The following is a 72,089-nucleotide window of genomic DNA, read 5'->3' as shown; positions in this document are numbered from 1 at the left end:
TTGAAAAAGGGCTAATTCAATTGGAAATTCAAATGTCTAGTGCCCTTTTCAATAGTCAAAAGTGATTTGAGGGAAACTATCCCCCCTCTCATTTGCCGGAATTTCTGCATGAATTTCTTTTTAGTAGTCTAACTTTCTCTTTGCCGTCACAATAATTCAAATTTCTTACAATCATTCAAACCCAACAAGGCTTTTGGGGTTGAAACTATAAGATTGTTGAGTTTCCAGTGCAACAGTATAAATATAATAAAATGTCTGTAAATGTGTATTATAATATAATATATAATGGTATTAATATATATATATATACGAAATTTGGGGAGCTATATCTTAAAAAGAATCTTGGGGAGGTTTCCCCTGAAATTCATGTGACTGTTTCATCCACATTATTTATGGACAATTTCTTGTGTTGTAACATTTAGTATAATTTGTCAGGGCCAAATTTGACCTCTGTTGACACCCTTACTTTGTCTAAATATTCTCTTACATTTTGAATTTGTTCAAAAGAAGCAACCCAATGCCTCAGTTTATTTGTTGAACTTTCAATAAATCTTTCTTGGAATGCTTTTAGTAGTTTTTGGAACGTTGTGTTCCAGCACAACGGGCACATTTGGGAGTATCAACCGGACAAACGTTATGAAAGTGGTTGGAGGAGCGACATTTAAAACAGCATTTGGACAGTTCTTCGTATTGGTAAACCCCAAAGAATTCGTAGCCAAGCTTCACTCCCTCCTTTAAAAAAATGATTGAGAATAAGAGTCTTTGAACTCTAGTTTTACGGACAGAGATGAGCCAAGTCTCTTTGCATTTTTTAATGCCATTTTTAATAGAGAGTATATCAGTGTCCACTCCGGCTTGTACATCTCTTATTATTCCCAAAAAAAAACGCTTAGAAAGCACTTATGGCAGTCTAGTGATAACTTAAAACTATTTAGTGATAAAAGTTATAATGAAAACATGTGAACTAGGAAATTTGACACCCTAAATAAAGCTTTAAAAATCTTCATCCTTTTTTTTGTTTATTTTCAAGAAAATGTCTTAATGTTAAATTAGTCTCCCTCATGTTTGGCTATTATAGTCCTAACACTCTTGGTAGATCCAGCTTCATTACGCCACCCGGTAACAATGAAGATTAGGTCATCTAGTTTGACAAAGCCTCGAAGTTTAGCGAATTGGATGGCAAATTGCTACTAGCGTCAACTTTTTCAAATGATGCAAAACTTATCACAGGTGGTTCGATGACCAATATTAGAGACAGAGCTAACTCCCATGACATGCTTGTGCATTCATCATAAAAAAAAGTATCTCAAACAATTATATTCAAAAAAGAAACTTAAAAAAATCCTCTATAATTTACGGGCATTGACGATTTGAACAAGTTCCGAGTTGAGGGACGTACCGCCGACGAGAAATCCATCAATATCTCCCTCTCTGGCAAGCTCACAACAGTTATCAGCAGTTACGGAGTCACCGTAAATAATTCGTGTTTTTCTGAGCCACATCCGCAGAGACGTTTTCGTTTAGCCATTTGCAAAGCTTGACATGAATCTATTGAGCCTGAGCTGGAGACGCTGTTTTGCCAGTACCGATCGCCCAAACTAGGTTATAGGCAATGACCACATTTTGCCATTGGTTGGGCTTGATACTGTCAGCAATTGCTTTTTGTGGACGGAAAACAACTTCCTCTGTCTTTCCACTTTTCATGTCTTCGAGTTTTTACCAGTGAGAGGGGTGTCGCTCCTCTCACTAAAATTCAGTATACTCTCTGGATACACAAGAGAGTAACCAAACTTATTTATGGACCATGTGGTTAGTACAAAATTTGGTAGCAAATAATTTACTTTATTTCGAAAAGAAAATCAATTTCAGGAATTAAGTATAACTCTTTTTTATTGAGATATAAGGAATGATATTGCATATGTCTAAAGGCGTTATAAATATTGAAATGAACGTGATTCTTCCTTTTTGGGCAGTATCTTTACAAAAAAACATTAACGGTGGCGTTCACCTTCATCAGTAAAAACAAACATTTTAACATCAGTTTAACAACTGCATCAGTAATAATAAAATCAGTAAAAGCATTTATAAAAGCACCAAAAGCGTATACACGTGGTCTAAAGCATCAGTGAGAGTTTTATAAGTGATACAAAGCATTTATAAAAGCACTAAAATCATGTACAAGTGGTATAAATCATCAATAAGAGTTTTATCAGTGATACAAAGTATTTATAAAAGCACTAAAAGCGTGTACAAGTGGTATAAAGCATCAGTAAGAGTTTTATAGGTAATACAAAGCATTTATAAAAGCACCAATATCGTGTACAATTAGTATAGAGCATCAGTAAGAGTTTTATAGGTAATAGAAAACATTTATAAAAGCACCAAAAGAGTTTACAAGTGGTATAAACCATCAGTTAGATTTTTATAGGTGATAAAAATTATTTATAAAAGCACCAAAAGCGTGTACAAGTGGTATAAAGCAGCAGTAAGAGTTGTATAGGTGATACAAAGCAATTATAAAACCACTAAAAGCGTATACAAGTGGTATAAAGCATCAGTAAGAGTTTTATAATTGATACAAAGCATTTATAAAAGCACCAAAAGCCTGTACAAGTGGTATAAAGCATCAGTAAGAGTTTTATATGTGATACAAAGCATTTATAAAAGCACCAAAAGCTTGTACAAGTGGTATAAAGCATAAGTAAGAGTTTTATAGGTGATACAAAGCATTTATAAAAGCACCAAAAGCGTGTACAATTAGTATTAAGCATCAGTAAAAGTTTTATAGGTGATACAAAGCATTTATAAAAGCCCCAAAAGCGTGTACAAGTGGTATAAAGCATCAGTAAGAGCTTTATAAGTGATACAAAGCATTTATAAAAGCCCCAAAAGCATGTACAAGTGGTATAAAGTATCAGTAAGAGTTTTACAGGTGATAAAAAGCAATTATAAAAACACCAAAAGCGTGTACAAGGGTATAAAGCATCAGTAAGAGTTTCAAAAATGATACAAAGCAGTTATAAAAGCAAAAAAAGCGTGTGCAAATTGTATAAATCATCAGGAAGAGTTTTATTGGTGATACAAAACATTTTTTAAAAAACAAAAATCGTGTACAAGTAATATAAAGCATCAATAATAGTTTTATAAGTGATACAAAGCATTTATAAAAGTACCTAAAGCGTCTACAAATGGTATAAAGCATCAATAAGAGTATTATATGTGACACAAAGCATTTATAAAAGCCCCAAAAGTGTATACAAGTGGTAAAAAAGAATCAGTAAGTGTTTTATAATTGATTCAAAGCATCAGTATGAGTTTTATAAGTGATACAAAGTGTTTATAAAAGCCCCAAAAGCATGCAAAAGTGGTATAAAGCATCAGTAAGAGTTTTATAAGTGATACAAAGCATTTATAAAAGTCCCAAAAGCGTGTACAAGTGGTATAAAGCGTCAATAATAGTTTTATAAGTGATACAAAGCATTTATAAAAGCCCCAAAAGCGTGTAAAAGTGGTATAAACCATCAGTAAGAGACCTATAAGTGATACAAAACATTTATAAAAGCACCAAAAGCGTCTACAAGTGGTAGAAAGCAGCAGTAAGAGTTTTATAAGTTATAAAAATCATTTATAGAAGCACCAAAAGCGTGTACAAGTGGTATAAACCATCAATGAGAGTCTTATAAGTGATACAAAGTATTTATAAAAGCACCAAAAGCGTGTACAAGTGGTATAAAGCAGCAGTAAGAGTTTTATAAGTGATAAAAATCATTTACAAAAGCAAAAAAGCGTTTACAAGTGGTATAAAGCCTCAGTAAGATTTTTATAAGTAACACAAAGCATTTATAAAAGCCCCAAAAGTGTATACAAGTGGTAAAAAAGAATCAGTAAGTGTTTTATAATTGATTCAAAGCATCAGTATAAGTTTTATAAGTAATACAAAGCGTTTATAAAAGCTCTAAAAGCATGTAAAAGTGGTATAAAGAATCAGTAACAGTTTTATAGGTAATACAAAGCATTTATAAAGGCCCGAAAAGCGTGTTCAAGCGGTTTTGAAGCACCAGTAAGAGTTTTATAAGTAATAAAAAGCAGTTATAAAAGCAACAAAAGCTTTTAAAAGCGGTATAAACCATCAATGAGAGTCTTATAAGTGATACAAAGTATTTATAAAAGCACCAAAAGCGTGTACAAGTTGTATAAAGCAGCAGTAAGAGTTTTATAAGTTATAAAAATCATTTATAGAAGCACCAAAAGCGTGTACAAGTGGTATAAACCATCAATGAGAGTCTTATAAGTGATACAAAGTATTTATAAAAGCACCAAAAGCGTGTACAAGTGGTATAAAGCAGCAGTAAGAGTTTTATAAGTGATAAAAATCATTTACAAAAGCACAAAAAGCGTTTACAAGTGGTATAAAGCCTCAGTAAGATTTTTATAAGTAACACAAAGTATTTATAAAAGCACCAAAAGCATATACGAGTGGTATAAAGCATCAGTAAGAGTTTTATAGGTGATCAAAAGTATTTATAAAAGCCCCAAAAGCGTGTACAAGTGGTATAAAGCATCAGTAAGAGTCTTATGTGTGATAATAAGCATTTATAAAAGCACCAAAAGCGTGTACAAGTGGTATAAGGTATACGTAAGAGTTTTATAAGTAACACAAAGCATTTATAAAAGCACCTAAAGCGTGTACAAGTGGTATAAAGCATCAGTAAGAGTTTTATAAGTGATACAAAGCATTTATAAAAGCACCAAAAGCGTGTACAAGCAGTACAAAGCATCAGTAAGAGTTTTATAAGTGATCCAAAGCATTTATAAAAGCACCAAAAGCTTGTACAAGTTGTATAAAGCATCAGTAAGAGTTTTATAGGCGATACAAAGCATTTACAAAAGCCCCAAAAGCGTTTAAAATTGGTATGAAGCGTCATCCAGGGTTCTATAAGTGATAAAAAGTAATTATAAAAGTACAAAAAGCGTGTACAATTATTATAAAGCATCTGTAAGAGTTGTATAGGTGATACAAAGCATTTATAAAAGCCCCAAAATCGTTAACAAGTGGTATAGAGCATCAGTAAGAATTTTATGAGTGATACAAAACATTTATTAGAGCACTAAAACCGTTTATAAGATGTATAAGCTAACAGTAGGAGGTCTAGAAGAGATATAAAGAATTTATAAAACCACTTAAAGCGTGTAAAAGTGGAATAAGTCATCAGATTAAGTTTTATAAGTGATAAAAAGCATTTATAAAAGCCCCAAAAGTGTGTAAAAGTGGTATAAAACATCAGTAAGATTTTTTTAGGTGATACAAAGCATTTATAAAAGCAACTAAAGCTTGTACAAATTTTATAAAGCATCAGTAAGAGTTTTATAAGTGAAAAAAAGCATTTATAAAAGCCCCCAAAAGCATGTACAAGCGATATAAAGAATCAGTAAGAGTTTTATAAGTTATACAAAGCATTTATAAAAGCACCAAAAGTGTATACGATTAATATAAAGAATCAGTAAGAGTTTTTTAAGTGGTACAAAGCATTTATAAAAGCACCAAAAGCGTGTACAACTGGTATAGAGAATCAGTAAGAGTTTTATCATTTATGCAAAGCCTTTATAAAAACCCAAAAAGCACGTAAGATTGGTATAAAGCATTAGTAAGAGATTTATAGGTGATAGAAAGCATTTATAAAAGCAACAAAAGCGTGTACAATTGGTATAAAGCATCAGTAAGAGTTTTATAAGTGATAGAAAGTATTTACAAAACCACCAAAAGCTTGTACAAGTGGTATAAAGCATAAATAAGAGCTTTATCGGTGACGCAAAGCATTTATAAAAGCACCAAAAGCATGTAAAAGTAGAATAAAGAATTAGTAAGTTTCGTACAGTTGACAAAAAGTCTTTACAAAAATAACAACATTGTTCGTAGGTGGAATAAGGTATGAATAAGAGTTGTATAGGCAATAAAAAACATTTTTAAAAGCACTGAAAGCGTGCGTAAGTGGTAAAAAGCATCAGTAAGAGTATTAAAAGTGACACAAAGCATTTATATAAAGCCCCAAAAGTGTATACAAGTGGTAAAAAAGAATCAGTAAGGATATTATAATTGATTCAAAGCATTTATAAAAGCCCCAAAAGCATGTAAAAGTTATAAAAAGCATCAGTATGAGTTTTGTAGGTGATACAAAGCATTTATAAAAGCCCCAAAACCGTGTAATAGTGGTATAAAGTATCAGTAATAGTTTATAGGTAAAACAAAGCATGTATAAAAGCACCAAAAGCGTCTGCAACTATTATGAAGCATCAGTAAGTGTTTTATAAGTGATACAAAGCATTTATAAAAGCACCAAAAGCGTCTAAAATTAGTTTAAAGTATCATTAAGAGTTTTATAAGTGATACAAAGCATTTATAAAAGCACCAAAAGCGTTTACAATTGGTATAAAGCATCAGTAAGAGTTTTATAAGTGATACAAAGTATTTATAAAAGCACCAAAAGCGCGTACAAGTGGTATAAAGCAGCAGTAAGAGTTTTATAAGTGATACAAAGCATTTATAAAAGCACCAAAAGAGTATACAAGGGGTATAAACCATCAGTCAGAGTTTAAGCATTTATAAAAGCACCAAAAGCGTGTACAAGTGGTATAAAGCATCATTAAGAGTTTTATAAGTGATGCAAAGCATTTATAAAAGCATTAAAAGCGTGTACAAGTGGTATAAAGCATCAGTAAGAGTTTTATAAGTGATACAAAGTATTTACAAAACCACCAAAAGCTTGTACAAGGGTATAAAGCATCAGTAAGAGTTTTATAAGTGATACAAAGCATTTATAAAAGCACAAAAATTGTGTACAAGTTGTGTAAAGCATCAGTAAGAGTTTTATAGGTGATACAAAGAATTTACAAAGGCACCAAAAGCGCGTACGATTAATTTAGAGTATCAGTAAGAATCTTATAAGTGACACAGAACATTTATAAAAGCACCAAAAGCGTGTAAGAATGATATAAAGCATCAGTAGGAGTTTTATTAGTGACACAAAGCATTTATAAAAGCCCCAAAAGTGTATGGTAAAAAAGAATCAGTAAGTGTTTTACAAATGAGTTATATAAAGCATTTATAAAAGCACCAAAGTGGTATAAAGCACAAATGGTATAAAGCACCAGTAAGGGTTTTATAAGAGATACAAGCATTTATAAAAGCACCAAAAGCGTGTACAAGTGGTATAAAGCATCAATAAAAGTTTTATAGGTGATCAAAAGCATTTATAAAAGCTCCAAAAGCGTGTAAAAGTGGTATAAAGCATCAGTAACAGTTTTATAAGTGATACTAAGCATTTATTAAAGCACCAAAAGCGTGGACAAGTGGTATAATGCATTCGTGAGAGTCTTATCAGTGACACAAAGCATTTATAAAAGCAACTAAAGCGTTTACATGTGGTATGAAGCATCAGTAAGTATTTTTTAAGTGATAAAAAGCATTCTTAAAAGCCCCAAAAGCGTTGACAAGTGGCATAAAGCATCAGTAAGAGTCTTATAAGCAATACAAAGTAATTATAAAAGCCCCGAAAACATTTATATGTGATTTAAAGCACCAAAAAGTGTCGTATCGGCAATACAAAGTATTAATTAGAGCACTGAAAGTGCTTCTAAGTCGATTGAAGCATCAGTAAAAGTTTTTTAAGTAACAAAAATCATTTATAAAGGCACCAAAAGCGTGTACAAGTGGTATATAGTATCAGGAAGAGTTTCATCAGTAATAAAAAGCATTTATAAAAGCACCAAAAGCGTGTACAAGTGGTTTAAAGCATCGTTAAGAGTTTTATAAGTGATACAAAGCATTTATAAAAGCCCCAAAATCGTTTACAAATGGTATAAATCATCAGTAAGAATTTTATGAGTTATACAATGCATTTATAAAAGCACCAAAAGCGTTTAAAAGTGGTATAAAGCATCAGTAAGAGTTTTATAAGAGATACAAAGCATTTATAAAAGTACCAAAAGCGTGTATAAGTGGTATAAAGCCTCAGTAAGAGTGTTATAGGCGATGCAATGCATTTATAAAAGCCCCAAAAGCGTCTAAATGTCGTATTAAGAAGCAGTAAGATTTTTATAAGTGATACAAATCATTTATAAAAGCACCAAAAGCGTGTACAAGTGGTATAAAGCATCAATAAGAGTTTTATAAGGGATACAAAGCATTTATAAAAGCACAAAAAGCGTTTACAAGTGGTATAAAGCATCAGTAAGAGTTTTATAAGTAATACAAAGCATTATAAAAGCACCAAAAGTATGGACAAGTGGTATAAAGCATCAGTAAGAGTTATATAGGTGATCAAAAGCATTTATAAAAGCCCCAAAAGCGTGTACAAGTGGTATAAAGCATCAGTAAGAGTCTTATATGTGATAATCAGCATTTATAAAAGCACCAAAAGCATGGACTAGTGGTATATTGCATCCGTAAGAGTCTTATAAGTGACACAAAGCATTTGTAAAAGCAACTAAAGCGTGTACACGTGGTATGAAGCATCAATAAGTATTTTTTAAGTGATAAAAAGTATTCATAAAAGCCCCAAAAGCGTGTAAAAGTGGTATCAGTAAGAGTTTTATAAGTGATACAAAGCATTTATAAAAGCACCAAAAGCGTGTACAAGTAGTATAAAGCATCAGTAAGAGTTTTATAAGCGATACAAAGTATTTATAAAAGCACCAAAAGCGTCTACAAGTTGTATAAAGTATCAGTAATAGTTTTATAATTGACACAAAGCATTTATAAAAGCCCCAATAGCGTTTACAAGTGGTATAAGGCATCGTTAAGAGTTTTATAGGTGACACAAAGCATTTATAAAAGGACCAAAAGCGTGTACAAGTGGTATAAAGCATCAGTAACAGTTGTATAGGTGATAAAAAAAATTTATAAAAGCCCCAAAATCGTTTACAAGTGCTTTGAAGTATTAGGAAGAATGCTATGAGTTATACAAAGCATTTATAAAAGCCCAAAAAGCGTGTACAAGTGATATAAAGCATCAGTAAGAGTTTTATAAGTGATACTAAGCATTTATTAAAGCACCAAAAGCGTGGACAAGTGGTATAATGCATTAGTGAGAGTTTTATCAGCGATACAAATCTTTTATAAAAGCACCAAAAGCGTGTACACCTGGTATAAAGCATCAGTAAGAGTTTTATCAGCGATACAAAGCTTTTATAAAAGCACTAAAAGCGTGTACAAGTGGTATGAAACATCAGTTAGAGTTTTATAAGTGATACAAAGCATTTATAAAAGCACTAAAAGCGTGTACAAGTGGTATAAATCATCAGTAAGAATTTTATATGTGATTAAAATCATTTATAAAAGCACCAAAAGCCTGTACAAGTGGTATAAAGCATCAGTAAGAGTTTTATAGGTGATACTAAACATTTATAAAAGCACCAAAAGCGTGTACTAGTGGTATAATACATTCGTAAGAGTCTTGTCAGTGACACAAAGCATTTATAAAAGCAACTAAAGCGTGTACATGTGGTATGAAGCATCAGTAAGTATTTTTTAAGTGATAAAAAGCATCAATAAAAGCCCCAAAAGCGTGTAAAAGTGGTATTAAGCATCAGTAAGAGTTTTATAAGTCATACAAGGCATTCGCAAAAGCACCAAAAGCATATACAAGTGGTTTAAAGCATCAATAATTGTTTTTTAAGTAACAAAAATCATTTTTAAAGGACAAAAAGCGGATCAAATTGGAATGAAGCATTAATAAGAGTCGTATAAGTGATAGAAAGTAATTATAAGAACATCAAAAGCTTGTACAAGTGGTTTAAAGTATCATTAAGAGTTTTATATGTGATACAAAGCATATATAAAAGAACCAAAAGCGTGTACAAGTGGTATAAAGCATCGTCAAGAGTTTTATAAGTGATACAAAGCATTTATAAAAGCACCAAAAGCGTGTACAATTAGTATAAAGCATCAGTAAGAGTTTTATAGGTGATACAAAGCATTTATAAAAGCCCCAAAAGCGTTTAAAAGTGGTATAAAGTATCGGTAAGAGCTTTATAGGTGACACAAAGCATTTATAAAAGCACCAAAAGCGTGGACAAGTGGTATAATGCATTCGTAAGAGTCTTATCAGTGACACAAAGCATTTATAAAAGCAACTAAAGCTTGTACAAATTTTATAAAGCATCAGTAAGAGTTTTATAAGTGAAACAAAGCATTTACAAAAGCACCAAAAGCTTGTACAAGGGTATAAAGAATCATTAAGAGTTTTATAAGTTATACAGAACATTCACAAAAGCACCAAAAGAGTGTACAGGTAGTATAAAGCATCAGTAAGCGTTTTATCGGTGATAAAAAGCATTCATAAAAGCACAAAAAGCGGTTACAATGGGTATAAAGCATTAGTAAGAGTTTTATAGGTGATATTTAGCATTTATAAAAGCCCCAAAAGCGTGTAAAAGTTGTATAAAGAATTAGTAAGAGCTTTATAAGTGATACAAAGCATTTATAAAAGTAAAAAAAGCCTGTTCAAGTGGTATAAAGCATCAGTAAGAGTTTTATCAGCGATACAAAGCATTTACAAAAGCACCAAAAGCGTGTACAAAGGTATAAAGCATCATTAAGAGTTTTATATGCGATACAAAGTATTTATAAAAGCCACAAAAGCTTTTATAAGTATTATAAAGCATCATTAAAAGTTTTTTAGGTAATAAAAAGTATTTATCAAATCAACAAAATCGTGTACAAGTAGCATAAAGAACCAGTAAGAGTTTTATAGGTAATACAAAGCATTTATAAAAGCACCAAAAGCGTGTACAAGTGGTATAAAGCACCAGTAAGAGTATTAAAAGTGACACAAAGCATTTATATAAAGCCCCAAAAGTGTATACAAGTGGTAAAAAGAATCAGTAAGGATTTTATAATTGATTCAAAGCATTTATAAAAGCCCCAAAGCGTGTAGAAGTGGTATAAAGCATGAGTAAGAGTTTTCTAAGTGATACAAAGCATTTATAAAAGCACCAATAGCTTCTACAAGTGGTATAAAGCATCAGTAACAGTTTTATAAGTGATACAAAGCATTTATAAAATCACCAAAAGCGTGTAAAAGTGGTATAAAGAATCAGTAAGATTTTAATAGGCGGTATTAAGAATTTATAAAAGCACCAAAAGCGTGTACAAGTGGTTTAAAGCATCGGTACGAGTTTTATAGGTGATAAAAAGCATTTATAAAAGCCCAAAAAGCATGTAAAAGTGGTATAAAGCATCAGAAAGAGTTTTATAAGTGATACAAAGTATTTACAAAACCACCAAAAGCTTGTACAAGGGTATAAAGCATCAGTAAGAGTTTTATAAGTGATACAAAGCATTTATAAAAGAAAAAAAAGCGTTTACAATTAGTAAAAATCATCAGTAAGAGTTTTATAAGTGATAAAAAGCATTTATAAAAGCACCAACAGAGTGTACAAATGGTATAAAGTATCAGTAAGAGTTTTAGAGGTGATACAAAGCATTTATAAAAGTACCAAAAGCGTGTACAAGTGGTATAAAGCACCAATAAGAGTATTAAAAGTGACACAAAGCATTTATATAAAGCCCCAAAAGTGTATACAAGTGGTAAAAAAGAATCAGTAAGGATTTTATAAGTGATTCAAAGTAATTATAAAAACACCAAAAGCGATTACAAGTTTTATATATCTTCATTAAGAGTTTTATAGGTAATAAAAGGCATTCATAAAATCCCAAAAAGCGGTTGCAAGTGTTAAAATGCTGAATAAGAGTTTTCTAAGCGATGCGAAGCATTTATAAAGGTAATACAAGCTTTTACAGGGTATGTGAAGCATCAGTAAGAGTTTTATAGGTGATATAAAGCATTTATTAAAACACTAAAAGCGTTTCCAAGTGGTATAAAGCATCATTAAGAGTTTTATAAGTGATACAAAGTATTTATAATAGCACCAAAAGCGTGTACAATTGGGATAAAGCATTAGTAAGAGTTTTATAATTGATAGAAAGCATTTATAAAAGCACCAAAAGCGCGTACAAGTGGTATAAAGCAGCAGTAAGAGTTTTATAAGTGATACAAAGCATTTATTAAAGCACCAAAAGCATGGACAAGTGGTATAATGCATTCGTAAGAGTCTTATCAGTGACACAAAGCATTTATAAAAGCAACTAAAGCGTGTACAAGTGGTATAAGGCATCAGTAAGAGTTTTATAAGTGATACAAGGCATTTACAAAAGCACCAAAGCATGTACAAGGGTATAAAGCATCAGTAAGAGTTTTATAAGTGATAAAAAGCATTTATAATACCATCAAAAGCGTGTACAAGTAGTATAAAGCATCAGTAGGAGTTTTATAAGTGATACAAAGCATTTATAAAAGCACAAAAAGCGTGTACAAGTGGTATAAAGCATCAGTAAGCATCAGCAAAAGCACCAAAAGCTTGTACAAGGGTATAAAGCATCAGTAAGAGTTTTATAAGTGATACAAAGCATTTATAAAAGCAACAAAAGCGTATACAAGTGGTATAAAGCATCAGTAAGAGTCTTATAGGTAATACAATTCATTTATAAAAGCACCAAAAGCGTGCACAAGTGGTATAAAGAATCAGTAAGAGTCTTATAAGTGATACAAAGCATTTATAAAAGTACCAAAAGCGTGTACAAATGGTATAAAGCACCAATAAGAGTATTAAAAGTGACACAAAGCATTTATATTAAGCCTCAAAAGTGTATACAAGTGGTAAAAAAGAATCAGTAAGTGTTTTATAATTGATTCAAAGCATTTATAAAAGCCCCAAAAGCGTATGTAAGTTGTATAAAGCATGAGTATAAATTTTATATGTAATGCAAAGCATTTATAAAAGCTCCAAAAGCATGTAAAAGTGGTATAAAGCATCAGTAAGAGTTTTATAAGTGATACAAAGCATTTATAAAAGCCCCAAAAGCGTGTACAAGTGGTATGAAGCATCAGTAAGAGTTTTATAGGCATCACAAAACATTTATAAAAGCCCCAATAGTGTTTATATTTGGTAAAAGGCACCAATAAGAGTCTTATAGGTGAACAAAGCATTTATAAAGTCACCAAAAACGTGACAAAGCTGTATGTGGAATCATTGCGTATTCTATCGTTGATTCAGAGTATTTATACTAGCTCTAAAATCGTGTACAAGTGGTTAAGGCAAGCGGTACAACTATTTACGTTGTAATGCATCATTTAAAAAAGAGATTCAATTTTACGCACTATCTATGTAGCATGAGTAAAAATTTTATAGGTGATACAAAGCATGTTTAAAAGCACCAAAAGCTATTACAAGTGCTATAAAGCATGAGTAAGAATTTTATAAGTGATACAAAGCATTTTTAAAAGCAAAAAAAGCGTTTACAAGTGGTATAAAGCATCAGTAAGAGTCTTATAGGTAATACAATTCATTTATAAAAGCCCCAAAAGCGTGTACAAGTAGTATAAAGTATCAGTAAGAGTCTTATAAGTGATACAAAGCATTTATAAAAGTACCAAAAGCGTGTACAAATGGTATAAAGCACCAATAAGAGTATTAAAAGTGACACAAAGCATTTATATTAAGCCTCAAAAGTGTATACAAGTGGTAAAAAAGAATCAGTAAGTGTTTTATAATTGATTCAAAGCATTTATAAAAGCCCCAAAAGCGTGTGTAAGTTGTATAAAGCATCAGTATAAGTTTTATAAGTAATACAAAGCATTTATAAAAGCCCCAAAACCGTGTACTAGTGGTATAAAGCACCAATAATAGTCTTTTCAGTGATACAAAGCATTTATAAAAGCATCAAAAGTGTTTACAAGTGATTTAAAGTACCAGCAAGAGTTTTATAAGCAACACAAAACAATTATAAAGGACCCAATAGTGTTTACATGTGGTATAAGGCATCAGTAAGAGTTTTATAGTTAATACAAAGCATTTATAAAAGCCTCAAAAGCGTGTCCAATGGGTATAAAGCATCAGTAAGAGTCTTATAGGTGATACAAAGCATTTATAAAAGCACCAAAAGCGTTTATCAGTGGTATAAACCATCAGTAACAGTTGTACAAGTGAGACAAAGCATTTACAAAAGAAGCGACACACTGTACACAAGGTGTACAAATAATCAATGAGAATTGCATTGGTGACTCAAATAATATATGAGAGCACTAAAAGTATGTACAGGTGTTATAGGGCACGAGATTGAAGTTCTTAAGCGACAAACAGACTTTATGAAACCACCATAGGCGTTTATAAGTGCTATAAAGCCTCAGTAAGAGGTTTTTAGGTGATACAAAGTATTAATAAAAGCACCAAAAATGTGTATTAGTGGTATAAAGCATCAGTAAGAGTTTTATAGGTGATAAAAAGCATTTATAAAAGCACTAAAAGCGTTTACAAGTGGTATAAAGCATCAATAAGAGTTTTATAAGGGATACAAAGCATTTATAAAAGAACAAAAAGATTTACAAGTGGTATAAAGCATCAGTAAGAGTTTTGTAAGTAATACAAAACATTTATAAAAGCACCAAAAGCATGTACGAGTGGTATAAAGCATCAGTAAGAGTTTTTTAGGTGATCAAAAGCATTTATAAAAGCCCCCAAAAAGTGTACAAGTGGTATAATGCATCAGTAAGAGGTTTATAAGTGATACAAAGCATTTATAAAACCAACAAAAGCGTGTACAAGTGGTATAAAGCATCACTAAGAGTTGCATATGTGATACAAAGCATTTATAAAAGCCTCAAAAGCGTGTACAAGTGGTATGAAGCATCAGTAAGAGTTTTATCAGTAATACAAAGCATTTATAAAAGCACCAAAAGCGTGTGCAAGTGGTATAAAGCATCAGTAAGTTTTTTATAAGAGATACAAATCATTTATAAAAGCACCAAAATCGTGTACAAGTGGTATAAAGCATCAGTAAAAGTTTTATAGGGGATCAAAAGCATTTATAAAAGCCCGAAAAGCGTGTGCAAGTTGTATAAAGCATCAGTAAGAATTTTATAAGTGATACTAAGCATTTATAAAAGAAACAAAGCGTGTACAAGTGGTATAAAGCATCAGTAAGAGTTTTATATGTGATACAAATCATTTACAAAAGCACCAAAAGCATGTACAAGGGTATAAAGCATCAGTAAGAGTTTTATATGTGATAAAAAGAATTTATAAAAGCACCAAAATCGTGTACAAGTAGTATAAAGCATCAGTAGGAATTTTATAAGTGATACAAAGCATTTATAAAAGCCCCAAAAGCGTTTGCAAGTTGTATAAAGCATCAGTAAGAATTTTATTAGTGATATTAAGCATTTATTAAAGAACCAAAAGCATGGACAAGTGGTATAATGCATTCGTAAGAGTCTTATCAGTGACACAAAGCATTTATAAAAACAACTAAAGCGTGTACAAGTGGTATAAAGCATCAGTAAGAGTTTTATAAGTGATACAAAGCATTTATAAAAGCAACAAAGCATGTACAAGGGTATAAAGCATCAGTAAGAGTTTTATAAGTGATAAAAAGCATTTATAAAAGCATCAAAAGCGTGTACAAGTAGTATAAAGCATCAGTAGGAGTTTTATAAGCGATACAAAGCATTTATAAAAGCACAAATAGCGTGTACAAGTGGTATAAAGCATCAGTAAGCATCAGCAAAAGCACCAAAAGCTTGTACAAGGGTATAAAGCATCAGTAAGAGTTTTATAAGTGATACAAAGCATTTATAAAAGCAGAAAAAGCGTTTACAAGTGGTATAAAGCATCAGTAAGAGTCTTATAGGTAATACAATTCATTTATAAAAGCCCCAAAAGCGTGTACAAGTAGTATAAAGTATCAGTAAGAGTCTTATAAGTGATACAAAGCATTTATAAAAGTACCAAAAGCGTGTACAAATGGTATAAAGCACCAATAAGAGTATTAAAAGTGACACAAAGCATTTATATTAAGCCCCAAAAGTGTATACAAGTGGTAAAAAAGAATCAGTAAGTGTTTTATAATTGATTCAAAGCATTTATAAAAGCCCCAAAAGCGTGTACAAGTTATATAAAGCATCATTATGAGTTTTATAAGTGATGCAAAGTATTTATAAAAACCCCAAAAGCGTGTAAAAGTGGTATAAAGCATCAGTAAGAGTTTTATAAGTGATACAAAGCATTTATAAGACCCCAAAAACATTTACATGTGGTATAAATCACCAGTAAGAGTCTTATCAGAGATACATAGCATTTATAAAAGCACTAAAAGCGTGTACAAGCGGTATAAAGCATCAGTGAGAGTTTTATAGGTGATTACAAGTGGCGTTTATTAAAGCCCCAAAAGCGTTTAAAAGTGGCATAAAGCACCAGTAAGAGTTTTATAGGCGATTAAAAGCATTTATAAAAGCACCAAAAGCGTGTACAAGTGGTATAAACCATCAGTAAGAGGTTTATAGGTGATACAAAGTATTTATAAATGCACCAAAAGCGCTTACAAGTGGTATAAAAAATCAGTAAGAGTTTTATGGGTGATACAAAACATTTATAAAAGCACGAAAAGCGTGTATATTTGGATTAAAGCAGCAGTAAGAATCTTATCGGTGATACAGAGCATATATAAAATACCAATATACGTTCAAATGTGGTATAAAGTAACAGTAAGAGTTTTTTTAGTGATCCAAAACATTCAGAATATCCCCAAAAGCGTATACAAGTGGTAAGAATCAGCATTAAGAGTTTTATAAGTGATACAAAGCCTTTATAAAGGCACCAAAAGCGTTTAAAAGTGGTATAAAGAATCAGTAAGAGTTTTATAAGTGATCCAAAGCATTTATAAAAGCACCAAAAGCGTGTACAAGTGGTATAAAGCATCAGTAAGAGTTTTATGAGCGATACAAAGCATTTATACATGCCACAAAAGCCTGTACAAGTGGTATAAATCATCAGTAAGAGCCTTATGGGTCATAAAAAGCATTAATACAAGCCCCAACAGCCTTCACAAGTTTAATAAGTCATCATTAAGAGTTTTATATGTGATGAAAAGCATTTAAAAAAACCTCAAAATCGTTTACAAGTGGTATAATGCATCAGTAAGAGTTTTATAAGTAATACAAAGCATTATAAAAGCACCAAAAGTATGGACGAGTGGTATAAAGCATCAGTGAGAGTTATATAGGTGATAAAAAACATTTATAAAAGCACCAAAAGCGTGTACAAGTGGTATAAAGCATCAGTAAGAGTCTTATATGTGATAATAAGCATTTATAAAAGCACCTAAAGCGTGGACAAGTGGTATATTGCATTCGTAAGAGTCTTATAAGTGACACAAAGCATTTATAAAAGCAACAAAGTGGTATAAAGCACAAATGGTATAAAGCACCAGTAAGGGTTTTATAAGAGATACAAGCATTTATAAAAGCACCAAAAGCGTGTACAAGTGGTATAAAGCATCAATAAAAGTTTTATAGGTGATCAAAAGCATTTATAAAAGCCCCAAAAGCGTGTAAAAGTGGTATAAAGCATCAGTAAGAGTTTTATAAGTGATACTAAGCATTTATTAAAGCACCAAAAGCGTGGACAAGTGGTATAATGCATTCGTAAGAGTCTTATAAGTGACACAAAGCATTTATAAAAGCAACTAAAGCGTGTACATGTGGTATGAAGCATCAGTAAGTATTTTTTAAGTCATAAAAAGCATTCATAAAAGCCCCAAAAGCGTGTACAATTGTGATAAAACATTTGGAAGAATTTTTAAGTTGATACAAAGTATTTATAAAAGCCACAAAAGTGTTACTAATTGGAATACGGCATCATAAAGAGTCGCACGCGTGATACTAGGAATTTGTAAAACTAACGAAAGCGTGTACAAGGGGTAGAAAGCACTAGTAAGAGTTTTATAATTTATGCAAAGCAATTATAAAAACACCAAAAGCGGGTACAAGTGGTATAGAGTATCAGTAAGAGTTTTATAAGTCATAAAAAGCATTCATAGAACCCCCAAAGGCGTGTACAAGTGGTATATGGCACCGTTAAGAGTTTTATTGGTGATAAAAATCATTTAGAAAAGCCACAAAAGCGTTTACATGTGGTATAAAGCATCAGTAAGAGCTTTATAGGTGATACAAAGAATTTATAAAAGCACCAAAAGCGTTTACAAATGGTATAAATCATCAGTAAGAATTTTATGAGTAATAAAATGCATTTATAAAAGCACCAAAACCTTGTACAAGTGATATAAAAAAACATTAAGGGTCTTATCAGTGATAAAAAGCATTAATACAAGAACCAAAACAGTGTATAAGAGGAATAAAACATCAGTAAGAGTTTTACCAGTTATGCAAAGCTTTTATAAAAGCACCAAAAGCGTGTACAAGTGGTAAAAACCATCAATGAGAGTCTTATAAGTGATACAAAGTATTTATAAAAGCACCAAAAGCGTGTACAAGTGGTAAAAAGCATCAGTAAGAGTTTTATAAGCGATACAAAGCATTTTTAAAAGCACCAAAAGTGTGTATAAGTGTTATAAAGCATCAGTAAGAGTTTTATGAGTAATACAAAGCATTATAAAAGCACCAAAAGTATGGACAAGTGGTATAAAGCATCAGTAAGAGTTTTATAGGTGATTAAAAGCATTTATAAAAGCCCCAAAAGCGTGTACAAGTGGTATAAAGCATCAGTAAGAGTTTTATAAGTGATACAAAGCATTTATAAAAGCAAAAAAAGCGTGTACAAGTGGTATAAAGCATCAGTAAGAGTATTATAGGTGATACAAAGCATTTATAAAAGCACCAAAAGTATGTACAAGTGGTATAAAGCATCAGTAAGAGTTATATAGGTGATCAAAAGCATTTATAAAAGCCCCAAAAGCGTGTACAAGTGGTATAAAGCATCAGTAAGAGTCTTATATGTGATAATAAGCATTTATAAAAGCACTAAAAGCGTGGACAAGTGGTATATTGCATCCGTAAGAGTCTTATAAGTGACACAAAGCATTTATAAAAGCAACTAAAGCGTTTACATGTGGTATGAAGCATCAGTAAGTATTTTTTTAAGTGATAAAAAGCATTCTTAAAAGCACCAAAAGCGTGTACAAGTGGTATAAAGTATCAGTAAGAGTTTTATAGGTGATACAGAGCATTTATAAAGGCACCAAAAGCGTTTACAAGTGGTATAAAGCATCAATAAGAGTTTTGAAAGTGATACAAAGTTTTTATAATAGCACCAAAAGCGTGTACAAGTGGTATAAAGTATCAGTAAGAGTTTTATAAGTTATAAAAAGAATTTATAAAAGCACCAAAAGCGTGTAAGAGTGGTATAAAGCATCGTTAAGAGTTTTATAGGTGATACAAAGCAGTTATAAAAGCACCAAAAGCGTGCAAAAGTGGTATAAATCAACAGTAAGAGCTGTATATGTAATAAAAATCATTTATAAAAGCCTCAAAATCGTTTACAAGTGCTATGAAGCATCAGTAAGAGTTTTATGAGTTATACAAAGCATTTATAAAAGCCCAAAAAGCGTGTACAAGTGATATAAAGCATCAGTAAGAGTTTTATAAGTGATACTAAGCATTTATTAAAGCACCAAAAGCGTGGACAAGTGGTATAATGCATTCGTAAGAGTCTTGTCAGTGACACAAAGCATTTATAAAAGCAACTAAAGCGTGTACACGTGGTATAAAGCTTCAGTAAGAGTTTTATCAGTGATACAAAGCATTTATAAAAGCACTAAAAGCGTGTACAAGTGGTATGAAACATCAGTGAGAGTTTTATAAGTGATACAAAGTATTTATAAAACTACCAAAAGCGTGTACAAGTGGCATAAAGCATCAGTAAGAGTTTTATAGGTGATTAAAACAATATGTAGAAGCCTCAAAAGTGTGTACAAGTGGTAGAAACCATCAGTAAAAGGTTTATAGGTGATGCTAAGCATTTATAAAGGCACCAAAAGCGTGTACAAGTGGTATAATGCATTAGTAAGAGTCTTGTCAGTGACACAAAGCATTTATAAAAGCAACTAAAGCGTGTACATGTGGTATGAAGCATCAGTAAGTATTTTTTAAGTGATAAAAAGCATCAATAAAAGTTCAAAAAGCGTGTATAAGTGGTATAAAGCATCAGTAAGAGTTTTATATGTGATACAAAGCATTTATAAAAGCACCAAAAGCCTGTACAAGTGGTATAAAGCATCAGTAAGTGTTTTTTGAATAATACAAAGCATTTATAAAAGCACCAAAAGCGTATACAAGTGGTAAAAAGAACCAGCAAGAGTCTTATAAGTAATACAAAGCATTTATAAAAGCACCAAAAGCGTGTACAGGTGGTATAAAGTATCAGTAAGAGTTTTATAATTGATACAAAGCATTTATAAAAGCACTAAAAGCGTGTACAAATGGTATAAAGTATCAGTAAGACTTTTATAAGTACTAAAAAGCATTTATAAAAGCACCAAAAGCGTGTACAAGTGGTATAAAGCATCAGGAAGATTTTTATAAGTGATACTAAGCATTTATTAAAGCACCAAAAGCTTGGACAAGTGGTATAATGTATTCGTAAGAGTCTTATCAGTGACACAAAGCATTTATAAAAGCAACTAAAGCGTGTACATGTGGTATGAAGCATCAGTAAGTATTTTTTTAAGTCATAAAAAGCATCCATAAAAGCCCCAAAAGCGTGTACAAGTGGTATAAAGCACCAGTAAGAGTTTTATAGGTGATACAAAGCATTTATAAAAGCACCAAAAGCGTGTAAAAGTGGTATAAAGCATCAGTAAGAGTTTTATAAGTGATAAAAAGCACCAAAAGCGTTTACAAGTAGTATAAAAGCATCAGTAAGCTTTGTAAAAGGGACCCAACGAAATTATAAAACTCCTGACATACTGTTTAGATAGTTTAAAGCATAAATAAAAATTTTTGGAGTGATGCAAAGCATTTCTAAAAATACCAAAAGCGCGTAAAAGTGGTATAGGTCATCAGTAAGATTTGTATAGGTGACACAATGCAATTGTAAAATCACCAAAAACCTGTACAAGTGGTATAAAGCACCAGAAAGGGTTTTTCAGGTGATACAAAGCGTTTATTAAAGCCCCATAAGCTTTTATAATTGTAATAAAGCATCAGCAAGAGTTTTCTAAGTGATACAAATCATTTATAAAAGCATCAAAATTGTGTACAAGTGGTATAAAGTATCAGTAAGAGTTTTATAAGTGATATAGAGCATTTATAAAAGCACCAAAAGCGTGTACAAGTGGTATAAAGCATCAGTAAGAGTTTTATTGGTGATGGAAAACTTTTATAATAACAACAAAAGCGTGTAAATTTTGTATAAAGCAGCGGTAAGAGTTTATAAGAAATAAAGAGCATTTATAAAAGCACAAACAGCGTGTGTAAGTGGTATAAGGCATCAATAAGTGTTTTATAGATGATACAAAGAATTTATAAAAGCACCAAAAGCGTGTACATGTGGTATAAAGCATCAGTAAGAGTTGTATAAGTGATACAAATCATTTATAAAAGCACCAAAAGCGTGAACAAGTGGTATAAAGCATCAATAAGTGTTTTATAAGTAATACAAAGCATTATAAAAGCACCAAAAGTGTGTACAAGTGGTATAAAGCATCAGTAAGAGTTTTATAGGTGATAAGAAGCATCTATAAAAGCCCAAAAAGCGTGTAACAGTGGCATATATCATCAGTAATCGTTTTGTAGGACAAAAAAGCCTTTAATATAGACTCCAGAGCGTTGACCATCAAAAAACAGATCCGGGGGTTGTTTTTTAGACGACTCGGATCAATTTCACCTGTAACACAACTCTGCACACGATGTTTAAAGCATCTGTAAGGGTTTTACCGGTAGGGCAAAGCATTTATTATGACCACGTTAGCGTTTACGGGGGGAATAAGGCAGCATTCAGAGTTGTATAAGTGATAGAAATCAATTTTAAAAGCATCAAAAGCGTTTACAAGTTGTATAAAGCATAATTAAGAGTCTTTTCGGCGACAAAAAGCATTTATAAAGGTACCAAAAGCGTTTTTTAGTGGTTTAAAGCATTAATAAGAGTTTTTCAAGTTATACAAAGTATTTATAAAAGCACCAAAAGCATGTACAAGTTGTATAAGGAATCAGTAAGACTTTTACAGGTGATGCAAAGCTATTCTAAAAATAACGAAAGCGTTTACATGTATAATTCGGAACCTTAAAGAGTTTTACAGGTTACGAAAGTCTTTTATACCAATATCTAAAGCGTTTACACTTGATAAAAAGGAGTATTTATATTCTTTAAGGCTATTAAAAGTAATCATAAAATCACCAAAGGCGAGCATAAGTGGTATTAAGCATGATGAAAAATTGTATCGGTTATACAAAATATTTATAAAAGCCCCGAAAGCGTTCATAGTCTGAATAAAGCATCAGTAAGACTTTTATAGGTGATAAAAATCATTTATAAGAGCCCCAAAAATGTGTACTAGTTGTATAAAGCATCAGTAAGAGTTTTATAAGTGATAAAAAGCATTTATAAAAGCACCAAAAGCGTTTACAAGTGGTATAAAGCATCAATAAGAGTTTTATAAGGGATACAAAGCATTTATAAAAGAACAAAAAGCTTTACAAGTGGTATAAAGCATCAGTAAGAGTTTTATAAGTAATACAAAACATTTATAAAAGCACCAAAAGCATGTACGAGTGGTATAAAGCATCAGTAAGAGTTTTTTAGGTGATCAAAAGCATTTATAAAAGCCCCCAAAAAGTGTACAAGTGGTATAATGCATCAGTAAGAGGCTTATAAGTGATACAAAGCATTTATAAAACCAATAAAAGCGTGTACAAGTGGTATAAAGAATCACTAAGAGTTTCATAGGTGATACAAAGCATTTATAAAAGCCTCAAAAGCATGTACAAGTGGTGTAAAGCACCAGTAAGAGTTTTATGAGTTATACAAAGCATTTATAAAAGCACCAAAAGCGTGTACAAGTGGTATAAAGCATCAGTAAGTTTTTTATAAGAGATACAAAGCATTTATAAAAGCACCAAAAGCGCGTACAAGTGGTATAAAGCATCAGTAAAAGTTTTATAGGTGATCAAAAGCATTTATAAAAGCACGAAAAGTGTGTGAATTTTGTATAAAGCATCAGTAAGAGTAGTATAAGTGATACTAAACATGTATAAAATAACCAAAAGCGTTTCCAACTGGTATAAAATATTATTAACAGTTTTAGAAGTGATAAAAAGCTTTGATAAAAGCAACAAAAGCGTTTACAAATGATATAAAGCACCAGTAAGAGTTTTATAGGTGATACAAAGCATTTATAAAAACATCAAAAGCGTGTACAAGTAGTATAAAGCATCACTAGGAATTTTATAAGTGATACAAAGCATTTATAAAACACCCAAAAGCGTGTGCAAGTTGTATAAAGCATCAGTAAGAATTTTATTAGTGATACTAAGCATTTATTAAAGAACCAAAAGCATGGACAAGTGGTATAATGCATTCGTAAGAGTCTTATCAGTGACACAAAGCATTTATAAAAACAACTAAAGCGTGTACAAGTGGTATAAAGCATCAGTAAGAGTTTTATAAGTGATACAAAGCATTTACAAAAGCACCAAAGCATGTACAAGGGTATAAAGCATCAGTAAGAGTTTTATAAGTGATAAAAAGCATTTATAAAAGCATCAAAAGCGTGTACAAGTAGTATAAAGCATCAGTAGGAGTTTTATAAGCGATACAAAGCATTTATAAAAGCACAAATAGCGTGTACAAGTGGTATAAAGCATCAGTAAGCATCAGCAAAAGCACCAAAAGCTTGTACAAGGGTATAAAGCATCAGTAAGAGTTTTATAAGTGATACAAAGCATTTATAAAAGCAGAAAAAGCGTTTACAAGTGGTATAAAGCATCAGTAAGAGTCTTATAGGTAATAAAATTCATTTATAAAAGCCCCAAAAGCGTGTACAAGTAGTATAAAGAATCAGTAAGAGTCTTATAAGTGATACAAAGCATTTATAAAAGTACCAAAAGCGTGTACAAATGGTATAAAGCACCAATAAGAGTATTAAAAGTGACACAAAGCATTTATATTAAGCCCCAAAAGTGTATACAAGTGGTAAAAAAGAATCAGTAAGTGTTTTATAATTGATTCAAAGCATTTATAAAAGCCCCAAAAGCGTGTACAAGTTATATAAAGCATCATTATGAGTTTTATAAGTGATGCAAAGTATTTATAAAAACCCCAAAAGCGTGTAAAAGTGGATATAAAGCATCAGTAAGAGTTTTATAAGTGACAGAAAGCATTTATAAAAACACCAAAAGCGTGTACAAGTGGTATAGAGCATCGGTAAGAGTTTTATAAGTGATACAAAGCATTTATAAAAGTACCAAAAGTGTGTAAAAGTGGTATAAAGCATCAGTAAGAGTCTTATAAGTGACACAAAGCATTTATAAAAGCCCCAAAAGCGTGTAAAAGTGGTATAAAGCACCAGTAAGAGTTGTATAGGTGATTAAAAGCATTTATAAAAGCACCAAAAGCGTGTACAAGTGGTATAAACCATCAGTAAGAGGTTTATAGGTGATACAAAGTATTTATAAATTCACCAAAAGCGTGTATAAGTGATTTAAAGCATCAGAAGGACTTGTATCGACGATACGAAGCTATTATGATACCCCCAAAAGTCAGCTTGAGTGGATTAAAACGTCAGTATATGCTGTTCAGGTGATACAGAGCATTAATTGAAGACACGAAATTCTGCCCAAGTTGTCAATAGTAGGGGTAAATGTTTTTTTGGAGATACGAATCTTTTTTAATAGACACATAAGCGTAAACAAGTGTTAAGAAGCATCAGTAAGGGTTTTATAAGTGATAACAAAGCATTTGGAAAAACACCAAAAGTGTGTACAAGTGGTATAAACCATCAGTAATAGTTTTATAAGCGATAAACATAATTTATAAAAGTCCTAAAATTGTGTACTAGTGATTTGAAGCATCGCGACGAGCCGTTCAGTGTATAAAAAGCATTTATAAAAACCACGCAATCGAGTATTAGTGTTTTTAGCCATTTGAATGAGGTGTATATGTGAAACAAAGACAACGTTCGACCCACGAACGAGATCACATCGGGTATGTACCATCTGTGTATCGTGTGCTGGTGATACAAAGAATTTATAAAAGCACCAAAAGCGTGTACAAGTGGTATAAAGCATCAGTAAGAGTTTTATAAGTAATACAAAGCATTATAAAAGCACCAAAAGTATGGACGAGTGGTATAAAGCATCAGTTAGAGTTATATAGGTGATCAAAAGCATTTATAAAAGCCCCAAAAGCGTGTACAAGTGGTATAAAGCATCAGTAAGAGTCTTATATGTGATAATAAGCATTTATAAAAGCACCTAAAGCGTGGACAAGTGGTATATTGCATTCGTAAGAGTCTTATAAGTGACACAAAGCATTTATAAAAGCACCAAAGTGGTATAAAGCACAAATGGTATAAAGCACCAGTAAGGGTTTTATAAGAGATACAAGCATTTATAAAAGCACCAAAAGCGTGTACAAGTGGTATAAAGCATCAATAAAAGTTTTATAGGTGATTAAAAGCATTTATAAAAGCCCCAAAAGCGTGTACAAGTGGTATAAAGCATCAGTAAGAGTTTTATAAGTGATACTAAGCATTTATTAAAGCACCAAAAGCGTGGACAAGTGGTATAATGCATTCGTAAGAGTCTTGTCAGTGACACAAAGCATTTATAAAAGCAACTAAAGCGTGTACATGTGGTATGAAGCATCAGTAAGTATTTTTTAAGTGATAAAAAACATTCATAAAAGCCCCAAAGGCGTTTACACTTTGGATAAAACATTTGTAAGAATTTTATAGTTGATACAAATCATTTATAAAAGCCACAAAAGTGTTTCCAAGTGGAATACGGCATCATAAAGAGTCTCACGGGTGATACTAAGAATTTGTAAAACCAACGAAAGCGTGTACAAGTGGTATAAAGTATCAGTAAGAATTTTATAATTGATACAAAGCATTTATAAAAGCACTAAAAGCGTGTACAAGTGGTATAGAGTATCAGTAAGAGTTTTATAAGTAATAAAAAGCATTTATAAAAGCCCTAAAAGCTTAAACAAGTGGTATAAATCACCGTTAACAGTTTTATTGGTCATACAAAGCCGTTGTAGAAGCCACAAAGGCGTGTAAAAGTGGTATAAAGAATCAGTCAGAGTTTTATAGGAGAGACAACGCATTTATAAAAGCACCAAAAGCGTTTACAACTGGTATAAATCATCAGTAAGATTTTTATGAGTAATAAAATGCATTTATAAAAGCACCAAAAGCGTCTACAAGTGGTATAAAGCAGCAATAAGGGTCTTATCGGTGACACAAAGCATATATAAAAGCACCAAAACCGTGTACAAGTGGTATAAAGCATCAGTAAGAGTTTTATCCGTGATACAAAGCTTTTATAAAAGCACCAACAGCGTGTACAAGTGGTATAAAACATCACTGAGAGTCTTATAAGTGATACAAAGTATTTATAAAAGCACCAAAAGCGTGTACAAGTGGTACAAAGCATCAGTAAGAGTTTTATAAGTGATACAAATCATTTATAAAAGCACCAAAAGTGTGTACAAGTGGTATAAAGCATCAGTAAGAGTTTTATGAGTAATACAAAGCATTATAAAAGCACCAAAAGTGTGTAAAAGTGGTATAAAGCATCAGTAAGAGTTATTTATTTGATCAAAAGCATTTATAGAAGCACCAAAGGCGTGTACAAGTGGTTTATAGCATTAGTAAGAGTTTTATAGGGGATAAAAAGCATTTATAAAAGCCCAAAAAGTGTTTACAAGTGGTATAAAGCATCAGTAAGAGTTTTATAAGTAATACAAAGCATTATAAAAGCACCAAAAGTATGGACAAGTGGTATAAAGCATCAGTAAGAGTTATATAGGTGATCAAAAGCATTTATAAAAGCCCCAAAAGCGTGTACAAGTGGTATAAAGCATCAGTAAGAGTCTTATATGTGATAATAAGCATTTATAAAAGCACTAAAAGCGTGGACAAGTGGTATATTGCATCCGTAAGAGTCTTATAAGTGACACAAAGCATTTATAAAAGCAACTAAAGCGTTTACATGTGGTATGAAGCATCAGTAAGTATTTTTTAAGTGATAAAAAGCATTCTTAAAAGCCCCAAAAGCGTGTAAAAGTGGCATAAAGTATCAGTAAGAGTTTTATAAGTGATAAAAAGCATTTATAAAGGCACCAAAAGCGTTTACAAGTAGTATAAAGCATCAGTAAGAGTTTTGAAAGTGATCCAAAGTTTTTATAAAAGCACCAAAAGCGTGTACAAGTGGTATAAAGTATCAGTCAGAGTTTTATAAGTGATAAAAAGTATTTATAATAGCACCAAAAGCGTGTAAGAATGGTAAAAAGCATCTTTAAGAGTTTTATAAGTGATATAAAGCAGTTATAAAAGCAGCAAAAGCGTGTAAAAGTGGTATAAAGCATCAGTAAGAGTTGTATAGGTGATAAAAAGCATTTATAAAAGCCTCAAAAGCGTTTACAAGTGCTATGAAGCATCAGGAAGAATTTTATGAGTTATACAAAGCATTTATAAAAGCCCAAAAAGCGTGTACAAGTGATATAAAGCATCAGTAAGAGTTTTATAAGTGATACTAAGCATTTATTAAAGCACCAAAAGCGTGGACAAGTGGTATAATGCATTCGTAAGAGTCTTGTCAGTGACACAAAGCATTTATAAAAGCAACTAAAGCGTGTACACGTGGTATAAAGCATCAATAAGAGTTTTATCAGCGATGAAAAGCTTTTATAAAAGCACCAAAAGTCTGTATAAGTTGTATAAAGCATCAGTGAAAGTTTTATAGGTGATACAGATTATATATAATAGTAATACAAACGTGTATAAGGGGTAAGTAGCATCAGTAAAAGTTTTATGTGTGATTAAAACCATATATAAAAGCACCAAAAGCGTGTACAAGTGGTATAAACCATCAGTAAGAGATTTATAGGTGATGCTAAGCATTTATTAAGGCACCAAAAGCATGGACAAGTGGTATAATGCATTTGTAAGAGTCTTTTCAGTGACACAAAGCATTTATAAAAGCAACTAAAGCGTGTACATGTGGTATGAAGCATCAGTAATTATTTTTTAAGTCATAAAAAGCATTAATAAAAGTTCCAAAAGCGTGTAAATGGGAATAACGCACCAGTAAGATTTTTATAAGTCATACAGGGCATTTATAAAAGCCCCAAAAGCATGTAAAAGTGGTATAAAGCACCAATAAGAGTTTTATGAGTGATAAAAAGCATTTGTAATAGCACCAAAAGCGTGTACAGGTAGTATAAAGCATCAGTAAGAGTCTTATAAGTGATACAAAGAATTTATAAAAGCACCAAAAGCGTGTACAGGTGGTATAAAGTATCAGTAAGAGTTTTATAATTGATACAAAGCATTTATAAAAGCACTAAAAGCGTGTACAATTGGTATAAAGTATCAGTAAGACTTTTATAAGTACTAAAAAGCATTTATAAAAGCACCAAAAGCGTGTACAAGTGGTATAAAGCATCAGGAAGATTTTTATAAGTGATACTAAGCATTTATTAAAGCACCAAAAGCTTGGACAAGTGGTATAATGTATTCGTAAGAGTCTTATCAGTGACACAAAGCATTTATAAAAGCAACTAAAGCGTGTACATGTGGTATGAAGCATCAGTAAGTATTTTTTAAGTCATAAAAATCATCTATAAAAGCCCCAAAAGCGTGTACAAGTGGTATATAGCACTAGTAAGAGTTTTATAGGTGATACAAAGCATTTATAAAAGCACCAAAAGCGTTAAAAAGTGGAATAAAGCATCATTAAGAGTTTTATAGGTGATACATAGCACCAAAAGCGTGTACAAGTAGTATAAAGCACGAGAAAGCGTTGTAAAGGGGACACAACGAAATTATAAAAGTCCTAACAGAGTGTTTAGATACCTTAAAGCACCAGTAAAAATTCTTGGAGTTAGGCAGATCTTGTCTAAAAGCCCCAAAAGCGTGTACAAGTGGTATAGATCATCAGTAAGAGTTTTATAATTAATAAAAAGCATTTATAAAAGCACCAAAAGCTTGTACAAGTGATATAAAGCACCAGTAAGAGTTTTATAAGTGATACAAAGCATTTATAAAAGCACCAAAAGCGTTTATAAGTGTTATAAAACATCAGCAAAAGTTTTCTAAGTGATACAAAGCATTTATAAAAGCACCAAAATTGTTTACAAGTGGTTTAAAGTATCAGTAAGAGTTTTATAAGTGATATAGAGCATTTATAAAAGCACCAAAAGCGTGTACAAGTGGTATAAAGCATCAATAAGAGTTTTATTAGTGACAGAAAGCATTTATAAAAACACCAAAATCTTGTACATGTGGTATAAAGTATCAGTAAGAGTTTTATAAGTAATACAGAGCATTCATAAAAGCACCCAAAGCGTAAACAAGAGGTATAAAGCATCAGTAATAGTTTTATCAAGGACACACATTCTTTTTAAAGGACCAAAAGCGTGTAAAAGCGGTATGATGCATCAATAAGAGTTGTACAAGAGATACAAATCATTTATAAAAGCACCAAAAGCGTGAACAAGTGGTATAAAGCATCAATAAGTGTTTTATAAGTAATACAAAGCATTATAAAAGCACCAAAAGTGTGGACGAGTGGTATAAAGCATCAGTAAGAGTTATATAGGTGATCAAAAGCATTTATAAAAGCTCCAAAAGCGTGTACAAGTGGTATAAAGCATCAGTAAGAGTCTTATGTGTGATAATAAGCATTTATAAAAGCACCAAAAGCGTGGACAAGTGGTATAATGCATAAGTAAGAGTTTTATAAGTAATACAAAGCATTTATAAAAGCACCAAAAGCGTGTACAAGTGGTATGAAGCATCAGTAAGTATTTTTTTAAGTGATAAAAAGCATTCATAAAAGCCCCAAAAGCGTGTACAAGTGGTATAAAGTATCAGTAAGAGTTTTGTAGATAATTCAAACCATTTATAAAAGTAACAAAAGCGTGTACAATTAGTATAAAGCACCAGTAAGAGTTTTTTCGGCAATACAAAGTAATTATAAAAGCACCAAAAGCGTGTAAAAGTGGTATAAAGTACCAGTAAGAGTTTTATGAGCGATACAAAGCATTTATAAAAGCCCCAAAAGCATGTAAAAGTGGTATAAAGCACCAGCAAGAGTTTTATAAGTGATACAAAGCACCAAAAGCATGTACAAGTGGTATAAAGTATCAATAAGAGTTTTATAGGTGACACAAAGAATTTATAAAAGCACTAAAAGATTGTACAAATGGTATATAGTATCAGTAAGAGCTTCAGCGGCAATAAAAAGCATTTATAAAAGCACAAAAAGCGTTTACAAGTGGATTAAAGCATCGTTAAGAGATTTATAAGTGATACAAAGCATTTATAAAATCACCAAAAGCGTATACAAGTGGTATAAAGCATCAGTAAGAGTATTTTCAGCGATGCAAAGTTTTTATAGTAGCACAGAAAGTTTTAACAAAGTGTAAAACTAAGAAGACAGAGTATTTTAGTTGATATAGAGCATTAATAAAAGAACCAAAAGCTAATACAAGATCTATAAAGCATTAGTAAGAATTTTATTAGTGATACAAAGCATTTGTAATAGCACCAAAAGCGTTTACAAGTGGTATAAAGCATCAGTAAGAGTTTTATAAGTAATACAAAGCATTTATAAAAGCACCAAAAGCCTGTACAAGTGGTATAAAGCATCAGTAAGATTTTTATAGGTGATTAAAAGCATTTATAAAAGCCCGAAAATTGTGTACAAGTGGTATAAAGCATCAGTAAGAGTCTTATAGGTGATAAAAAGCATTTATAAAAGCACCAAAAGCGTGTACAAGTGGTATAAAGCATCAGTAAGAGTGTTAAAAGTGATACAAAGCATTTTTAAAAGCACCATAAAGTGTGTACAAGTGGTATAAAGCATCAGTAAGAGTTTTATAAGTGATACAAAGCATTTATAAAAGCACCAACAGCGTGTACAAGTGGTATAAACCATCAATGAGAGTCTTATAAGTCATACAAAGCAATTATAAAAGCACCAAAAGCGTTTACAAGTGGCAAAGAGAATCAGTACTAGGTTTTGAGGTGATACAAAGCGTTTATAAAAGCCTCAAAAGCACATTAGATTGAAATAAAGTAGAAATAAGAGATGTGCAAACGAGAGAAAGCATTTATAAAAGCACCAAAAGCGTGTCAAAGCGTTATAAAGAACCTGTATATGTTTTATAAGTGACACAAAGCCTTTATAATAGCACCAAAAGCGTTTAAGAGGGGTTTAAAGATCAAGGATGAATTTAATAAGTGATCAAAAGAAGTTATAAAAACCCCAAAAGCGTGTCCAAGTGGTATAAATCATCAGTATGAGTTTTATATGTGATAAAAAGCATTTATAAAGGCACCAAAAGCGTGTACACGTGGTATGAAGCATCAGTAAGTATTTTTAAGTGATAAAAAGCATTAATAAAAGCCCCAAAAGCGTGAGCAAGTGGTATAAAGTATCAGTAAGAGTTTTATAAGTGATACAAAGCATTTATAAAGGCCCCAAAAGCATGTACAAGTAGTATAAAGCACCAGTAAGAGATTTATAAGTGATACAAAGAATTTATATAAGCACCAAAAGCGTGTACAAGTAGCATAAAGCATCAGTAAGAGTTTTATAAGTGATCCAAAGAATTTATAAAAGCACCAAAAGCGTGTACAAGTGGTATAAAGTATCAGTAAGAGTTTTATAAGTGATAAAAAGTAATTTTAAAAACCCCAAAAGCCTGTCCAAGTTGTATAAAGCATCAGTAAGATTTGTATAAGATCCACAAAGAAGTTATAAAAGCCACATAAGCGCGTACAATTGGGATAAAGCATCATTAATAATTTTATAGGTGATACAAAGCATTTATAAAAGCCTCAAAATCGTTTACAAGTGGTATAAAGCACCAGTAAGGGTTTTATAAGCGATACTAAGCATTTATTAAAGCACCAAAAGCGTGGACAAGTGGTATGAAGCATCAGTGAGAGTTTTAAAAGTGATACAAAGTATTTATAAAAGCACTAAAAGCGTGTACAAGTGGTATAAAGCAGTAAGAGTTTTATAAGTGATACAAATCATTTATAAAAGCACCAAAAGTGTGTGCATGTGGTATAAAGCATCAGTAAGAATTTTATAAGTGATACAAAGCATTTATGAAAGCACCAAAAGCGTGAACAAGTAATATAAAGCATCAGTAAGAGTTTTTTAAGTGATACAAAGTTTTTATAAAAGCACCAAAAGCGTGTACAAGTGGTATAAAGCATCAGTAAGAGTTTTTTAAGTGATACAAAGCATTTATAAAAGCACCAAAAGCGTGTACAAGTGCTATAAAGCATTAATAAGAGTTTTACAAGTGATAAAAAGTACTAAAAAGGTCCCCCAAAACGTGCAAAAGATGAATAAGTAATAGGCAAAAGTTTTATAAGCAATAAATAGCATTTCTTAAAATCACAAAAGCGTGCAAAAGTTGAAAAAGGAATCATTACGAGTTATAAAGGTGGTACAAAGCACTTATAAAAGCCCAAAAAGCGTTTACAAGTTGTATAAAGCATAAGTAAGAGTTTTATAAGTGATACGAAACATTTATAAAACCACCAAAAGCATGGACTAGTGGTATAATACATCCGTAAGAGTCTTATAAGTGACACAAAGCATTTATAAAAGCAACTAAAGCGTGTACATGTGGTATGAAGCATCAGTAAGTATTTTTTAAGTCATAAAAAGCATTCATAAAAGCCCCAAAAGCGTGTACAAGTGGTATAAAGCATCAGTAAGAGTTTTATAAGTGATACAAAGCATTTATAAAAGCCCCAGAAGTATGTACAAGTGGTATAAAGCATCAGTAAGAGTTTTATAAGTGATACAAAGCATTTATAAAAGCACCAAAAGCGTTTGTAAGTAGTATAAAGCATCAGTAAGAGTTTTATAAGTGATACAAAGAATTTATAAAGGCGCCGAAATTGCGTACAATTCGTATAAAGTATCAGTAAGAGTTTTGTAAGTAATACAAAGCATTTATAAAAGCACCAAAAGCGTGTGCAAGTGGTATAAGGCATCAGTAAGAGTTGTATAGGTGATAAAAAGAATTTATAAAAGCACCAAAAGCTTGTACAAGTGGTATAAAGCATCTTTCAGAGTTTTTTAAGTGATACAAAGCATTTATAAATGCAATAAAAACTTTCATAATCACTCAAAATCATAAGTAACAGTTGTATAGCTGATTCACATTATTATTAACACCCCCAAAACCGTTTAAATGTGGATTAAATTATCGTTTAGAGTTTTATAAGTGACAAAAAGCAATTACAAAAGCCACAAAGGCGTATGCATGTGGCAAAAAGCATCAGTAATAATTTTATGGGTTATACAAAGCATTTATAAAAGCACCAAAAGCGTGTACAAGTGGTATAAAGCACCAATTAGGATCTTATAAGAGATGCAAAGCATTTATAAAAGCACTAAAAGCGTTTACAAGTTGTATAAGTTATCAGTAAGAGTTTACAGGTGACACAAATTATTTATAAAAGCACCAAAAGCGTTTATAAGTTGTATAAAGGATCATTAAGAGTTTTATAGGTGTTAAAATGCATTTATAAAAGCCTGAAAAGCGCGTACAGGTGAAATAAAGCATCGTTCAGAGTTTTATAAGTGATACAAAGCATTTATAAAAGTACCAAAAGTGTGTAAAAGCGGTATAAAGTCATCAGTAAGAGTTTTATAGGTGATACAAAGCATTTATAAAAGCCACAAAAGCGTGTAGTGATATGAAGCATCAGTAAGAGTTTTAAAATAAGTGAATGCAATATTTATACACGTTTATCTCTCGACAAGGTAATTTTATTTTATTTTAGTTCTAAGTTGAGGATACCTTGATTTAACTCTAAAGCTTCAGTAATTAATTAAATTGCAAGTATACGAAAAAAACTACTTTCAACTATTAAAGTCCCGTTTCACTTGCTCCAGACTTCGATTAATTGCCCTGATTCTAAGGAAGACCTAAATTCGTATTATTATCAGATTGTGGAATGTTTAAAGTCGGCCACAAATTCTGCAGTTCCGTTTGAGCACGTGCGTTCTGGGTCTCGTAAGCCCCTGTGCAATTTATACCCGGAAGTGAAAATAGTAAAGAACTGCGTAAAGTTTTGGTTGCGACTGCAGAACACTTTTTCTAATTTTAAACATACAAGTTTCATCAAATTTAGTTTTACCCATCAAAAATTACAAGCTTGAGAAATTTTGCCTGATTTTCAAAAATATCATAGAATCTTAATGAAAATCACACCATCAGATTCAGAATATCAAAGAACCTTACTGTAGTGATTTAAAGGCTCCTATTTGCAAAAAACTGAAATTTGGAATTTTTTCCCAGAAGAAAGATCACAGATGCGTTTTTATTGTATTTTTTTTCACAGGAGTGATCTTATCGACCCGGTGGTCCTTGAATGTTGCTAAGAGGTTCATTTTAACGGAAATTAAAAGTTTTAGATCCTTTAAACGAAAATAAAGTTATTATAATCACATTGAAAAGGTTACTGTTTACAATATGTTAAAAAGATACAAAGGGATTGATTTTTCTCGTATCATAAGTGAATGCAATATTTATACATGTTTATCTTTCGACAAGAAATTTCTATTATATTTTTGTTCTTAGTTCAGATTCGCTAAATTTATTATGTAAACTTCGAAAATATTTATGGTATCCGAGCAATAATTTGAATCTTTTCATTCAAATCATAAATAGGGACTATGTAAGTTATATTAAAAACAATGATTATAAGAACAAACCATTGCATATATTAGGCTTAGTTGTTTTGTGTTTCACAAACAAGTATTGAATTACGAAAGATGATAAAAATAAGGCATCATGTTGTATTTTCACTTTCTTATATATAGAACAGTTATTGTCTTAAACACCTTGCGTCATCGTAGTTGATAAAGCTGCTCTAAATACTGATCGAAGGTTGGCAGGCTCAGTCTCCCATGTCGCAAGAAAAATACCGTGTCATTTATCTTGTACTTTCATTCCAGAGTTTTAAAAAAATTTTCTCTTAATTCGTCACATGACTAAAAGTTTTTTCTTTTCCAGGTTGCAGCGGTAGCTACCAAACCAGTAAGAGACGATCAAGCCCAATAATAAAAAAAAAAATATTCCATAAGTTATAAAACAAGAATCGGATCAAAATACAAAATACACTATTAGAACCACAATGTCCAATATATTGTTTTATAATGACTACTAAGTTCAGATATCCATCTATTAAACTTAAAAAAATAGAATAGGATTGCAAATGCAAATGCCTTTTAAGCAAATAAACTTGAAACAGCCTTCAAAAATTTTTCATTAAACATGTCTAAACGAAGTAATTTCTTTGTCGGTGGAAACTAGAAGTTAAATAGAAAAAACAGGATATTAGAAACATAATAAATTTCCTAACTGCTGGAAATCTTGACCCAAACACAGAGGTTGTTTGTGGTCCTCCTACCATTTATTTGGAGCATGTTAGAAAAACTTTACCATCATCCGTTGGTATGGCAGCACACAATTGCTACAAGGTTCCTAAAGGAGCATTTACAGGAGAGACTAGTCCTGCAATGATCAAAGATGTTAGAGTTGAGTGGGCCATCTTAGGTCATTCTGAGAGAAGAAACGTGTTTGGGGAATCTGACGAGCTAATTAGGGCCAAGGTTGGCCATGCTCTTGATGCTGGGTTGGAGGTGATCCCATGCATTGGTGAAAAACTCGAAGAGAGGGGAAGTGGAACGACAGAAGAAGTTGTTTTCCGTCAGCTTAAAGCAATTGCTGATAATATCAAGCCCGATCAATAGCAAAATTTTGTAATTGCTTATGAACCAGTTTGGGCGATCGGTACTGGCAAAACAGCGTCTCCAGCTCAGGCTCAAGAGATTCATGTTAAGCTTCGCAAATGGCTAAACGATAACGTCTCTGCGGACGTGGCTCAGAAAACACGAATTATTTATGGTGGCTCTGTAACTGCTGATAACGGAGCTTGCCAGAGAGGGAGATATCGACGGATTTCTCGTCGGCGGCGCGTCCCTCAAGCCGGATTTTGTTCAAATCGTCAATGCCCCTCAGTAAATTATAGAGGATTTTGTTTAGTTTCTTTTTTAAATCTACTTGTTTGTGATACTTTTTTTTGTTATAATGAATGTACAGGCATGTCTTGGGAGTTAGCTCTGTCCCTAATATTGGTCATCAAGCCACTTGTGATAAATTTTGCATCATTTGAAAAACTTGTCACTAGTATCAACTTTCAAAGGTGGTTTCAAGTCATGTTGTTCATTTGCACAAACTAGCAATATTTAGGCAGATGTGACCCATAATCAGACAATAAATCGTTTCCATTTGCTACCAATTACTCATGTTTTATCTACTACTTAAATATTGGACTTAGGTAGCTGCCTGATTCTTTGAGATTTGTTTCTTACTATTCCAAAGAAAAAAAGCCGTTGTTGGTAATCAGGGATCCGGGTTGCAGTGGTACCTTGCAACCTAGTAAGAGACGATCACGTCTCATAATAAAAAATACAATAGCTTATAACTCATAAAAAAAAGTATCAGATTGAAACTCAAAGTACACTATTAGAACCACCTTGTCCGACACTCCTATATACAAAACTTACAGTTTCTTGGTTTAAGCAACAAAGAAAATTTGCTTGAACTACCTTATTCAGCATCGACGGCATCTTTTTTTCCGTGTTTTCTTTCTCCTCAGCTAGCTGGGCAATGGAAAATCAGCTAAATGGATCATTTTAAAGAGAATCACAACATCTAGTGCTTTTTGCAGTTAAAGATAATCCAGGTTGCAGCAGTAGCTAGTCCGGGTTGCAGCAGTAGCTAGCAGCCTAGTAAGAGACGATCACGCCCCATTGTGAAAACTAAAGTAGCCCATTACTCCTGAAAAAATATTCAGATCAAAACAAGAAGTAAACTATTAGAATTGTCTTGTCCAAAACCTCTATATAGCAAACTTACCGTCCCTGGGCTTGAATAAAAAGGACAATATATTGGCTTGAAAATCAAGAAAATTGACTTTAACCAATATATTCTCACATACGGCATATTTTTTTCTTTCCGTTTTATTTTTCTCCTCAGCTAGCTGGGCACTGGATAATCATAGAGAGCTGTGTAATGGCTCATTTTAAAGAAAATTGCTACATCTAGTTCCTTTTTTAATTGAAAATAATGTATTTTTAAAAATAGAAGCAATTTAAAAAAACTGCATTTTCATGTACAAGCTTGATGAATGACATTATAATCGTAAATAGGTTATAACCATATATGACGTAATAAGTGAATGCAATATTTATACACGTTCATCTCTCGACAAGATAATTTTATTTTATTTTAGTTCTAAGTTGAGGATACCTTGATTTAACTCTAAAGCTTCAGTAATTAATTAAATTGCATGTATACGAAAAAAAACTACTCTCAACTATTAAAGTCCCGTTTCACTTGCTCCAGACTTGCATTAGATGCCCTGATTCTAAGGAAGACCTAAATTCGTATTATTACCAGATTGTGGAATGTTTAAAGTCGGCCAGAAAAACTGCAGTTCCAATTGAGCACGTGCGTTCTGGGTTTCGTAAGCCCCTGTCGAATATTCATCCGGAAGTAAAAATAGTAAAGAACCGCGCAAAGTTTTGGTTGTGACTGTGGAACGCTTTTAATCGACCTACTTCCGGTGCCGTGTTTACAGTCAAGCAAAAAACGAAGAAAGAATGCAAATCCTGTTTTTTGATTAGTATGAGTAATTTAAATCGCTCATTGAAGAAAGTAAAAAGATCAGATTCTACTGATTGTGATGATTTTACATAAAAAAAATGGATTTAAAAGTAGATTTTAAATATACAAGTTTCATCAAATTTAGTCTTTCCCATCAAAAGCTACGAGCCTGAAAAAATTTGCCTGATTTTAAAAAAAGTCATAATATCTTAATAAAAATCGCACCATCATATGCAGGATATCAAAGATTTTTTTGACAGAAGAAAGATCATGGATGCAGGTTTTTTTTTGCCAGGAGTGATCTTATCGACCCGGTGGCCCTAGAATGTTGCTAAGAGGCTCATTTCAATGGAAATTAAAAGTTTTAGTGCCTTTTTAGATAAAAAAAAACATTTTAAAAATGAAATCACTTTATAAAAAAAACTGCATTTTGGATGTTTTTTTCTTTTTACTGCATCTTTTCAACGATATTTCATTTTTGAAGCAAGCCCAATTTCTAAGATCGATTGTCTACTAATAATCACATATGACTTAATAAGTGACGTGACGTAATATCTAACACCGATTGCGTACTATTAACGATATATGACGTGATGACTTATCTCACGTAAAAATTAAAAAAAAATCAATATTATTTTAGTTTTAAGTTCAGAATCGCTTAAGTTATAAACGGCAAAAATATTTATGGGATCTGAGCAATAATTTTAATGTTTTTATTCCAACTAGGCAAATACCGGAAAATTTTAAACTTAGTTTTTTTTTTGTCAGACAAAATGAGCTCGATACTCGATTATGCTCACAAGTTTGAAGCCAATCGACTTGCATGACACACTTTAATATGGAATCATATAAATTGAGGGCTCATTGTCAAGGCCACTCAGGTGACGTTCGCAGTGTTGATGTTCAGAGACTGGGTAATGATGAATCATTTGCCTCAGGATCTCGGGATAAATATATGAGGATATGGAAATTAGGTGATAATTCCGTAAACCACACATTCCAATCTGAGCTGCACCAAAAATACATAGGCGCCGTGGTTTGGACTTCAAGTGACAATGTGGCAACTGCATGTCAAGATGGATTTGTGAGGATATTTACACAGTCAGAAGAAAAACCTTTTCAAACATTTAAAGCACACTCTGAAAATGTTTCATGTATTGGGTATGTGGCTACAAATAAACTTCTTATAACAGGATCATGGGACAAAACTGCTAAAGTATGGGAGGAAAGTAAGTGCATTTATGAATTGAAGGGCCATTCAGCTGCTGTTTGGTGCGTTGCTGCAGTTGAAGATGTAGATTCAATGTATGTACTGACAGGATCCGCCGATAAAAAGATATTTCTTTGGAAAAAAGACTACTGTGTACAAAAGTATGAAGGTCATACTGATTCTGTGAGGTCTTTGCTTGTTCTCAGTTCTCAGGAATTTTTATCGGCATCTAACGATGCATCAATTAAGCACTGGTCTATCAAGGGAAAATGTATCGCCACATATTACAGCCATGAAAATTACATCTACAGTTTAACCCGTTTATCAAATGGATTCGCAAGCTGTGGTGAAGACAGAACTGTAAGAATTTGGCAGTTTCAACGAAAAGATTTAAATAGACAAGCTGAATGTATACAAATAATTCATCATCCTGCAATAAGTGTTTGGACTGTTGGGGCTTTTTCAAATGATGACATTGTTACAGGATCTAGTGATGGTGTACTCAGAATATTCAGCAAAGATGTAAGTAGACAAGCTCCAGAAGACGATCAGATAGCGTTTCAAGATGAAGTAATCGAAGCGGAAGCGGCTGTTCAGCAACAAAATGACAAGATTGATATTAAAAACTTACCTGGCCCAGAGTCACTTTTAAAACCCAGAACGAAAGATGGTCAGTTTAAAATTATTAATGGAAACAACGAAAGAATTTGTTACTCTTGGTCAGCGTCAAAACAAGAATGGGAAAAAATTGGGAATGGTGTTGGAGTCAATGATAAAAACAAAGAATCTTCAAGCAGCAAAGAATATCTGGGGAAACGCTACGACTATGTATATGATGTTGATGTACAAGAAGGCCTTCCCCCGATTAAGCTTCCATTCAATGAGGGAGACGATCCCTATACAGCAGCTCAAAAATTCTTAACTGAAAATGAACTAAGCCAACACTTCTTGGATGAAGTAGCTAATTTCATTATTAAAAACAGCAATTGGAATGCTACGAAACGTCAATCTAGCTCCAGACGCTCCTACGTAGATCCATTTACTGGTGCTGGTCGCTACGGTCGATCTGGAAGTGCTGCTAAAATTACTTTTGCATCTAAATACTTCCCTCAAACAAATCCTGTTCGCATCGAACAAGCAAATATCAAGGGAATCGTAGCTAAACTGAAGGATTTCAATACCAAGTTACCCTCTGAACTATCTGTCAGCTCTGATTCCCTTGACTCTTTGGAAGGAATAATGCCGGGGATAAGCGAGACGAATGCTGATCGCCTCTTAGCCATTTTCGCCACAACGATGCATTGGCCCGGCGAGTACATTTTTCCTGTACTAGATTTGCTCCGACTTGCGGTAATCGAAGAGAATTTTACCCGACAACTTGTCGATACATTAACACCATCAGGCCTAATTGAATTACTGAAGAAATATTTCATGTCATCCGCTGGTGCTGTAAACATCATGCTTAGTGCTCGTATCATTGCTAATCTTCTCACAAGTATAATTGGAAAAAAAATCATTTTGCCCGAAGTAGACAGAATTCTTCTTAGTGTTATCGACATCATTGAAAACTGTAAAAACTCAAGTGATAGCCAAAAGAAGCAGCTTAATATAGCTTTATCGACAGTATTGCTCAATATATCAGTGCTTAACATTCAACACCATTTTAGTATGGAAACTAAAGCATCGGTACTTGAAGTAAGTCGATCGTTACTCGCAAATTGTAGTGATCAAGAAAGTCATTTTAGGATTTTAGTTGCCCTTGTAACAATGTTGCAAAAGGGAAGAATGAAGCTGGTTTCGTTTTGTCTTGAGTTCATTCCTATACTTAACCAGCTTAAAGAAGTTAGCGACTCGCAAAAACAAAGTCAATGTGCGGAACACCTCCTAGAAGTTCTTGGTGTTTAACATAGTTGTGCTATTCGTCCCTTTTTATGCTTGGATACCTTGATTTAACTCTAAAGCCTCAGTAATTAATTAAATTGCAAGTATATGACCAGATTGTGGAATTTTTAAAGTCGGCCACAAATTCTGCAGTTCCGTTTGAGCACGTGCGTTCTGGGTCTCGTAAGCCCCTGTGTAATATATATCCGGAAGTGAAAACATTAAAGAACCGCGTAAAGTTTTGGTTGCGACTGCGGAACACTTGCAATCGACCTACTTCCGGTGCTGTGTTTACAGTCAAGCAAAAAACGAAGAAAGAATACAAATCCTGTGTACACAATGCAAGACTCAACACGTGGGACGGTCCAAATAATAGAATGACCTGGAATAGAGTTATCAATAGCAATAAGTATACACTCCAAGCTCAGTATAAACTAAACCTTATGAATTTTGTGCATCACTGTGTTGACATATTTTCCATATTCAAGTAGTATGTTCAGAAAATTGTTTTCTAATCTACTTTGTTTGGTCCTGCCAGTGTCTCTTTGTCCAAATACAGTTCTTGCGATTAGCATGAGTAATTTATATCGCGTGCTGAAGAAAGTAAAAAGATCAGATTCTACTGATTGTGATGATTCTACATCAAAGGAAATGGATTTGTATGTAGATTTTAAACATACAAGTTTCATCAAATTTAGTTTAACCCATCAAAAGTTACAAGCTTGAGAAATTTTGCCTGATTTTCAAAAATATCATAGAATCTTAATGAAAATCACACCATCAGGTTCAGGATATCAAAGAACCTTACTGTAGGGATTTAAAGCTCCTATTTGCAAAAATATGAAATTTGGAATTTTTTCCCAGAAGAAAGATCACAGATGCGTTTTTATTTTATTTTTTTTCACAGGATTGATCTTATCCACCCGGTGGTCCTTGTATGTTGCTAAGAGGTTTATTTTAACGGAAATTAAAAGTTTTAGTGCCTTTAAACGAAAATAAAGCTGTTATAATCACATTGAAAAGGTTACTGTTTACAATATGTTAAAAAGATACAAAGGGATTGATTTTTCTCGTATAATAAGTGAAACTAGCGTTTACGGTCAAAGAAAGGTATATTTGTTCAATTTTTATGGAAATGGCTTATTTTTGATCCAAAGCTAGGTTTTTCAAACAAAAAATTCACATTTGAACCAGAGAAATATATTTTCTATAATTTTATTACAAAAACTAGAGTTTACGGTTTAACAAAGGTATTTTCGTTCAATTTTTATTGAAATGGCTTATTTTCGATCCAAAGATAGATTTTTTCTAACCAAATATTCACATTTGAACCAGAGAAATATTTTTTCTATAATTTTCTTACAAAAAAACTAGAGTTTACGGTCAAACAAAGGTATTTTTGTTCAATTTTTATGGAAATGGCTTATTTTCGATCCAAAGATAGATTTTTTCTAACCGAATCACATTTGAACCAGAAAAATGTATTTTCTATAATTTTCTTACAAAAAACTAAAGTTTACACTCAAAAAAGCTATATTAGTTCCATTTTAACGGAAATGACTTATTTTCGATCCAAAACAAGGTTTTTTCAATGCAAAGATTCAAATTTGAACCAGAAAAATTCATTTTCTATAATTTTCTTACAAAAACTAAATTTTTCGCTCCAAAAAAGCTATATAAGTTCCATTTTAACGGAAATGGCTTATTTTCGATCCAAAGCTAGGTTTATTCTAATCAAAGATTCACATTTGAACCGGAGAAATGCATTTCCTATATTTTTCTTACAAAAACTAAAGTTTACGCTCAAAAAAGCTATATTAGTTCCATTTTAACGGAAATGGCTTATTTTTGATCCAAAGCTAGGTTTATTCTAACCAAAGATTCACATTTGAACCAGAGAAATATTTTTTCTATAATTTTCTTACAAAAAAACTAAAGTTTACGGTCAAACAAAGGTATTTTTGTTCAATTTTTATGGAAATGGCTTATTTTCGATCCAAAGATAGATTTTTTCTAACCAAATATTCACATTTGAACCAGAGAAATGTACTTTCTATAATTGTCTTACAAAAAACTAAAGTTTACGTTGAAAAAAGCTATATTAGTTCCATTTTAATGGAAATGACTTATTTTTGATCCAAAACAAGTGTATTTTTGTTCAATTTTTATGGAAATGGCTTATTTTCGATCCAAAGCTAGGTTTTTTCAAACCAAATATTCACATTTGAACCAGAGAAATGTATTTTCTATAATTTTCTTACAAGAAACTAAAGTTTACGCTCAAAAAAGCTATATTAGTTCCATTTTAACGGAAATGACTTATTTTCGATCCAAAACAAGGTTTTTTCAAACCAAAGATTCACATTTGAACCATAGAAATATATTTTCTATAATTTTCTTACAAAAACTAAAGTTTATGCTCAAAAAGCTATATTAGTTCAATTTGTACAGAAATGGCTTATTTTCCATCCAAAACAAGGTTTTTTCAAACCAAAGATTCACATTTGAACCGGAGAAATGCATGTTCTATATTTTTCTTACAAAAGCTAAAGATTAGGCTCATAAAAACTAAATTAGCTCCATTTTAATGGAAATGATTTATTTCCGATCCAAAGCTAGGTTTATTCTAACCAAAGATTCACATTTGAACCGGAGAAATAAAACTTTCTACAATTTTCTTACAAAAACTAGCGTTTATGGTCAAAAAAGGTATATTAGTTCAATTCTTATGAAAATATCTTATTTTCGATCCAAAGATAGATTTTTTCTAACCATATATTCACATTTGAACCAGAGAAATGTACTTTTTATAATTTTCCTACAGAAACTAGCGTTTACGGTCAAAGAAAAGTATATTTGTTCAATTTCTATGGAAATGGCTTATTTTTGATCCAAAGCTAGGTTTTTCAAACCAAAAATTCACATTTGAACCAGAGAAATATATTTTCTATAATTTTATTACAAAAAACTAGAGTTTACGGTCAAACAAAGGTATTTTCGTTCAATTTTTTTTTAAATGGCTTATTTTTGATCCAAAGATAGATTTTTTCTAATCAAATATTCACATTTGAACCAGAGAAATATATTTTCTATAATTTGCTTACAAAAAAAATAAAGTTTATGGTCAAACAAAGGTATTTTTGTTCAATTTTTATGGAAATGGCTTTTTTTGATACAAAGATAGATTTTTTCTTATCAAAGATTCACATTTGAACCAGAGAAATACATTTTGTATAATTGTCTTACAAAAAACTAAAGTTTACGTTCAAAAAAGCTATATTAGTTCCATTTTAATGGAAATTATTTATTTTCGATCCAAAACAAGTGCATTTTTTTTCAATTTTTATGGAAATGGCTTATTTTCGATCCAAAGATAGATTTTTTCTAACCAAATATTCACATTTGAACCAGAAAAATGTATTTTCTATAATTTTCTTACAAAAAACTAAAGTTTACGCTCAAAAAAGCTATATTAGTTCCATTTTAACGGAAATCACTTATTTTGGATCCAAAACAAGGTTTTTTCAAACCAAAGATTCACATTTGAACCGGAGAAATGTATTTTCTATAATTTTCTTACAAAAACTAAAGTTTACGCTCAAAAAAGCTATATTAGTTCCATTTTAACGGAAATGGCTTATTTTCGATCCAAAGCTAGGTTTATTCTAATCAAAGATTCACATTTGAACCGGAGAAATATATTTTCTATAATTTTCTTACAAAAAAACTATAGTTTACGCTCAAGAAAGCTATATTAGTTCTATTTTAACGGGAATTACTTATTTTCGATCCAAAACAAGGTTTTTTCAAACCAAAGATTCACATTTGAACCAGAGAAATGTATTTTCTATAGTTTTCTTACAAAAAAACTAAAGTTTAGGCTCAAAAAAGCTATATTAGTTCCATCTTAACGGAAATGGCTTATTTTCGATCCAAAGCTAGGTTTATTCTAACCAAAGATTCACATTTGAACCAGAGAAATAAAATTTTCTACAATTTTATTACAAAAACTAGAGTTTATGGTCAAACAAAGGTATGTTTGTTCAATTTTTATTGAAATGGCTTATTTTCGATCCAAAGATAGATTTTTTCTAACCAAATATTCACATTTGAACCAGAGAAATATATTTTCTATAATTTTCTTACAAAAAAAATAAAGTTTATGGTCAAACAAAGGTATTTTTGTTCAATTTTTATGGAAATGGCTTTTTTTTATACAAAGATAGATTTTTTCTTACCAAAGATTCTCATTTGAACCAGAGAAATACATTTTGTATAATTGTCTTACAAAAAACTAAAGTTTACGTTCAAAAAAGCTATATTAGTTCCATTTTAATGGAAATTATTTATTTTCGATCCAAAACAAGTGCATTTTTGTTCAATTTTTATGGAAATGGCTTATTTTCGATCCAAAGATAGATTTTTTCTAACCAAATATTCACATTTGAACCAGAAAAACGTATTTTCTATAATTTTCTTACAAAAAACTAAAGTTTACACTCAAAAAAGCTATATTAGTTCCATTTTAACGGAAATGACTTATTTTCGATCCAAAACAAGATTTTTTCAATCCAAAGATTCACATTAGAACCAGAGAACTGCATTTTCTATAATTTTCTTACAAAAACTAAAGTTTACGCTCAAAAAAAGCTATATTAGTTCCATTTTAACGGAAATGGCTTATTTTCGATCCAAAGCTAGGTTTATTCTAATCAAAGATTCACATTTGAACCAGAGAAATGTATTTTCTATAATTTTCTTACAAAAACTATAGTTTACACTCAAAAAAGTTATATTAATTCCATTTTAACGGAAATGACTTATTTTAGATCCAAAACAAGGTTTTTTTAGACCAAACATTCACATTTGAACCGGAGAAATGTATATTTTATAATTTTCCTACAAAAACTATAGTTTACGCTCAAAAAAAGCTATATTAGTTCAATTTTAATAGAAATGATTTATTTCTGATCCAAAACTATGTTTATTCTAACCAAAGATTCACATTGGAACCGGTGAAATAAAATTTCTATAATTTTCTTACAAAAACTAGAGTTTATGGTCAAAAAAGGTATATTAGTTCAATTCTTATGAAAATATCTTATTTTCGATCCACAGCTAGGTTTTTTCTAACCAGATATTCACGTTTGAACCAGAGAATTGTACTTTTTATAATTTTACAACAGAAACTAGCGTTTAGGATAAAAGAAAGGTATATTTGTTTAATTTCTACGGAGATGGCTTATTTTTGTTCCAAAGCTAGGTTTTTCAAACCAAAATTCACATTTGAACCCGAGACATATATTTTCTATTATTTTATTACAAAAACTAGAGTTTACGGTCAAAAAAGGTATATTTGTTCAATTTTTATTGAAATGGCTTATTTTCGATCCAAAGATAGATTTTTTCTAACCAAATATTCACATTTGAACCAGAGAAATATATTTTCTATAATTTTCTTACAAAAAAACTAAAGTTTACGGTCAAACAAAGGTATTTTTGTTCAATTTTTATGGAAATGGCTTATTTTCGATCCAAAGATAGATTTTTTCTAACCAAATATTCACATTTGAACCAGAGAAATGTATTTTCTATAAGTGCGTTACATAAAACTAAAGTTTACGTTGAAAAAAGCTATATTAGTTCCATTTTAATGGAAATGACTTATTTTTGATCCAAAACAAGTGTATTTTTGTTCAATTTTTATGGAAATGGCTTATTTTCGATCCAAAGATAGATTTTTTCTAACCAAATATTCACATTTGAACCAGAAAAATGTATTTTCTATAATTTTCTTACAAAAACTAAAGTTTACGCTCAAAAAAAGCTATATAAGTTCCATTTTAACGGAAATGGATTTTTTTTTTGATCCAAAGCTAGGTTTATTCTAATCAAACATTCACATTTGAACCGGAGAAATGTATGTTCTATATTTTTCTTACAAAAACTAAAGATTACGCTAAAAAAAGCTATATTAGTTCCATTTTAACGGAAATGGTTTATTTTCGATCCAAAGCTAGGTTTATTCTAACCAAAGATTCACATTTGAACTGGAGAAATATATTTTCTATAATTTTCTTACAAAAAAACTATAGTTACGTTCAAAAAAGCTATATTAGTTCCATTTTAACGGAAATTTCTTATTTTAGATCCAAAACAAGGTTTTTTCAAACCAAAGATTCACATTTGAACCAGAGAAATATATTTTCTATAATTTTTATACAAAAACTAAAGTTTACGCTCAAAAAAAGCTATATTAGTTCAATTTGTATGGAAATGGCTTATTTTTGATCCAAAACATGGTTTTTTCAAAACAAAGATTCACATTTGAACCAGAGAAAAATACTTTCTATAATTTTCTTACAAAAAAACTAAAGTTTACGTTCAAAGAAGCTATATTAGTTCCATTTTAATGGAAATGGCTTATTTTCGATTCAAAGTTAGGTTTATTCTAACCAAAGATTCACATTTGAACCACAGAAATATACTTTTTATAATTTTCTTACAAAAACTAGCGTTTACAATCAAAGAAAGGTATATTAGTTCAATTTGTACGAAAATGGCTTATTTTCAATCCAAAACAAGGTTTTTCAAACCAAAGATTCACATATGTATTTTTTCTTTTCTTTTACTTATACTCCGCTTTTGTTACCTTAGCGGGTTAAAAATAAATTATTATTATTATTATTATTATTTGAACCGGAGAAATATATTTTCTATAATTTTCTTTCAAAAACTAAAGTTTACGCTCAAAAATGCTATATTAGTTCCATTTGTATGGAAATGACTTATTTTTGATCCAAAACAAGGTTTATTCTAACCAAAAAATCACATTTGAACCAGAGAAATGTATTTTCTATAATTTTATTACAAAAACTAAATTGTACGGTCAAAAAAAGGTATATTAGTTCAATTCTTGCGGGAATGCCTTATTTTCGATCCAAAACAAGGTTTTTTTTGGTTTTTTTTCAACCGTTTGTTCTCTTCTTTTGACTGGTTTGTCAATAGAGAAAGATCAGAAGCCTAAGCTTTAATCAGACACCGTTTTAAGTTTAAATCATTTTAGGACTCTATTTCTGAACATCTAAGTTTTAAAAACAACAGCCTTTCTTTTCAACTGTAAGTAATGATCAAAATAGAAATTAAAGACAAACAGCAATTATTCTGTATTTTAGAAGAACTGCCCCTTCCTCAACCATCGCTTTTTTTTTTTTTTTTTTTTAGTGTTCTCAATCTTTTTTAGAATGTGTGGAGTGAGTGGGGGCTCACAGTTGAGGAGGAAGAGGAGCTTCTATGTACTTGTACATCCATTGATGCTAGTGAGTTCACAGTTGAGGAGGAAGAGGAGCTTCTCTGTACTAGTATGTCAGAGGATCTATTGAGGAGGGGGCCTTCGGGCCGAAGGTGTCAGGTTGAAGATGTCGGGCGATTGACACCAAGTTTACCGACACTTCAAGTACGTGAAGATTTATTTGAGGGGGTCGTCTCCTGAGATTGAGTGTATACCAACCCCTCTCATAGATATTATGGTAGTGGAGGAAGATGATAGCGATATTGAGTGGTATGAACCAGATATTATATATATAAAAACTATTGTAAATATCGATATTTAGACGAGTAAATGATTAGAAGAATGTGTTATTTTTTATCTTTGATAGAAAACTTGACTGTGGACTGATAGTACTCTATTGGGATGATCTAATTAAACTGAACTATTCATGTACAGAAGTCTATCCTGGTATCCTTATTCTATACATATCTAGTAAGAGAAAGTAAATATAGTATAAACAAATTTATTGCATGATTACAATATAGAACTCATTATGCATAACAATAATAAGATTCATCGTTAAATGATATATGAGAGCTCTTCCATCACAATGTCTTTAAATCTTCACTTTAGATTTCTTCATCGGTGTATAGGCAACTGTCGTGAACCACTAATGCCGGTAAATCATTTGGATTCACTGTATATTGATCTTGATTGACTGAAAAGTCAGGGTCACATTTTCTACAGTATAATGTAACTTCACTTTTGTCATATCTCTTTGTATAGTCAATGATACTATTTGCATTCATATTATGAAATTCACGAGTTTCAATCTGACTATTTGAAGCAATATCACATACAGTGTTTTGAAATGGTGAATAACATTCGGTAACTGCCCAATAAAAATCACTTGGTTTATAGTCATAATAGACTGTGTCGTCACAACGATGACGTTGAAACCAAATTGTCTTGTTACCCCAACAGTTGAATCGTAGACCTGGCTCCTCCTCCCAGAATAATTTAAATCCACGACGATACCAATCTCGTAGAAATAAACTAAAATCACGTTTGGGATTCTTTCCAATCATAGCGGGGTAAGTATTCTCCCACTGATCACATTTATCATAGTGACAATTGGAGCACAGGTGTCCTCTAGGGTGAGAATCACAAATCTCCTCAAGACATGAATTACATCCTTTAATTTGTACTACATAGCCTCTATGTAATTTACAAGGATTACATAATTTGCACTTTTCACTATAGTCATCAATAATTGTACAATTCTCACATTGAGTCCAACTACCAAGAGTGTACATGAATAATGGACACGTATAGAACATTTTTTTTTGGTTTCCAATGTCACTTGACTCTCTCACAGCTAAAACGAAACTGGTCGTCCCTGCTGACGCATAAATTCAAGGAGGAGGAATGGGAGAGGAGTAACTCTTTGACTTCACCTTTTTCGAATGGTGGGGGGAGCCATCTACATTGAATCCATTGGCAATGTTTTCAAAAGTATATTCACTATATGATTCTGCTTTGTTCCAATTAATACATCAATAAATTGAGTATAAGCATTTGAGTCACATCGGCAAAGCTTCATACAATAGTCCAATGGGGGAGAATTAGTTTTCATTATATTGTCAAGTGTTTCCCGAGAGAATATCCTGCGTTGAAGAGATAACTCGAGAAAATCGTCATCCAAAATCAAATGTTTTTACATAAACACTAGATTCGATCTAATTCTCTCTTTCTCAAATTTCTTAATTTTTCAATCCTTTCACTCTGACTGCTGACTCTAGACTGACCATGAATCGTTAGTCCTAGCATTCTGACCTGACAAGAAGAAAGGGAATATTTTCAATTTCGAAACAATTTTATTGAATAATTACAACAACAATATTACTAAGCATGTACAATTAGCGATACAGTTTATTGTCTTCGATATGTTTCCCTAATGCACTTAATGCACATTGAAGTCTATTCACATGTGCTATATCAACTTTTGCAGTGAAACATAATTGATCCTCCATTTTAAATTTGCTCAAGGATATCACATATCTTGCATATACTTCATCCCATTCCAGACAAAGCCGTGATCCTCTTGTGATTTCCACCGCAATGTTTGGTGCTCTTGTATTATTGTTACCAACTCCACTATCAACTTCTAATAGGGTAAACATTCTACTCTTCAACAGCACAAATATATCCAAATGAGTAAAGTCAAACTGTTCTTCTCACTCCTTTGAATTCTATTCACAGACTAATAAAAAAAACTATAGCAAAAATCCTTGCCTTATATTCTCTGCAAGCCTCTCCCGCTAATATGTAACCAGCCCTGTGATTGGCTTATAAGGAGATTTAACCGACTCTCTGATTGGTCTAGAAGGAGGTATGTGATTTATTTCCCGTTATTGGATCAATAAAATTCCCCGATCGATTACGCAATCAATTTCTCAGAAATTCTCTCCCCTTCGTGGATCGATAATCCTTGAATAAATTATAGCCTGTCAGCGTTAGACGAAATTGTAGATGGCAGCAGGGCTGGGGCTAGTACCCCCCTCTCTTTTTGAATAGAACCAAGATAATGCTTCCCCACGAACATCATGATGAGAAAGTTTACCAATGAGGATCTTGTGTGTAAGGCTGTCAAAAGCTTTCTTTACATCAAGAAAAATGGATGCAGGAATAAGATTAGAGTCTAAAGATTGTCGTATAAACTGGAGAAGTTTATTACAAGCATATTCTGTAGAATACTTTCACGAAACCCAAACTGATGTTGATAGAAAAAAAAATTTGCTTCAAGAAATCTCACCAGACGTTTTAGCATTGGCCTTTCAAATATCTTAGAGAACACTGACAAAAAAAGAGATCTGCCTATAGTTCTCAGGATCCTCACGGTCACCTCCTTTAAAGACAGCTATCACACGCGACAATTTAATACGTTGAGGAAATACTCCTTGTTGAAATGACCTATTAATCAAATAGCAAAGTGGGGTGATAATCGATGGAAGGATATGTTTGATTACTTCAGCAGAAATTTTGTCAAAACCTGTTGAAAAATTCTTTAAAGACAAAACAATATTTTAATTTCCTGCACCGTAATGTCCTCAAGAACCATTGATTTCGAGCATGGAGGGCCTAGGAACTGCTTCCAAGTCTGTGACACCGAGCAGTAGGAAACGCTATTAGCAGTTCATTTCCCTATCTCCGCAAAGAATTTGTTCATATTATGTCGTACTTGCCCTTTTTCTGTGATAAGTTGATCGTCTACCATAAGAGACTTAGGGAGACCTTCTAGTTTTTTGGATGGCCGACTAACTTCCTTAATCACGTCCCATGTCTTCTTTATATTTTTACCGCAATCATCAAATCTCTTTGTAAAATATACTGTTTTAGCTCTCCGAATAATTGATTTCAGCATATTACGGTACAACCTAAATGCTTCTAATTTAGCATCACTTGGTCTGTTTTTGTACTCTTTCCAAAGGTTCTGCTTCCTATTTATTGACTTGAGGACCCCGATGTTAGCCAGGGAGCTATGGGTGTTGATCTTTTTGATCGAGGATTCCTTAAAGGAGCTTTTAGACAATAAGCCGAGAATTTTTCCTTAACAGTGTCATAAAACTGGCCAAATATAACGTTATAATTGCCCAAATTAATATTTTCTGGTAATGAAAAGTCCCATGAAGATTTACTCAGATCTTCTTTCAGTCTCTCCAGATCCACTGGTGAGCAAGAGAATCTCGGTGTATCCTGGGGGACTAATCTTTGTGGATTTTGGAGGATTGGAAACAAGGCTGCAACTGGCAAATTGTCGGAACGTATCAGAGAGCAGCACTTCATTCTTAATGGAATGTAGTGATGAAAAAATATTGTCAATTAATGTTGCAGTCTGGTTAGAAATCCTTGTCGGTATGTTTATACAAGGAGCTAATCCATACGAAATTAGTAATAACAAAAGATCATAAGCCTGTCTAGATGACGGCTCCGCAAGGTCAAGGTTAAAGTCGCCCATCAATACAACTTCGAATTTTTCAGCAAAAAGTTTTCCAAGAACATCTTCTAATATTTCCATAAATTGAGTTATAGATCCACTTGGAGAACGATATACTTCACCTATTATTACCCTTTTCTTAGCGTTGATTGGGACTTCTATAAAAAGTGACTCAAATACCTTTTCATTATTTGTACATAAATCATGTCTTAGTACAGCCTGAAAATTATTTCGGATATAAAATCTGAGTCCACCTTTTCGGGCCATCTTTCGGTTAAAAAATATTGACACATAACAGGGAATATCCAAAAGTACCTGATTTTTCTCGCTCAAAAATGTTTCACAGAGACCGATAATTGCAGGGTACGAATTCCTACATAATAATTGAATATCGTCAAACGAGGAATTAAGGCCCTGAACGTTTAGATGCACAACCGGAAATGCATCACCCCACTGAGCTCCGGAGTCACAAAATCTCAGCTCCTCCACGAACAAACTATCAATAATATTCTCAAAATTTTCATATAAATTCATATTGGGGGCTTTACCAACCGTTTTATTTATAATTTCATTAAAATTAACTCTCTCACATTCATAATCATTTAATTTCCCTAGTGTTATGTTAGCGTTAATCCCCAACAGAGAATCAGTCTCAACCATAATTACTTACCGATGCAGGTGACAGAGAGCCATGCTGTAGTCGCGTGAACACCAGTGACGTCATCCTAATCCGAATTAAAAAGGCTATGACATGAACTTGATTATTTTGCTCTGAAACAAAAAAAAATTAACAAGTAAAATAGCACAGGAAGGAGTAAATACTGACGGTAAAGAAAGACAAATAAAAGGGAAAAATACAAAAAGACAAATAACATTAACGAAAAGCACATTTTTGGAAGATATAACATATTAAGCGGAAGCGAGCACTCACTAATAATCATGTGTCAGAATCGAAATCAGAATTGGCCGAGGGGAAAACTAAGGTAATCGGGTCGTAGCATGCGTCATCAACCTTGATCCAGTTAGAACTCGAAGTCTTTTTAGATTCTAGTCATAACCTAGTCCCTTTCTGAACCATTTTGGTATGAGACACTTTATCGGAGGCAACTTAACAATTTCTTAAATTATAAGCCATACTCAAAAGTTCTTTCCGACGTTTAGCCAGCTCGAATGGAAGGTCAATACTGACACTTTTCCCCGTATTTCTTAGATTACCAACACAAGCCATAATATTGTCCTTATGTCGAAGATTTAGAACAGATACAAACATAGGGTCCGATGCCGGACGCGAGGTTTGTTTCCTGGGACTTTTAGCCTTGCTTCTAAGTCTATAGATGGCCGTGAACTTAATATCCCTTTAGGTCCGTACCGCCATTTCTGACTAAAAATCATTAACGGTTTCTTCGATATCTTCATTTTCCTTGTTAGGAACTCCAAGGATGAGAAGATTCTTGCGTTTAACATACAATTCAGTTCTTAAAACCTGGTTTTTAACTGCCACATTAGAGCAGATTTCAAGCCAGTGTTCTCTTGTTTCAACGCTGCATTTTCCGTACGAAGATTTTCTACCAGTTTCTTTAAGTTGTCCATACGCTCATCGACATACGTTTTCGTGACAGACATCGCTAATTATATTTTATCGGTAATTAAAATATCGCTAAATATACTGTACGCTCGCTTCTTTCCTCAACTCATCAAAATGACATTTCAAAGAAACTTACGAGCATGGGCCCCTTTCTTCATAAAATCCAAATATGAGGGGCCCTGGAATCAACAGTGCAGTAATTGATATAAAACTGGATTTCACAGTTGAGAACTATCATGAAGTAAAAGTAATGTCTTGCCTTGAAAAGCACTAGTTCAGTACTTTTCGCTTTAGCGGAACACCATGCTCAGGCGTGGGATCAGAGATCAAAATTGTAGTATGCATATCACACGGAGCAGGTTGGCTAATCACAGGTAATTGAGGAAAGTTCAGATTGTACGAATCTATCTTGGCAGAAACTAGGGAAATCGCTTGCTCAAGGCTCGTAAGCTTGGCTCTAACCTGTGTAAACGCTGTTGCAGGGATCACAGGAACTTCTGATGGCTTTTTGATGACGAAAGAGGAGGGCTCTTCTCCATCGGTATCACAGTTCTTCATAAAGTCTATAATATCTTGCAAGTGATTGTGAATTACATTTGTGTCCTTTCTGACAGGGGGATCATCTTCATTCACACAACTCCATAGCTTTGCTTTCTCCAACTTAATAGTTTCCAAATCTTTAAAAAAGTCCACTCCTCTCCGTAAAATATCGGCTTCATCAATACCACTAAAATTGTTCTGAACAAAAATCAACAGCGGTGAATACACAAGCTCGGAAACGCTCATCTCATTATAAATTAACTTCAAAGCAATAATTAAAACCAACACATGCCAAGTACATGTAATTGTCAGATGACAAGCGCTGAATAATAGTAAATTAAGTTCATAAAAATAAACTTGCCACAAAGGTTTGTTTATAATCCAGGAGAAAGCGATTTTTTCGTCTGCATTGATATAATCCTTTGCAATAGATTTTAATCCAAAACAGGTCTCTTCACCATGAACTCTGAATGAATACTATGAGTTCTCCATTTCAAGACTCGTTTTTGTTCTGGGGATAATAAAAATTTTCAAGGCATTCCAGGTTTTACGAGTTGATTCAACATGCCATGAAAGTTTCCACTCAGGACCCTTGGCTATTCTTGATATATTGTACGTGCTCCTATTTAATATTAAGGATGTGCATAGTGTTTCGATTCCGTTTAACGTCCTTCTTTCCATTCCCTGAAAGTTTAAACATACTGTCAATAAACACTCCTAAGATCTTGAACACACGCCCATTTGACAACCCAAAGCATTGTATATAAATATAATACAGTATGATCATTCCCTATCTCAACAATTATACAAAGCTGGACCGAGATGCAAGTCTTCTGGAGAACATTTAAACAAGTATAAACATGAGCGACATTTGATTTTTTTACGGGTAGACAAGTCAGATTTCTCTTGAGCGCGAAACTTGGCTTCACCTTTGTAACACTAAATCTTAAAGAATCTAATTTTAAATTAATTTATCCATTGCATATATTTAAATCGGTAATTAGTAATGCAATGTTATTATTAGATGTTTCTAGGAATTAGAAGTAGGTCTCGAAGTCTCAAGTTGGTTTCAAAGGCATTTTAAGAAAGTTTGTGCGAAAATACGCGTTCCAGGGTAATGTATACTGGACTGCTGATGGCAGATAAAGTGGAAAGAGCTGTTTGTACGTGTCAAGAATACAGTAGCCAAAAATCACTGAGTCATGATCTTACTGTTATTTTATATATGTACAGTGATCCAAAGGCACAAACCTAAAAGTTTCATCTGGCCACCTTTGGTATTTTCAGACACCCAGGGTCGAAAAGCCCCCTTCCTCTATAATGAGGAACTGCTTCTCTTTTTAATCTTAAGAAATGGCGCTTGAACTTTCAATGTCCAATTGAACAACCTCCCTCAGAAGTTACTGCAACCACTCCCTCTATATGGAAAAGGATGATGGTGGGGCTAAGGGGGGCTGATTTCTTTGTACAGAATTATCTCCTTGGCTTTTATATTTTGATTCACCTCTTTACTTTCAGTTGGCAAATATATTTTGTTTAGTTTAGGATAAGAGGTCTGTATCTGGTCTACTTAATGACTTATAATTACATCTTAACTGCTTAACTTTAATAGATTTTATAAAGAAATAAAAACTACATTTCTCTGTTAACTGACTGCCACTAAAAATTTGTGTTTTGTCTTTTATTCACTGCAATAAAAAAAAATCTTTCATGAAAAAAAATTTCTTGAAAAAACATTATTCATGATCCATTCTGGTTTTTGCCCCTAAAGAAGTAGGTCGTCTAGGTTCTTCTATTTATTTATATTTCAAGTTTGTCTTTAAACTGAGTGTATTTTGTTTTCAAGTCGATATATTTAGTTAATTTTGAATTTAAATTTTCTTATTACTTCAAAATAGACACATTAGGGTGATTTCCTATGCTTGCTTATATTTTATAAATCAAATGAATTATTTTCAGAACTACAGCTTTAGCAGTCCTGAGATAACAGAACAACAAGTAATATATATATATATATATATATATATATATATATATATATATATATATATATATATATATATATATAGAAATAGTCAATTAACGTAAAAGTTCAAAATAATTGACCACTTTATGTACTGGGATTTGTCAGATATGCTTGACCTTAGTGATTGACTTTAGTAGATTGACTTTAGAAGCTTGACTTTAATGAATTTTATAAAGAAATTAATTAAAAAAACTTTTTCCACAAAATATGTTTTTCAAAAAAAAGTAAAGAACTCCATTACATCAAAAATGAGCAAAAATGAATTCGAATAATCTACCAAGCGTGAAACTACCGTAAATCAGCATCGATAAATAAATGCAACCCAAAACGAAAGGAAATTACAATAAATAACCGAGTCAAACTCAAAAAGAGAAGAAATTAACATAAGTTGGGCTCAAACCCCTATGTTTTCCCAAGGCCAGAACATAATTTGCACTTTACTGAAAAAAATATAAATACTTTTACTTTTATAACTTTAATAAATCAAATAATATTAACATTTTGATTACTAAATATCAGTATATGTATATTAAACTGACATACACCTTCATTTGTATTTTGTTTAGTAAAGTGCAAATTATGTTCTGGAACTAGCCCTCTCAATTTCCAGTTCAATGAGCCCCTTTTGAAGTTTTTGCGACAACTCTATCTATAAAAACCTTATATGCCCTCAGGGCATAACTTACAACATTTGCCCGGGGGGCTCTGGGGGATTTGTCATCCTTGAATACCTAATTTCAAGAACTTTCAATTACGTTGAACAAAATGGCTATCTCTAAATTTTGATTGAATGTGTTTGGGGGAAATGGTGGGCGTGAGAGGGGGTCAATTAGTCTCCACTCACTTTCGACTATTAAAAAGGGCAATTTCCAAACAAATGAGCCCTTTTTGAAATTTCTGCAACAATTATATATACCATATATGCTCCCAGGGCATAACTTACAACCCTCGCATTGAAGACTCTGAGATTATCATCCTAAAAGATCTAATTTCCAGAACTTTTGACTACGTTGAACAAAATGGATATCTCAAAATTTTTATTGAATGTGTTTGGGGAAATAGTTGGTGTGAGAGAGGTGTTAGTTACCCTTCAATCACTTTCGACTATTAAAAGGGCACCAGTCCTTTCAATTTCCAATTGAACGAGCCCTTTTTGATCATTTTTACAACATTGCTTTCTATAAAAAACCTTACATGTCCCCAGGGCCTAACTTACAACCCTTACCCTAAGGGTTTTGGGGGGAGGGGTTTTTGTCCTTAAAGACCTAATTTCCAAAACTTTCAGCTACGTTGAATAAAATGGCTATCTAAAAAAATTGATTGGATTTGTTTGGGGAAAAGGTGGGTGTGAAAGGGGGGTTAGTTTCCCTCAAATCACATTCGACTATTAAAAAGGGCATTAGCCATTTGAAATTTCAATCGAAAGAGCCTTTTTTCAAGATAAAATTGATTTTATCAAGATTTTTCTTGATAGCCTTTGATAGATTTTTCAAGAGCTTTTTTTCAAGATTATGTGATAAAAAAAGATTTCAATGAAATAAAGATTTCAAAAAAACTTATGTGCCCCCAGGGCATATCTTATAACCCTTGCCCTGAAGACTGTGGGGGGAGCGTCCTGCTCGAAGGTATAATTTCCTGATCTTTATATTTTGTGAAACACAATGACTATCTTAAAATTTTGATTGGATGAGTTTGGGGAAAAGGTGGTCGTGGGAGGGCGGTTAGTTGCCCTGAGGGTGGTGACGGGGGGTGTCATCCTCAAAGACCTAATTTCCAGAACGTAAAACTACGATTAATAAAATGGCTATCTCAAAATATTGATTGGATGTGTTCTACGACAACGCCTTCTATAAAAACCCTAAATGCCCTCGGGGCATAACTTACAACCCTTGCCTGAAGGCTGTAGGGGAGTGTCCTCCTCAAAAACATAATTGTCCTCCTCAAGCACAAGCCACTCCAATTTCGAACTGAATGAGTGCTTTTTGAAGTTTATGCAACAACTTCTTCGATGCAAAGTGCCCTGCTCTAAAGGAAAAAAAAATAATACATTGCGCCAACATCGTTCTCATATGCCCCCAGCGCATAAAATAAAACCCTTGCCCTGAGGGCTGTGGGGGAGTGTCCTCCTATAGCATATTTTCTATCTGGAAATATATTTTCTATCTGAAAAGCAACTACGCTGAACAAAATGGATCAAAATTCTTATTGGATGTGTTTGGGGGAATCATCGGCAGGGGGGGGGGGCTAGTTGCCCTCCAGTCACTTTCGATTATTAAAAATGGCACTAGCCCCTCCAATTTCCAATTGAATGAGCCCTTTTCGAAATTTCTATGATAACTCCTTCGATACAAAGTGCGCTGGTATTAAAAAAACAATACATTGTGCCAACATCGTTCTTTACCTAGGCAGCGCTATTGCGTTGCCTGTGATAAAAACTACATTTCTCTGTTAACTGACTGCTGTTACAAATTTTTGTTTTCTTTTTTATTCAATGCCATAACAAAAAATACATCCTCTTTTTTCATGATGCACTCTGGTTTTTGCCCCTAAAGACGTAGGTCGTCTAGGTTCTTCTATTTATTTCTATTTCAAATTTGTCTTTAAACTGAGTGTATTTTGTTCTCAAGTCAATATATTTTGTTGATTCTGTATTTAAATTTTCTGAATCTCTCAAAATAGACATATTAGGGTGATTTTCTATGCTTGCGTCTATTTTGTAAATCAAATGAATTATTTTCAGAACTACAGCTTTAATAGTCCTGAGATAACAGAACTAAAAGTAAAAAAAAAGAAAACAGAAATTGTCAATTAACGTAAAAGTTCGGAAAAATTTACCATATTATGGACTGTGTTGGAAGTTTTGCAGTTCACCTGAAAAACCTGTTTAAACTCGCATATTATTTATTTCTGTTGGATCGTTCAGTAGCTTGGAAAAATTCAAGTGAAGTCTGACGAGAGGGTATGAAAGAACAAACCAAGAGCAAGAGACAAGGTTACCAGTATGGAGTGTGGATCGACACTGAGTAAGAAAAGAAGGCAATAAAATTTTCAAACACAATGAAAAGTTTTCAAACACAGGACCATTTCAAAGCAAGCGTATTTAAGACAAGGAAGATACTCAATTACAAAACGAGGTTGAGACGGATACAACTCTTGAGAAGGGCACGCAAGATGTGAACAGGAATGCTTTTGAAGAGTTGGGGTAGCCCATACAAGTTGGGAGGCAATTTTTTGTTCAGGACAAAAGTAATGAGTAATGTTGCAAGTAATAGCAAATAGAAAATAGATAAGAGATTGTTCCAAATGTGTGCCTCAGACTCTTGACGAAAAATTTTATGCCACACCATCAATCAACACAAATGATGAGAAGGAGTCAAATATAGGACAAGACGTCTTCTATCAAAGACCCACTAGGGTATTTCTTACATTTGTTGCTAAGCACGAATATATTATATCAGTAGTTGCTGGTTCCAATGCCATTGTTAAGACTGTCCGAGAAAATTTAATGTTAAATGCAAGAGGTATCTTGGTGGAAATACAATCCACACAATCTCCTGTGTTTGAGCTATGTAACGAGCTAAGAGTCATTTGCATTGAAGAACTTCTTAACATTTCACTAATTAGCAGTGTTGCTGTCGAAAGTCACAGTGACTATTTTGAAAGTATAGTTCACAAGAATCCAGGAATTAGGAAGCCAAAGTTTACCTTGTTTTATGTGGTCCTAATCAACCAAAGCTGAGCGTATTCCAGGTCGAACCTTCAATATAAAAATGAAACAGTGGCATTTTCATTTGGGATTACATGAGAATTATCAGCTTTTAGAATACAATATCAAGAAAGACTTTTTTTGCTTCGTGTTTTTTTCTTCTCCTGTGGTCACAGGAGAGACCAATTAAAAAAAGATTGGGTGGAAGACGCTGTGCAGCAATGGCACAGAATAAAGAGCAAAGTAAAGACAAAGAAAAAAAAAACTAGGAAGTGATTTCTGTTCAGTTTCAGACAAAGCTGTGTCAGACACGCACTGTGTCTGATTTTAATCACTACGTCGATAACAGCGGTCATGTGGATTTCCTACTTGATGAAAGCACCCGAAATAAGGTTTTGAAGAAAGCAAAAGATGAAGAGACCAACGGAAGAATTATTAATTTCTTTGGACATTTCAAGAACCGTAGTGAAACAGGACATTACCTTTAGGAGAAATGAAGAAAATGTGGCAATATTATTCAAATTGTTAGGCTTCTAACAAGATATTTGGCTGTGCTTGATGCCCAATATAGATCATTCTAATTTGCCTATTTGCACACAATTTTTCAAAACGAGTTTATTTATTTTCTGTCAGCAAAAGTCAGGGAGATGATCCTTCAGTCTTGGATTCAAAACTGTATTTTGTGATGTAGGATACGAGACCCGATGCTGCACAGTTTGATGACCTTTCAGTCGTAATCCACGTTATCCACTCAGAATGGATACCTAGAAAAAGACATTTGCGAGGCTAACGACAGAACAGCAGTGACGGCATAGTCACTCCGACTGGAGTCATATCCCTTCGAAGCACAGCCCGGAAACTTTTTTTAAAACTTCTTCAAGTTACAAGGGCTTGTTGCGTAACAGGGAGTGTTTTCTAAGAGACACAGGTGCTTGTTACGTAATATGAGTTTTTGAGACTTGATAGATTTATTGAGGGTGAAGTAATCGTGCCAGACTTGTTTCATTTATTAGGAATTACGTAATGACAACGCGCAAGTAAGATGTTACGTAATGACAGTGCAAACGTGGATATTACGAAATGGCGGGGTACATGTGGTATGTTACGTAATGGCAATGCACACGTGATTGTTACTTAGTGATAGCACACACGTGTGGTGTTACGTAATGTCGGTGCACACTTGAGAAAAGACGTAAACGGCAGCGCACACATAGTGGGTTACGTAATGACGGTACACACATCGGTGTTACATAATAACTTAAGAGATTTTTTTCTTCGGGATTTCATTTTCTTTCAATGTTTTTTTCTTTTTTTCTCAGGGAACCCTTGTAATCTAAGGGATTTTTTCCGCAATAGGATTCGAAATAAATTTCCATCCAATAGAATGGAGCGCTAGACAGCGGGACTTTGCAAGCCTTTGAAACATTATTATTCAGATAATACGATCCATGTTATAACCTATATCACGCAAGAAGAATCCCCTGTCCCGCTTATTAGAATGATTTAATGGATCGCTTGTTTTCCTATCGGTGCAATAATTGATATGCAGGGGAGAAAACTGATTACTAGAATTTGGTTACATTTGATATGCACCTTCTTGTTAAGTAATGATTTATAGGTATTATCAGATAATATTGGGGGTTGTTGTAAGTGTATTTTTTAGTAATAGAGTCTTTCACTGTATTGGAACTTGAATGTGCTATTAAAGATGAAATAAATGCAGGTGCGTCATTAGGGCTAGAATATGGTACACCTTCATATACAATCAACTGTCTTTCTTTTCCTCTTCACCAAACAGAATTTAGCACTTAAATTAGAGGCAATCTTTAACGAATATACATTTGTACAAAGGCTATAAGATACTTAAATTGCATTAGTAAAATGTATTGAAGATTCGTCCTGGAACAAGAAATATACTGAATGAAAGCTTTTTTCGTACTTACAACTTTTATTAATTACAATCAAGCCGTAAATCTCCTCCTCAGTGATAAACTTTCCCCGTGAAATTCCTCGCCACCTAGTAAAAAGTTGCTGTCGATGAAAATTGCCTTTGGAGAAATTATTCTGTGGAAAACTCCCCCGTAGAGAACTCACCCCCCCCCTACAGAAAAATACTCTTGACTTTTTAGATCCAGTAAATCTCCCCCCTCCCTCCTCTCCCTACTTCCGGACAATACTTCTTAATATCTCCACATACAAAATCGAGTCGGCAAAGAAAAAGTTAGACAGTTGAAAAGTATTTCGGATATATGAATTCTAGCAAACTCCCCAAGTGAAGTTCCCTCTGGAAAGTTGACCACCCAAAAAATTCCCTCCCCACAGAATAGACTTCCCCTGGAAAATACCCTAGCAGAATACCCCCCCCCCCTCTCCCCAAAAATGTCTGTATACTTTCCAATAACAAATACTATACGTAAACATTGAGCAAATTTTATGACTTTTGGACCATTCCCCGAGGGCTGTGGGGGTTATATCATCCTTAAAGGCATAGTTACTGGACTTTTAAATTTTGCTGAACCAAATATAAATCACAAAATTTTCATCAGACGACTTTGAGGAAAAAAGGATGGAAGAGGGACAAGTTGCCCTTAAAAATTTTTGGTCAATTAAAAAGAGCACTAGACTCTGAATTTCTGTTTGAATATGCCCTTTCCCAATATTCTAGAACTACTGGTTTGATGTAATCACCCTTGGGGAGGGCAAATAAACACGCTTCCATGACCTTTCTTCTAGCAAAAATATAAAATCCCCCATTTTTGCAGATGGGAGTTTGAAACTTCTACAATAGGGTTTATGGATATCTTGAATCTGGTGGTGTGATTTTCATTAAGATTCCTTTATGTTTAGGGGATATTTACACCTGATTTTGGAAAATCAGGAAAATTTTCTTGCCTGTTGTTCACATTTCAACTATTTACTTTCAGTATTCCCTTTTATGCTTTGATTCTAGAAAGATTCTAGAACCCCCCCCTCTCTCTCTCTCTCTCTCTCTCTCTCTCTCTCTCTCTCTCTCTCTCTCTCTCTCTCTCTCTCTCTCTCTCTCTCTCTCTCTCTCTCTCTCTCTCTCTCTCTCTCTCTCTCTCTATATATATATATATATATATATATATATATATATATATATCATCATATATATATATATATATATATACATATATGTATATATATATATATATATATATATATATATATATATATATATATATATATATATATATATATATATATATATATATATATATATATATATATATATATATATATATATATATATATATATATATATATATATATATATATTTTATTTAAGTTTAAATAATCGATTAAAGGATTATTTTTGTAGGAAAATATCAGAAAATGCTTTAGGCGTGATAATGCAAGCAAGACGGTGGCATATGCCAGCCATTGTATGCCATGCTGGTGTGAATAGCTAGAAGTCATCAGTAAAAACTTTATTGAGAATTTTTCTTTAATTTGAAATGATCAATTCTACTGTAAAGGGTTATTTTTGTAAGAAAATGTCTGAAAGTACTTTAGGTGTGATAATCCATGCCAGAGACTGTCATATTCCAGCCGTTGTTTGCCATGCTGGCGTCAATTGCTACGAGTCATCAGAAGAAACGCTTTCGGGAGTTTTACTTTAAGTTTCAAAGATTGTTTCTACTGTAAACGGTTATTTTTGTAGCAAAATGTCTAAACATGCTTTAGGTATGATAATGTACATCAGAGGGTGTCATATGCTAGCCATTAAAAGCCACAGGCTAGGAATTGTCATGGAACATTGCAATCTAACAATGAAATGGCAAATTTCTGCTGTTCAAATAAGAACAATGGTCATTTTTGGTTTATAAATTTATTTTAGCGGGAGAAGGTTGAAAAACCTTTAGGCGGAATAATGTGCGCTAGAAGGTATCATAGTGTAGCAGAATGGCGTGAATTGATATGGTGTATCACAGTGAGAGTGGCTTGCAAAATCATGAAGCAATGGCTTTAAAGTAGGGTTTTTAACAAGAAAATGTCTGCAAAATGCCTTAGGAGTGACGAGGGGCACCAGAGGGCCAATAGTAGTGTGGGACAGTAGGATGAACTGACATGGTGAATCACGGAGGGTTGGCATGAAAAAATATTATTATTATTATTATTATTATTATTTTATTTATAACCCACTGTACAATAAATGTAAAATAGTGGAGTAATACAAACACAAAAAAAAGAAAAAGAACAGCGACAATCTAACCACAAATATAAACACTAATAAAAAAAAAACGGATAAGACTGTGATGTGGGCCCAACCGAAAACAAGCATCCTGACTGATCTTCGCTTGCACCATTTCAAGCGAGGACAGAATTTCTGTTGCACCATAGCGACCAACAAGGCGCCTATTGCGCACAGCAAGCGGCAAATATAATAGGAACTTACAATATCTAAAATAATTAACCTTCATTTGTTTCAGATCATGCTTAGTAAAAAGCGGATACAGCCCAGAAGCGGATAAAATCGCATGGTCACAGAAACTACAGTAGAGTTTAGCAAGACTATGCCTATTAAAACGTCCACGGTTTGCAACAGTTTTCCCATAACCAGCTTTAAGCTTATCCTTCGAATCACAAATAAATTTACGTCGGATACTTCCTACGGATTCACAACTGGAAATACCAAGCCATTTAATAACAGGGACCCTAGGTACGGTAAAGGTATTGCAAGCAAGGGGAGTAGCAGGGGGATTAACAGCGTTAAAGAGTAAATATTCACATTTCAAAGTATTTAATGATAGGCCTATTTCACTAAGCATAGATCCCACCATGCTAACATTCCATTCAAGCCTCCTTTTGGAACGACTAATCAGGAGGAAGTCATCAGCATATGCTAAATACTTCCGAAAAACCAAAAAAACAACTGGAGGGAATCTTGTTAATCACACTCGAAATACAAGCATTAAAAATATAAGGCGAAAGAACTCCTCCTTGCCTAACCCCGCTTTTAACAGGAATATTTCCAAAAACACATCCATTCGATTTCAATCTAACATATGAATTCGAATACCAAAAACGTAGCAGAGAAATAATCGATGGGTTTATACCAAGCTGATATAAAGAATAAAAAGCCTGAGGGTGCACAACACTGTCGAAAGCTTTAGATATGTCTAAAGCACATACATGTAATGATTGACCTTTCGTTTGTGCATCCTTAAAAGGAGAGCAAGCACCCGATGTGCATAATGACAAGAAATCCCCTTTCTAAATCCAAACTGATTAGCATCATAATTCACAAAATCAATAATATAAGGAAGAAGCACATATTCAAAAAGTTTGCTAATATTGCAGGCGACAGTAATCGGCCTATAAGAATCACATTTATTTACATCTTTTCCTCTCTTTACAATTGAGGTAACAGTACCACATAGGAAACTATCAGGCACTAAAGAACAGCAAAGGCACATTTGAAAAAGTAGCTGCAAATGTTTTACTAGTTCCCGAGAATCTTTCCGTAAATGAAAAACGCTTATACCATCAATATCAATAGACTGAGACTTCAGCCGCCTGATCGATTCAGTAATTATATCAGCTGACACAGGAAGGACGTGCTTTTGTTGCATTTTTCCGGGAAGGCACTTAGCAAGGAGTTGGGAATATTGGCTATGTACAGCGACATTAACACGGGAAAAAATATTAGAATAATGTTGGATCCAAGCTGATTGCGGAATATTATCACTCTTATAATCAGTAAACTTAGAAGAATTCGTCACAAACTTCCACTCTTTCGAACTGTTTGGAAAATTAACTCCAGCTTCACGAACGGACCGCAGTTGTCTTTTATAAGCCGTTTTCGTTTTACGTTTAATATCAAAAACAGTACCACGAGAGGGATGCCCACAAGCAATCCAAATACGTAACCATAGCTTGGCCTGATTTTCACTTTTTTCAAAAGAGGGTCATAATTCCAAACAAACTTTTGCGTGTTGGACCGAATTCGTTCAATTGGGACAGATACTTGTTCAGTTTTTTTCAAACATAAAAGGATTTGATGATAATACGTATTCAATTGAAAACGAGCACTGGGTGAGCTAACTCCACAAAAGAGGAGGTTATAAGGCACATTAATGGTCCTCAGCAGGCTTGCAAGCGTGGCCACATATAAAGGCCAATCACAACGATTCCAATTTCGCCGTTGAAACCACTTTTTTTTACGGATTGGGGAGCATTTATTACTAGTTTAGATGTGACTGACACACACAGATATATGGGTATGTGATCATAATCTCTTTCATCTTCATCAACATGGACAGTTGAAGTTGTAACACCAGCAGAGCATACACAGTGGTCAAGGTTAGACCGGGAGCCGCTGGCATGTATGTAAGTAAATGGAAGATCTTTTGTCAGAATCCGGAAACCAAGGGGGAGGCACTCGAGCAGTGAATCGGATCGGGGGAGGACATTGTCATATCACAGTTCATGTCACCCATTAGTAGCCAATCATAACCAAGTTTCTCAATACCCGATACCAAATTTTTCAGTTTTTTGCACGCTTTAACAAAATGGGTGAATGACGCAAGATTATTCTTATTATGCGGCAAATAAACCTTGACTAGTGCAAGATCACCAATCCTGACGGCTAAATAAATATCATCAGATCCGTAACACTGTGGGGAAAGGGAAGAGAGTTTCCGATTCAGCACGCAAGCCAACCCACCGGAGGGATGACCACGAGTTCTTCGGGCATTTGTAGAAAAAACAATGTGACCGGGGCTACGTCGAAGGAAATTTACGCTCACAGCCGGCAATAAATGTTCTTGAAAAAGGACTATATCAAATTTATCAAGAAGATTATCAATACAAATGTCCTTATCTTTGGTCCCATTAATATTAAAAGAACAAATAGAGATAGGCAAAGATATCATTTGGCAATACCTTTGGTAGCAATAGCACGCAACTTGGGACAACGCAAACTATATGACACATGGTCTCCACCACAGTTAGCGCATTTAGGGGACAACTGACAGGGAGAGTCCTTTGATGATTCGTGGGGATCAGAGCATCGGGAGCATTTCACGACTGGGCTTCTGCAATTGGCAACTACGTGGTCAGGAGAACGGCATCTATGGCAACAACGCGGGATCTGAAAATACTCAAAAACGCGCAAAAATTCGTAATCAACTTTCAATCCATTTTTAATGGCATTGATCTTAGTTGCAACATCTACAAACGAAATTCTGAGTACATGGGAAGTTCCAAGCCTTGTTACGTCAGAAACTCCAGGGTATTTAGTAAGGCGAGAGATATCCTAATCAGTGCCTATACCCTTTAATAGACAAAAATATTTCTTTTCGATAAGTTTGGCTTTAGAATTCGCTAAAACTGAGGGAACAGCCTTGCAAAAATCATTTACGGCCACATTATCGATTCTTACAACAAGTTTATCGTTAGACGACCGTATGTTGCTAATTGCCTCATGACCGGAGATCTTGTCAATTACCTCTCTACGTTTTGCTGGGTTATTCAAAACCTTAGGCACATTCGAGATAACAACTGTGGCTAGATTATCATTCGCGGGGACAGTAGGTAATGCCAGGAAATTCATATCATAATTTGTGAGCTTAGAATCAATAACTTCTAGAGTTCGGCCAATTTTATTAATCTTGGTAGCTAAGCGTGAATATGCTACAGCCGGTATGGTAGGAACTTCGGTTAGAAGTCGGATCACATAAATAGGAATAGTTATGTTCTCAGAATCACATTTCCGGATTAAATCAATCATATCTCTGATATTGTTTGTAATTGCTTTATTGCCAACGCGCTTAGGACAACAGTCATCTGGAACTGTAGCTGAATAAAGTTCAATATTTGCAGTTGAAACGGCCGAATTCTCGAAAAAATCAACCGCATGACTCACAATAAAATCTTCGTCAATTCCCGCTTCGAAATTCACTTGGAAAAAGTTCAAAGCAGGCGAATAAACATACCTGTCATTATCGCTTGCAACACTCATAGTCCACTTTAAACCGGTTTATCTAAGCAGGCAATTCACATCACGTCTTGTCTTGGCAAGAGCTAAATGAATACTGAATCAATGGATTTAAAGCATGATTTTTAGCAAGAAAATATCTGGAAAATGTCTTAGGAATGATGATGGGATGCATGAGGGCCAGTCAAATACTATATTTACTTCCACTTAAGTTTGCAATTTGAATTGGATAAATTATTATACATTTCAAAGCTATCTATATTCTCTAATTTTGTCTTAAAAAGCCAGGATACATGATCTGCAACGCCAAATCACTGTCTTGGCAGCTTATAATTTTGTTTCTAATTTCCTGATTATTAAACTTCAAGTCCGTGCATTTCAAATAGAATAAAACTCCAAGTCTCCTATTTTAACTTTCTTAGGCTCGTGTCCTTGTTAGAAATACAGAAAGAAACAACTTTAATGTCTAAAATGCTTAAAAGATGCATAGAATACATACTCTGTTTATTTTTCACTTTTTAGGATAGCTTCAGTTTAAAGTTTTGAAAAAAAAGAAGCCAATATTAACAATATTTTTGAATATAATGGTCACCACTTAGCTCTCATTACAAATTCTCAGACTCTTCTGGTATGTCTTTTAGATTTCGTGAATTTAAAATTGACCCAGGGATAGTTTATTGAAATTTTGAATCTGATTGTATTTCGATCAATTCTATGGCATAGTACTAATATGTCTTGAAATATTATTGTTTCAGGCTCTCTATAATTTTATCTTCTGAGTTCAACTTATCGGACTCCTGCGGGAAGTCAGACTCTTTTGAGAAGTCTGATTTCAAGTTATCAGACTCTTAATTATGATTGTGTTACGAGCGATTCTAGGCAAAGTACTTTCTAGAATCTTTCTAGAATCAAAGCATAAAAGGGAACTGAAAGTAAATAGTTGAAATGTGACAAACAGGCTAGACAATTTTCATGATTTTCAAAAAATGGGTTCAAATATCCCCTAAACATAAAAAAAATCTTAATGAAAATCACACCATCAGATTCAGCATATCCATGAACCCTATTGTAGAAGTTTCAAACTCCCATCTGTAAAAATGGGGAATTTTATATTTTTGCTGGAAGAAAAGTCATGGAAGCGTGTTTATTCCCCCCCTCCAAGGAAAATTGGATCAAAACATTAGTTCTAGAATATTGGGAAAGAGCTTATTCAAACAGAAATTCAGAGTCTAGTGCCCTTTTTAATTGACCGAAGAGATTGACCGAAGCAACTTGTTCGTCTCCCATCACCCTTTTTTCCTCAAAGTCGTTTGATGAAAATTTTGCAATAGATATTTTGTTCAGCATAATTTAAAACTCCAGTAACTATGCCTTTAAGGATGACATACCCCCACAGTCCTAAGGGAAAGGTCCAAAAGTCATAAAATTTGCCCAATGTTTACGTATAGTATTTATTATTGGGAAGTATACAGGCATTTTTGGGGAGAGGAAGAGGGTATTCGGCTAGGGTATTTTCCAGGGGAAGTATTATTCGTGGGGAGAGAATTTTTCGGGTGGTGAACTTTCCAGAGAGAACTTCACGCTGGGGGAGTTTGCTACAATTCCTATATACGAAATACTTTTTATTTGTGAACTTTTTCTTTGCCGACTCGATTTTGTATGTGGAGATATTCAGAAGTATTGTCCGGAAGTGGGAAGAGGGGGGGAGGGGTTACTGGATCTAAACAGTTAAGAGTATTTTTCTGTAGAGGGGGAGGAGGTGAATTCTCTATGGGGGAGTTTTCCGCAGAATAATTTCTCCAAAGGCAATTTTCATCGGCAGCAACTTTCTACAAGGTGGGGAGGAATTTCGCAGGGAAAGTTTATCACGGAAGAGGAGATTTACGGCTCGATTGTAAAAATAATCAGAAACTAAAGTCTCTTTCAATTTAATGTGTCATAAGAAAAATTTCCATCCGGAAATTTTCCGGAGTCCGCAAGAAATTTTTCGATGGTAATTTTCAGCTAAAATGGAAATGCCAAGGCGGAATTTTCCTGGTAAGGTGGTGTATTTTAAATGGGAACAACTTTCCATGGAAGAGTTTTTGTTGGGGGGGGGGGATTTTCCATGGAGGGGAGATAAATTTTTTGACACTTTTTAAAGACAATAGAAAATTAAATAAATAAAACAAATATTTTCAGCTGAAATTAATGAGTAACATCAACACTTAAAATAAGCAAAAATAATTAAGCGCATGAGAGGGGTCGTCGCTTCATCAATACCTCACTTCTTACGTGAAAGTTCGAATTTTTGTACTAATTCTCTAAGGACGGCTCCTGAAACGCAAGGGCCGTTTATTTAGAATAATAAGCGTTTTTTTAAAGTTAAAAAAAAACTTTACCGTAAATAGCGAAGTATTGAAGAGCGACCCACTTCCCTCAACATCGCACTGCTAATCCTCCCTTTAAAAGCAAACTTTAAAATAGTTTGTGGTAATTAAAAGTAATCATAAATATCATAGATCCGATCGGTGGAGAAGCATCGTTTGTAAAGAATGGTCCTTGGAATGAAAAACTAGGTCTTATCGATCAAATCCCCATCTACAGTTAAAAGCTTGCCCTGGGATCATTTAATTGTTTTGCCATTTTGTTATCTTTGCTTTCTGTTTTTCGTTTGCCTTTTCGCTGCCACTTAATTTTTTAAATGAACTCATTTAAAGACCACGCCCAAAGTAAAGTTATTTCTGCTCAATATCATAAACAAAGTTTGAATTTATGGTATTTTCAATTACATTTTATTATAATTAAATCATGTAATACTTTTCTAAGACTTAAATTTATTTTAGGAATTCAAAAAGGTCTTAAATATGAATACAAACAATTTATTTGCAATCAAGTCTTGGCACTTAATTCTTGACTGCATAATTTTCAATTACAACTCAAAATAAGATGCAAAACGTTCAGAACAAGTTTATATTAAATAGCTACGTTGGGGCTATTAAACACGTGCATATTAAAGGCTCGAGACATGCACGGCTCGATTGTATTTACACATATGCGGGCGTGAATGCACAGGGAAGTTCATCCACTTGTCAACTTTTTCAATCTTCCATTCGATTTACTTCTATTTATTTCATTGCTAATTATGAAATTTGGGTTTCTTTGCATAATAACATTTTAAAAATTCAATTTTCGGACCAAAAAAATTCGGAAATGTAGCACGTCCACCAACCATCCAAACGGACCTGTTTATGGTAGCCCAATGCAATGTACGAGGTCTCAGATCTAAGTTTGACCTGTTCCTACATTTAGTGAACTCGGTAAAGCCATCTATCATGTGCATCACTGAGACTAATCTAAACCAAGAAATTCAGAGCAGTGGGGTTGCCATACAGGGATACACGCTCCTCAGGCGGGATCGAGAGCGTACTGACGGCGCTAAATACAGAGGAGGATGTGTTGCTGTTTATATACAGAGCCATATACCTGATTCATGCCTGAACATACCAGATTCAGCAGGCGAAGAAGCTCTGTGGGTCAGGGTGACCCTCCCAAATAATTCTGTGATTGTCGGTACCGTGTATAACCCTCCAACTTACCAGATTACGAGCTACCTTGAAACCTCCCTTGAATATATTCGGGGCAAGTACACTATGTCTGCCATTATCCTTCATAGAGACTTCAACTTCCATCATAGCGTGTGGCTTCGCAGCAAAAATACTGATCGTGAAGGGTCGGATTTGTATGATCTATCTCTCTCTTACGGGCTGAAACAACTTGTCGATTTCGACACGTATCACGGCCCAAATGGATCATCTCGTCTTGACCTATTCCTTACAGATCACCCTGACTCCTTTAAGGTAGACGCTCATGTTTTTACCAGTGACTACGTTGCCGTCGTTGCACGTGGAAACCTACGTATTCTGCCTCCAGTAAAACATGAACGAACAATCTGGCTATACAAAAGAGGTGATTGGGACGGTTTGAGAAACACTCTTTTTCTCAGCAGTGGAGAGCCTTCCTCCTGGAAGGCCCAGAGAAAGCTGCAGATAGGTACCAGCAGGCCATAGTTGACTCTGTCGAAAAGCATATCCCTTCAAAGCGGATCCAGGTGTCCATTAAGGACAAACCTTGGTTCAACGCCCAG

The 72,089-nt window shown here is 33.2% G+C and overlaps 1 protein-coding gene and 1 pseudogene across 1 annotated transcript; both read left to right on the top strand.

Annotated features, from left to right (window-relative positions):
* The first annotated feature begins 35,388 nt into the window (after positions 1–35,388).
* LOC148943163 (triosephosphate isomerase pseudogene) lies at positions 35,389–36,138 on the top strand (annotated as a pseudogene).
* A 2,485-nt stretch (positions 36,139–38,623) lies between these two features.
* LOC148943162 (phospholipase A-2-activating protein-like) lies at positions 38,624–40,900 on the top strand. The gene has a single exon (XM_089102516.1). It carries the CDS (start codon positions 38,624–38,626, stop codon positions 40,898–40,900), a length of 2,277 nt encoding a protein of 758 aa, XP_088958642.1.
* The last annotated feature ends 31,189 nt before the right edge of the window (positions 40,901–72,089 follow it).

The sequence above is a fragment of the Artemia sp. Qi Xiang Cuo genome, chromosome 16 (genome assembly GCF_049724085.1).
Source record: "Artemia sp. Qi Xiang Cuo chromosome 16, ASM4972408v1, whole genome shotgun sequence".
Lineage (NCBI taxonomy): Eukaryota > Metazoa > Arthropoda > Branchiopoda > Anostraca > Artemiidae > Artemia > Artemia sp. Qi Xiang Cuo.
Note: the sequence above shows the minus strand (reverse complement) of the source record. Positions and strands in the feature narration are given on the sequence as shown.

What these genes read in the sequence shown, in the direction of transcription:
- LOC148943162 (XM_089102516.1), top strand. Translation starts at nt 38,624, where the DNA reads ATGGAATCATATAAATTGAGGGCTCATTGTCAAGGCCACTCAGGTGAC.